The sequence below is a fragment of the Tripterygium wilfordii genome, chromosome 7 (assembly GCF_013401445.1).
Source record: "Tripterygium wilfordii isolate XIE 37 chromosome 7, ASM1340144v1, whole genome shotgun sequence".
Lineage (NCBI taxonomy): Eukaryota > Viridiplantae > Streptophyta > Magnoliopsida > Celastrales > Celastraceae > Tripterygium > Tripterygium wilfordii.
In genome coordinates, this window is record NC_052238.1 from 13,482,445 (window position 1) to 13,539,133 (window position 56,689).

General features: G+C 34.2%; 4 protein-coding genes across 5 annotated transcripts; 1 reads left to right on the forward strand and 3 right to left on the reverse strand.

Annotated features, from left to right (window-relative positions):
- Window positions 1-3,429: 3,429 nt before the first annotated feature.
- Window positions 3,430-14,318, reverse strand: LOC120002267 (polyadenylate-binding protein-interacting protein 3-like). Of its 2 annotated transcripts, none has more exons than XM_038850956.1 (15): window positions 14,004-14,318; window positions 12,211-12,363; window positions 11,966-12,142; window positions 11,710-11,840; window positions 11,258-11,448; window positions 10,042-10,219; window positions 9,678-9,917; window positions 6,680-6,807; window positions 6,459-6,528; window positions 6,310-6,334; window positions 5,659-5,987; window positions 5,358-5,504; window positions 4,485-4,583; window positions 4,321-4,383; window positions 3,430-3,846 (listed from the first exon to the last, which is right to left on the reverse strand). In XM_038850956.1, exons 2-15 carry the CDS (start codon window positions 12,341-12,343, stop codon window positions 3,817-3,819), a joined length of 1,941 nt encoding a protein of 646 aa, XP_038706884.1. In that variant the 5' UTR covers window positions 12,344-12,363; window positions 14,004-14,318; the 3' UTR covers window positions 3,430-3,816. The 2 variants fall into 2 exon arrangements, with proteins under 2 accessions (XP_038706884.1, XP_038706883.1); XM_038850955.1 differs by having other exon boundaries at window positions 6,310-6,343.
- Window positions 14,319-15,652: 1,334 nt separating this feature from the next.
- LOC120002617 lies at window positions 15,653-19,235 on the forward strand. The gene is made up of 3 exons (XM_038851377.1): window positions 15,653-15,862; window positions 15,928-16,068; window positions 19,161-19,235. Exons 1-3 carry the CDS (start codon window positions 15,653-15,655, stop codon window positions 19,233-19,235), a joined length of 426 nt encoding a protein of 141 aa, XP_038707305.1.
- Window positions 19,236-20,864: 1,629 nt separating this feature from the next.
- LOC120002618 lies at window positions 20,865-22,254 on the reverse strand. Its single transcript, XM_038851378.1, has 2 exons — window positions 21,593-22,254; window positions 20,865-21,379 (listed from the first exon to the last, which is right to left on the reverse strand). The coding sequence occupies exons 1-2, from the start codon at window positions 22,155-22,157 to the stop codon at window positions 20,865-20,867; spliced, it is 1,080 nt and encodes a 359-aa protein (XP_038707306.1). The 5' UTR covers window positions 22,158-22,254.
- A 13,655-nt stretch (window positions 22,255-35,909) lies between these two features.
- LOC120002391 (phospholipid:diacylglycerol acyltransferase 1-like) lies at window positions 35,910-42,370 on the reverse strand. The gene is made up of 6 exons (XM_038851142.1): window positions 41,747-42,370; window positions 39,417-39,639; window positions 38,993-39,276; window positions 37,917-38,244; window positions 37,430-37,689; window positions 35,910-36,592 (listed from the first exon to the last, which is right to left on the reverse strand). The coding sequence occupies exons 1-6, from the start codon at window positions 42,226-42,228 to the stop codon at window positions 36,109-36,111; spliced, it is 2,061 nt and encodes a 686-aa protein (XP_038707070.1). The 5' UTR covers window positions 42,229-42,370; the 3' UTR covers window positions 35,910-36,108.
- Window positions 42,371-56,689: the final 14,319 nt, after the last annotated feature.

Here is a 56,689-nt window from a genome sequence, read left to right on the forward strand (position 1 = left end):
GTATATTATTGGTATATTATATAGCTTAATGTATATTAATTTATTATGCATTATAAATTGATGGTTCAACATTTGACTTTCAATTTATACAGTTTGATATTAAAATACATTGTTTGATATTAAAAACTATGGTTAGAACTCCAATTGATATCATTCTTTCAATTTATAAATTGTTGTTTTGATATTATTTTGTCATTTCCTCATATTGGATTTAAACTCTTTTTCAAGGAGATAGGATTTTGTTGTATGCATCAAAAAGGCTACTTGTGCCTACTGGTTATTCTCGTTTGTTTGAGAGGGTATAAATAGAAGAGGGAAAAATTGGAAACATAATAACGATAAGATTATGACCATCAAATCTTTCTCACAAGATCTAATACACGAGGGAAAAACTAAACATAATAGGGATAAGATTAGGACCATCAAATCTTTCTCATAAGATCTGACGGTCTGAAAATTGAATAGGCAAATAATTGGTGCAATAGTGCACGAGTACTCCCCCATTCCTATCAAGAATTTAGTGTTTTATTTTAGAGAGTTAAGTGAGGGGGATTAAGGAATGTGGAGTAACTCCACCTTGCTTGGATTGTAGGAGAGATAATTAAGTGAGGTGAATGAGGGGGGAAGAGTCCCCCTCACTTAACTCTTCAACACCACATTTTGTGACCCCTCAATTTGGGAGGTTTGTGAGGTGAGAGAAAAGTTTGTTATTTCCAAGATCATCCATAAAAGTTTTACATGCATTCCCCTCACTTAACTCTCCAACTCCACATTTTGTAACCCCTCAATTTGAGAGATTTGTGAGGTGAGAGAAAAGTTTGTTATTTCCAAGATCATCCACAAAAGTTTTACACGCATTTCAATTTTAATAGGAGTATTTTTATAACTCACATCATTCACTCTCCATTCACTCTACCTTCTATCCAAGTCTCTCTACCACTCTCATAACTCTATTCTACTATTTATTTTTCAATCCAAATAAAACCTAGTTTGTTGAGTTGACCCATTGGAATTGGTTGGTTTCATTATTATAGGGAATCAAAAATATTCGAAAGAACGTAAATGCGTTGACACCCAATATACATCAATCATTTTTATTAAAATAAATAGTATCGGATTGTACTATGAAAAATGTGTAATAAACTTCAACTAAGCAGTTTGTCCCTTCGAGGACATCCCATAAAATTGGAACTTAAATTAGAATAGTGTTAGGTAATTCATATAGTGATAGCTCATGGGAGCCAAAGTCTCTTAAACGAAATTTTAAAACATTTTAACTCTCAAAATACATGTTAGATTTAAAGAAAAAATTACACATTCACAATCAACACATAAAACTATTTTTAACAAAATCCATTGTCGATGAGTTTTATCGGGTAAATCTTAATTCCATTGTTTTTTTCAATGAAATTTCAAAAATAAATGAATTCAGAACTAAAATAATGAATTCTAAACTGTGCTTTAAAAAACAATAGAATCTATATTAAAACAATAAATTCTGGGATAAAATGGTGGAAATAAAACTATTTCATTGATTAAATCAATGGAATAAACCTGTCGGGTTCCCATGAGCTACCAAACTGATGGACTAGTTGTCATTTTCGCTTAAATTAAGCAGTTAATTAGAGACAAATATAACATTTGGTCTCTCAACTATACCCCTAATTTTACTTTTATCCTTAAACTTTTTTTATTCTTAACTTCGTCCTTTAACTATTGAAAGACATCTATTTCGTCCTTCAAGTAAGAGAGTAGCCGAAAAAAATCTAACGTGACATCTATTTGGCATATCAAAGTAAAATCCTAGTTGGAAAACTTTGATAAACGGTAACGATATTATTTTTAAACTATTAATGTCGAGTACTTTTAGTCAAGTGGGATGACATGTGTGAAAATTAAGTCAAGTGAGATGTCACGTATGATTTTTTTTTATGTCAGAATCATTTAAGGGATAAATGAGGTATCTTTAAATAGTTTAGGGACGATTTTAAGAGAAAAAGTTCGAGGACAAAATAAAATCAAGGGTATAATTTAGGGATAAATGTATATTTTTGCCCGTTAATTTGGACATCTTAAGTATCTTTTTCTCCCTCCTAAGTTAATTGCTTGGGTTTTGTTGCAAGTCAAACAACTTTACTACTTTAATTGAAAGAGCGTTGAACTTTGCGAGTCTCGTCTTTATCACTTCGTAATCTACTAGAATTGAATGTTTCTATATTCTACATCATTTCATCATCAGGATTCAGGAGTACGATAATCATTATCTTTTTCTTTTTCCTTTTTTTTTCTTTATCGACATCAAATAAAAAAAATAATTGAAATTATTTTACTAAACGAGAAGAATATTGAATTTACCAAAATGACATGTAATCTAACAATTTAGTAGCCCAAAAGAGCCCAACTGGATTATTTCATTATTTTATCCAGAATTTATTATCCAAAATTTATTGTTTTAATATAGATTATATTGTTTTTTAAAACAGAGTCTAGAATTCATTGTTTTAATTTTGAATCCATTATTTTTGAAATTCCTTTGAAAAAAACAATAGAATTAAGATTCATCTTATAAAACTCATCGACAATAAATCTTGTTAAAAAGAGCTTTATGTACTGATTCTGAATATGTATTTTTTTTAAAAAATAATATAACATGTATTTTGAGAAGTTTTAAAATTTCTTTTAAGATATTTGAGCTCTCATGGGCTACGTAGCACTACTGTTGAATTTAATATTACCAATAGTGCGACTTAAACCATTCACAATATACTATGATTTGATTAGTTCAAGTTTATCCATCTGTGTGTCGTATTAGATGCTTTCATTTAATATTTGCTAGACATGGACATGTCTTGTTTGATATATAAAGTAACGAGGAACAAGTCTAAAATAGTTGATAGAATGGAGAGATTATTTGGCATAGAAAAAGAGCTGTCTCTATCCGACCACGACAGTTTCGAAAATGCTTATTAGGCGATTATATTTTATTTTACCAGTTGGCTAAGCTCCTCTCTCTTTTTCTAGTGGTCACAAATTCAAAGCACATGAGCTGCCAACTTTGCCTAAAATTATCGCAAACCGATACTCAGGCTGAACTTTGCGAACCAAATGCCCATGGAAGGGACCTTTTCGCGACTTGCGCTTTCACCGGTATATATGTCTCAAACCAGACATTTAACAACGGCTACTAATATGTGCATGCTCTATAAATTTTGGCTACTAGCCCTGCCAATACCATTTCTCCCACACCGTTGCCTTTGAACAATTACCATATATATATATGCCTTCTGCAAGTCAAATAAAAACTGGATCTCTTTCTATCAAAAGTAACGTAGCTTCTGTTATGCATCATCCAGAAAAATCAAACTGTTTAAAATGCCATGAACTGCAAACATCAATCTCCATTCGATTTCCCAAAGTTACATATCATGGTTTCTAAAGACTAGCACGCTATGGCTGATAGACTTGATTCATGAGTAATATAATTCTCCACAAACCAGGCACTTGGCAAGTTATCATGATTAACTAAACAAATGAATTGGTTAGCCATGCTACGCTAGATGCAACAGACATTTAATAGCACACTACTCATCACAAAAGGAAAAAAAAAAAACAAGAAGAAAATATGAAGTTAGCAAAGTCAATAAATCATTTCAGCATAAGAAAGGTGTACGGGGCAATAAAATACATCTGAAAAGAGTGAACACTCCATGGATTAGGGGGTCATGAACAAATTTTTTTTCCAAGCAGTCTCTCAGAAGTTTATTCTTTGTGAGCAGAGTTAAAACTGCCAAGAATTTGGGTCAGCCAATCATCTGGCTAAAAATCCCGTCCTTTATATGGCATTTCCTGTGTAATAACAAAATACAGCATTGCGTCAGTTAAGAATTAGACTTACCCCCACAACTATAAGGCACATGATTAACTCATGGAAAGTATATCTTCATTAAATGTTCAAAATAAAATTTTTTATAAGTTAAAGAAAAATGTCAAATGATCACTATGAATGTGCTTTGAAATAAACCGACGGCACTCTGTGTTTTAAATGTTCTTCTCCTCGAAGCATCCCACTCATACTCAAAAGGATCATTTGAGTCTGAATGTCCATTTAACTGCTATTCTATTAAAGAAGACATCCCCCTTTATGTTCCATGGGAGAAATAATAATGATTCATGTCCATCAACCTGATGTGTTGCTGGACCATGGTTGAGGATCAAATTGGTAGTGAATGAAATTGAAGTATGTACTAGTATAAAGATTACTGATTAGAATGAGAACAAAAAGTTCATAATATATGCAGAAAAGGGATCCACATTCCTTACCTGTTGATAACTGGGCATGTACAGAACTTGCCTTGGATGGCCAAGAAGCATCTGCTGGCCAAACTGCAAAAGCATGATACATGTATACGTATTTATACCATATTCAAAAAAAAAAAAAACCCAGCAAGCTCACGGGATACCAAGAATCAAAAGCACTGTAGCACCTGATGCCCAGTTGGAGGAAAATATGCTTGCGGTGTCTGCATTGGAGCAACCTGGGGATTAAAAAGCACAGGCTGGTGCACACTAAATGGTGGTCCAATCTGCAAAATTCAGGAAATTAAGCCAAACCTTGAGCAACTCCGGCATATAAATACATACACATACTCCTTTTGTCCACGTTTCTTTTTCTATGAGAAAAATCACATTTATAAAGAACTAAAAGGGAAAACTTGCATGTATTTTTCACTTATGCACAATCATCAGCGGTACTATTTCCATCTTCCCAACTGTGCAACAAGGTGCAATCAATTAACAAACACACTTAACACTCACCATAATTCACTGACATTATAAACTCTTATAGCATATATGAAATATGTCCTTGCAATTCACCAAATATGATGATGAAGCCACATTAAAGTGGCATAGACTAATTTGTAGTTGTCAGGAAAATACATTCAACAACATTATGAAGAATTGTCGTAGAACATTTCATGTGTAAATGAGTCTAAATTCCCAACTGCAACGACCACAAGATATCAGAACTGTCACAAAGAATGCAATATTCCTGATAAAAGATCTGCACAATGACTAGAAAAACAAAGTTTCACCTCCATTGACTTTCCTTTCCACAGAAGTTCACTCCAGAAAAAATTAACAATCACTATAAAACAAGTCTCATAATACATTTATTATGATAAAGATAAGCAATGTCACAAGCTGCCCCTTAAGATGTTGCTACTGCTAAACCCAACGAAACAAAGGCTACACTAACTATGTTTCAAACAAATAAAACAAGGCCACTTCAAAATAAGAAACCCATACACACACACACACATTCACCACAGTGAAAGAAGTGAGAGCACAGTACTTACCCCTACACCCATAGGCACACCAGGCATATGTGGTACAGCAGAAACCCCAGATGGATAATAGAAGGAACCGTCGGACACAGGGGAAGCGGGCCTGACAGATGTTTGACAGGGGGTGAAACTCTTGGCATTGGGATTGAGTTTAAATTCCTGATGACCCAAAAGAAAGAGGGAGGGACAGAGAACCAGATATATTAGCCACACAAGAGTTACAAAACGAAGCACCGAAAAAAAACAAAAAACAAACAGAGCCTCCAAAAATAGGTGACAGAAAGGAATATCAGGTTGACATACATCAGCATACCTTAGCATGAGGGTTCAATGTAGATCTCTCAGAAGATAATGAACCCATAGATGAGCTCGGTGACACACCGAGACCACTAGAAGCTTTAGCAGCACTTAAAAAGCCAGAACTTGATGATGCAGAACTACCAGGCCGCCCAGAAGCATTCCCCAATTGTGCTTCACTGTGTACCTTGGTAGATACTGCGACCTCTGACAATTCAACTGGAGAAACGGTCCTTTCGTGACCCGTCAATGAAACATGGGATGGAGGAGAATAAGCCGTGGCAGTAGAGGATAGAGCCCCTTTGTCCAAGCCATCTTTCTTGCGAATCAGTGACGACTGTGAATCTACATCACATATAATCGCACAATCAGCAGCAAAACAGTGAAAATTTAACTCCATAAAAAATTAAAACTTCCTCATTTTGAGAAATGAAATGGGTAATTTTGGTTAAATAGAATGGAAAATGCATGCTACGTTCCAGACACAAAATATTAAAAAAACCAAGGGAAGGAAATAAGAGGTTATAAAGCTTAAAGTGGATATAGACAAATGCAAAAGAACAATTAAAAAAACTACCAAGTAAATGAATGTTTTCACTCTTTCGTGTTACACTTTCATCACCAAATTTAGCAAGGTAAATAAGCTTTCAACAAGAATTTCACTCACCCTCAAGTTTTGACCATTGAGCATCCTGAAGTACCTTCGTTGATATGGACATAAGGGGGAAAAGAGCAGATGTTAGAATTAACTAAACAAAATCTTAATATGAGGCATCTCCATAAGGAGGAAAATTCAAACAGTTATGAAACTCTCACCATCTGTTCTTGAATATGTTCTTTAGAAATATTCTCTCCTTGATGCCCACTGCGTGGATTGTCCTCAATCCTGCAATTTCCAAACATTGAATTTCCACAAAAAGGAAAAAAAAGAAAATTACAGATCAATCCATCTGCATAGTGCCAATCTCATGAAATAAGATGCAAGTCAGACTAGTTTCATGAAAATAAGATTAAAAATAGAGGAAACTATTATAAACCTGTTTTCACATTCTGAGATGGAGAAACTGCTGGAAGTTAACTCAGAAGCCACATGACTAGATTGATCGAAAGAACCAGTGGGACAATAAATTGCACCGTCATTTGATTGTGAGAAATTTGCCTCATCCTGCATATACAAAGACGGAAAAATATCTGGGTAAATACTAAAGCACAATAGCAAATCCAAACATAGTCACAAAAGCAATATAATAGAAAATTTAAACAGCATGACGATTTGTAAGTTACAGTCATTAGGGTGCAATCATGAATGATTGCGTTTCAGATGGCACTATATGGCCATTGCCTGTATTTCTATATTGATTTTTTTAAGCAGTACTTATTGCTTTAACCAAGACATTTCATGAACCTTTTGAATACACTTCCAGGCACATTTAACCGATGCTGCAAGAACAATTAAAAATAACTTGCATATTAAATTGGTCACTAACCATAAAAATAAAAGATTGAATAGAGACATTCTGAATCTATTATAACTAGTTGTAGAAGGAACCATACAACTTAAATATCGAATTCAGTTTGAGTTCCAACTGCACTTTTTTCTTTTCATGGATAGGAAAATGCAAATTTTGAACCTGATGAGAAATTAAATATACAAAGTATTGATGTACACGTTAAGAGATAAATGCCCCACATCCTCTACTTTGGCTAAATTGTATGGCAATATGTTGTACCCTCTCCTTTCACTAATAGGTCCTTTTAGGGAGAGTGCATGGGCCACTATAAGCCAAACTTAACATGGTATCAAAGCAGCCCCCTAGAGATGTGTTTTTGGATGGCCTTACATCCACCCGTTTCTTGGGTCATGGTTTGCCAGCCCACAAGTGAGGGGGGAGTGTTAAGAGATAAATGTCCCACATCTTCTAGTTTGGGTGAATTGTATGTGCATACATGTGGTACCCTCTCCTCTCCCTAATAGGTCCTTTAAGGGAGTGTATGGGCCAATATAAGCCAAATTTAACAGTTCATACTAGACATCATTCTAAGATTTGGAATACCAAAAAGCAATCCATCCGTTCAAATGAAAAGTATTTGTGCATGCATATACCTATATGGAACCCCAAGGATTAACTGGATTGAATTCAATGGCACAAAGAACTTCACCACTCTTTTGACCATGCCTCACTACCATTGCTTTGATGCAACTTTCCCCAGTGATCTTCGGGTCAGTGAATCACCCGCCACCACCCCTTTCCTCTAATAAAGGTAAACAACACCAGTGCACATTGCACAAGGCTCCCACAGTGGGTGGGGTCAGGGACATGCATGCAAGTTGTACGCATACCTTACCCCACATAATATGTGGAGTGAGAAAGCAAATTCAATTTATGAGTTCTCTAGAGCCTTAATCTAATCCTTCGACTTCAGGTATGTGATGGATCTCTTCTCTTCTCTTCTCCAACCTCTTCTCTTCTATTTTCCCGTCAGCTTCTCCCAACCTCTTCTTTAAGTTTTTCCCAACGACCCATAATTTTTTTTTGATATTATTGTGCTTCTGCCTTTTAGATACAAAAACAACGAGTTCAAGTGGAAATTTCTATTATTTAATCCACAACTACTACTCTACTACTATATTTTGTAATTTGGAAGTGTGAACAATACTTTATAAATGGTATTGTAATTGACTTTTATTACATTTGAAGTAGTACAATATGCATGGAGTTATTTATATTACATTTTATAATTCTAGAATATGTATATAAAATATATATATAAATATTTTTTATTCGCCGAGTCCAACCGCCCTCAAATATAGGATTCTTTGAGGTTTTGCGAATCCCCGCGTCCCCGCACCCACATCCCCACATCCGAGTCGGTGCTTCCTAGTCTCTGACATAATGGGAAGAACTAAATTCTCTCTATGAAAGAAGATTTCTAGGAAGAGTTTTACATGGCAAGAACCAGAAGATCGCCAGTGATTTAGGTGAGAGCAGAAATTACTATTTTTGTTGGCTTCGGGTGATCCTACGCGGCAGTGCTCTAAAATTACCTCCAAGATGACATTGTTGACCAATGAGGTGACTCTAGCCATTGCACTCTCTCAACTCCAATTTAGATGGTGTGCATGCTTGACTCAAGAGTTCGGGGGAAATCAAAATGAAACATCTTGTTGACAATTTCTCAATTCCCTTCAACAAAATCTAACATTTTAGTAAGTCGAAACATCCCCCATACCAAAAATGTTCTCATTTAAGGTAGTCAGCCAAGTGTAAATAATAGGCAAGGGCGTGTAAATTAATTACCCACAACATTTATGGTAGACGGCAAACTAGCAAGAAAGCACAACCACCTAGACAAGTTGGCATAGAGGAACCATTCCACCCAACTCATGAATGTTTCTTTAGCGCACAATTTAGAGTAACAGCATGTCCATACATTGTTTTTGTTCTCTACTTCTCTTCTATAGTCACAACCAAGATACAAGATAAATTCACAATAGACTCCTGGCAATGGGGCTATCATGCAGAAAAGAGCAGCTAAAATAATTAATAGACAAGCTTCAAAGCAGAGGATGTTTAGGGAAACGAAATGCTCCTAAAACAAATCAGACATAAATATCACGAGATAATGTGAAAATTTTGCGGTTCCATCTGAATAATATAGCATGAGATGGCCAGTACAAAGGTGTCCAGAAGCAGCATAGATGTAAGAACCCATGCAAACATATTTCAAGACATTTGAGTCATATTGCATCTTGTACCCAAGGACTATCACATAATTATGTTATTCCAAAGTCCTACCCTAAACAAACATTGATCTCTAATTCTCCAGGTGTATCTTGGAAGTACATATATTCAAGTCCAGCAGCGGCAGAATGTCATAAGTTGCTTACATCACATGTAAAGCAGAAGAGTCCATTTATGATAACCACCTAACTTCAAAAATCTTAACAAAGCTTCATCCAAACACGATTTAATGAATCACAAAGTCATTTTATAAAAGCTAATTGAAATACCACAGAATGATATAGAGAACTACCAGTAAGGAAGAGCTCGGTAACAATTGAGTTTCATCACTGTTTTTCCGATGGATCAAATCAGCGTTCATCTTGACGACAGGAGCAGATGATGTTCCAAAGGTTTCAATATTGCAAGAGTCCAACAATCTATCCTCATTTTCTTCATATCCACTATCATCAACCCCACTACCTCTATAGACTGAAGAGAATCTGGTCTCCTCATCAATATCAAATTTATCATGGAAACTTGTACCTCTTTCCTGTTAAAAAGATCAAAATAATAAAATCATTTTCCATTCAAAAACATGATAAATGAATGAGGTTTGGATGGACAAATTAACCCGACCGACAGAAATGGCGAAACCAGCTACAAGATAAACTCACCTCTGCCAGATGAAGATCGTGGGTTTCCTCACCCTCAATTTCCCTGGCAATCCTTAAAGCTTCCTTTTCCAGCTCTCTCATCTGAGGACCCCTTTCAAGTTTTGTGGTGTAGAGTTCCTCATCAAAAGTGCTTTTTACTCCAAATAATGTTTCATTCGTTTCAAACTGATTCCAACCCCTAAAATGAGAAAATGAACAGGAATGTAGCACTAGCAGAATATCTAAAGAACTGAAAGCAAAAAAACTTTCCCAGGAGTTAAAAAGAAACAAAACAGTAGAAAGAAGTGAACAACCAATCATGAAAACTATTAATACATGGGAAGCCGCAACGTAAACCTATTCCGCAATGCAAATCTCTCCGAGGGACTATACACCAAAACATATGCAGGTGTCTTGTTTCCATCATTCCATTGACCTTTTCACTCAAACCATATGGTCCCTTATGCAAGAGATATATTGCCCACTTAGTTTTTACTTTGCCTATCTAACCAACAATTAAATACAAAATGAGAAGCGCAAACAGACAGAGATTGATAAAATGAATCTGCATCCTCTGAGTGGCCACCCATTATATTGGGATTCCACCTGAGAATTCCATGATTGTAAACCTTGACTCAATAAACACCAAACCTAGTAGATGAGAATATAGCTCAGTCTATCATGTATATGGCAGCACCCCCCTTGGTGACTGATATGATATAGCATCCATGTCATATTGCTCCCAGACCAAGGAACAAATAAGCCAGTAGGACCACATACCATTTCCCACCTAGCTAGTACACCATGTCCATGTAAAATACCAATATACATTATTACTTATTGTAAAAGAAAAACGATACAATTGGTTTGGGTTGCATCAAACATGAACTATACAAATCCGAGTCTCTCTTATAATCTAACCCGAGTTAAGCAACTCAGAGGACACTAATTTTCCATACAGATATTTGTTTTCTACGGTATATGCATAGTGGGTACCAAAATGCCAAGGAAAAAAAAAACAAAAAACCTTTTGACTTCAGAAGACTCGTCAAACAAGATGCAGGTAAGGCAATCAGTTGAAACTGGAAAGGGGCAGGCTAATGCAACTAGAATAAGGTTATTACTATAGACACAACAAACATCAATCAGCCTTAATCTTATTTAATTAGATAAGTTTTCTAAAATATATAATAATTACTAAAAGACTTGCAGAAGAAAAAGGAGTTATTTTAGCAACCTATTCCAAGGGCCACCAAATATATCATCCAGTTCTGGACACTGTGGATCATCATTATCAGGGACCCATCGTTCCAGTTCTCTCTCCACGTCCACAAAACGAGAATGTGATATGCTGGAGTCGAGTAAAATTTCCTGGTGCTTCTCATGTAGCAGATCATTTGAAAACGCATCTGCCGAGACAGGCACATCCTGGACTCATTAAGAAAGTAACAAGATCAGGCAACTAAGTAGCATGAAACATATTACGAACAAAGCCCATATGTGCAAATTTTAATTTAAATATTCAATTATGTTCAGTTCGTAAATATCAAAATTGCGTGCATGTTTTGCATTCAAGAATAATATTTGTAGCATGATAAAAAAAAGTCATGTCAACTACATCTAATGACACCATAGAAAAGAATCCTCATTGAAAATTCAGACAAGCATTCAAAAAACAAGGAGTAAAACCTTTGCTACAACTTGTACAAGCTCTTTGCCAGGTATGATAAAAGTTTTCGTGGGAGGCTTGTTAACAAGCTCTGCCCTCTGCCATCGAGAAGAACCATCCTTTGTCAGGCATGCCATTTTCAAAATAACTCCTAAAAGCAACAAGCAACCAAGTGTTTACTAAATAGTGTAAGTGACAACATAGGGAATGGATTGACATGTAAGTGACAAAAGCACAATCCTTTGAACAAAATCAAATTGATTGAGCAGAGCCTACCAAACTCCCGGTCAGCAGTGGATGGGTGAACCAACCCAGCATGAAATATTCCAGAATATATGGATCCATCTTTCAACTGCACTTGTACAGGTTGCCCAATAAGGCATGTTGTCATATAAACTAAACGATCATGAGAATGACCCTCAAAATTTCCAACTCTGCCACCAGCCGGTGCACCTATTACAACTAGTATTAGATAAATTGACATAGTATTAACAGAAAATAATAGTGTCAAAAGAGTTTACCAGTATTATTTAATCTGTTTGTATTTGATTTTCCAGACTTACTCTCCAGCCTAGGACCCACATCTCTCTCACCTCGCCGTCGAGCAAACCCATTGGAAGAAGGTTTGGACTGTACAGCTTGTTGCATATTCATCTCGCTTCCTGTCGTCTCTCCTACAACAACAAAGCCTGGCATAAGTTTCACTGATTCCACAAGCAAATAAAAAGGATGAGTGACAGGCGAACCAAAAAGAAAATAAAGGCAGTTGGAAAAAAAAAAGAAGAAGAAGAAAGAAAGGTACAACAATCCAACGACATCAAATGGGATGAAAAACAAATACAGTAAAGCTTATAGACTATAGAGTTTTAGTTGAATCAGAAGCAAATGCACCATTCTCTTTAATACCTACAAGGTTTCAAGATACTCTATAAGAAACTCTACTTCCAGAACACAAGACTTACAAATTCAAGATCATCTCGGAAACACCCATGAAAAAAACCCCTTTAAAACTCGGGTATCAATGCACTAACTTCCAGCAACCTGGAAAGTCATTGTATGTCACATTTATGGAAACGAAGATGTCACACTCAATTATTTTGCACCTTGCTGCTAACACTTCCGAAATTAAAAAATAAAAATAGGTGCTTCCCACTAGGCCAATGGGACAAAATTTTCGCATCTTTGAAGCTCGACTCTCCTTTGGGATAAAAGCGATAAAACTTGAATTCATAGCGTCCACAAAGTCCCCCATGAGTATGAAAATCTCTAAAAACAGTATTTTTCTCTTCCATTGTTGTCCAGGTTCTTTAAAAAAGCAGAGGAAAAACCATCAGGGCACGGCGCCCTGTCACCTACACAATCATCAAGGCCGACTTTTATTTTCTCCTCCTCACCAGCATTTTACAACTGAATGTCACCCACCAGTAGTGTCCTGGTGAAATCCTCTACGAACAAACCCTCATAACAACTGCAAATTCGTGTCCTTAACTCCTCACCCCCAATTATTCCATCATCTACTTCCAGCCTGGACATGCAATTGGATCTTTGGTAGATACTAGCCATAAGATGGAGGAGTTTCTTCCATGTATATTAAATTCAGCGGACTGATCTTAGTCATGATGATGTCTTATTCCCTAAAAGTTCCTTTCTTCCTTCTCTTGAGAAGGGATTTGACAGATTTCAGTTCAGACTTCAGACGTGACAACAAAACTTGTATAAACCCCGTGTTTGAAGATTTTCCCTACAATTTCTAATCGTATCAGTGAAACCAACCTGCTTCAACCACACTTTCATAAAAGGCATAGTGGGGTACAAAATGATTCAAGCATGGCTGGATGCTGAGCTGGGGTGGGCGTGAGGAGAAGCTTATGGATAACATCCGGGTACTGTACTTCCCCATCAACAGAAATCGGGAAGCAATCATGCATGGGAGGAATTGGAAATTCCCTAAAGACCCCACCCGTACTAGCATTTGATCTCCAAGCAAAATCCCAATTGTACTCAGTTGTACTTGTCTACCTCATAAAACCCCCTAAACCGCAAATAATCCAATTCCTTTACCCTTGGTTATCAGTTATTTATAAGCATATTGAACCAAAACATAAAGCAACCATTGAGTGAGAACAAGGTATACATGGAAGATATGCCCATTCAAGATGAGTTAACTAAAATTTTTCTTAAAAAAATTACCAATCAATGTAACCCTAACAGAATAACCCAACAGCTTGCGACGAAGAACTTAATTAAGCATATAAACAATCACTCAAGACGAACTAGAAGCAGATACAAGAAGAAGGAGAACACCTATTCTCACCTAGAGAAGCTTAACTGGCGTACAATTCAATTGATGCTGCCTTGAGCTCCAAGAGGAATATAGGGATTGATACAAGATGATTAGGGTTTCTCGAGTGGAGGAGTTTGTTTAGGGTTTGAAGAGGGAGTGAAAGATCAGAGAGCACGAATCAAGAGACAAATACATGTACATACATACAGATTATACGTACATATACGCAGTGTAAATGTCTGAAAGAAACATAGAGAGCTGGGTTTGATCTCGAGCGAGAGAGGGAGAGAGCGAATAGGGAAACTTCGGACACCGTTTTTTGTCTCTCTGATTTTGGAAGGAAGGAGAAATTTTGGAGATTAAACAAGACTTCAAGCAATAGGAAGGGGTGGGAGAATCGTCTGTGGCAGGATGTAGGGTGTCTGATGGACCTCTCCACCAGTCAACTTCATTGTTTTGAATTTTGATCGTCGGTTAGCTGTGTTTTTTTTTTTTTTCTTTTTAATCACCCTCCTCTCGTTTTTTTCCTTGTTATATTTTTCTTATCAAATTTTATTTTGGTGGGAAATACTAATAAGGTTACGTTTGGTTGGAGTAACTAATGGGAATGCCGAATGATAATGGGAGTGGGAATAGGAATGACCATTATTATCATACGTTGGTTGCATCAAAGAGTGTTATAATAATGACGGATTATAATGTGGTCATTTCGCGCACAATTTTGACAATAACATAAATTATAACATATATGGTAGATAATAAATAGTTGTAGATATGGTTTTTGAAATGTTAGTAGGTGTTTGGTTGTACTTTTGTTGGTAGCATAAATGTTGTTAAAATAGTTGTATAAATTACGTTCATGGGTATTATGTGTTAAAGTTGAAACATATTAAAATAAATGATTAAATAAATAACAAATAATTTATAAATTAACTTTTCAAAAAAAATAATTTATAAATTAATAAAAAAATTAAAATAAATATATTATCAATTACTTTTCAAATAATTTTTAATATTTTTATTTAAAGAATTAAATTATTAACTAATCCAAACTAAAAATGTGGGGTAAAAAAAAGTGGAGAGAGAATGAGGGTATTAATAGTCACTCCAATATAAAGTGAAGGTTAAAAAAAGAAAATTGTTGCAAATTGTCCATGTAAGAGCATTCACATTGGTATCTCTTAACAGATTCTCTATTTTATCTACAAAATACCACTTTTTGATAGTTTACAGATTCTCTATTTAACATACACTGCATCAGTATCTCTATTTTAAATCTCTATCGTATTAAAATATTAGTTTTATCTTATTTTAATATTTCTTATGTGTATTATATGATTTCAAGTAAGGATTAAAATGTTTACGAAATATAATCTAGTTTATATATTAATTTTAGACAAAACAATTAATTTTAATTTTAATAATATTTATTAATATATAATAAAGTAAAATCAAATATTCCCAACGGTTATATTTCAAAAGTACAGATTTTTAACGGTTATATTTGAAAAGTAAATATTTTCAACGGCTATATTTGAAAAGTAAAGATTCCTAACGGTTATATTTCTAAATTTATAAAAAGAGGCGACCTTAATTTGTTGCTTACAACAATTGCTTCCTTCATTCTTGCTCTCCAATTTCAACTCTATTGTATTTGCTATCATCATTTCCACAATCAAATGGGTTCATTTTTTAAAAAATGGTTTCAAGAATCTCTTTTCGACTCTTCCTCTGATGAAGAGTTAGAAGAGATGCTCATATTCGAAGCGAAGCAACAGAGGTTAGAGAGGATGCGAGCCTCATCATCACGTACTCCACGATTGTATATTGATCGTGGCTTTATTGAAGGTCACGAACGACTTTTCAATGATTATTTTGCAGAGAATCCGGTTTACCTCCTAATAGATTCAGAAGAAGATTTTGAATGCGACGTGATCTATTCCTTCGCATTCAGTCTGCCATAGAAGCTCATGAACCCTTTTTTCAACAAAAAATGGATGCAGCTGGAAAGTTGGGGTTATCTTCACTTCAAAAAATTACAGCTGCATTTCGAATGCTTGCATACGGTGTCTCCGCCGACCTTTTGGATGAGTATGTGAGAATCGGGGAGAGCACAGCAATATTGTCTATGAAGATATTTGTTAAAACGTTGATATCTATTTTTGGAAACGAATATCTAGTTTCGAGACTTTATTGACCAATACATCCGCATCCAAGACAGAGAAATACATACTCAACTTCAAGCTGACCTTGTGTAGCATTTGTGGAACATTCATAGCAATGCTTAGTAATATTGTTGTTCGATATGTTTATTTTCTCGTAATGTTGTTGTTCGATTAAACTTCCGTATGCGTAAGCTTTTAATTTATATGTTACTAATTTAATATTTAATATTTTTATTAATTTAACATTTGTGTTGTTATTTATATTTTAATATTAAGTTATTAATATTAACTCTGCTGCGGATGTGAATGAGCAGGGAGGGAGAGATGAGAGTGAGCAGAGAGATAAGATGAAGATGAGAGAGAGTATGGAGATATAAAGCTCAATAAAATATTAATTTTATCTTGTACAGATTATTGTAGCGTTGCAACAACTCTGGCACAAAAAATAAATTGTCGGTATTATACAGTTTTTTTACCGATACCAATGTAGACCCATCTTTTAAGCAATCTTTCATTTTTACTCTAGATAATAACGACTCACACTGGTTTACAGATACCAGTGTGAGTGCTCTAAGACCATTTGAAAATTGACAATATATTGTATAGAAATTCTCTCAGTTTTTGGGATGGAAAATTATAATGTTTGGTATGCAAACAAAATATTTGTTGGAATGGAATAGGAATAAATTATTTTTTGACCAAAATACCATTTATCTCTTCATAAATTTTAAAGGGAAAATTGATGATAAGTCCATCTCTTAAAACTATTATTCCGACAATTACACTCTTAAAAGTTGTATTCCATAAAATCCATAAAGTTTAAAAGATATGATTTAATTGTCTAAAATATCCTCATCTTCATTCTCAAACATGACACACGGCGTGATTCATCTCCGACCTCGGCTGGAATCTTCATCTCCAATGTCGAAAGCTTTGTCCTCACCCCCCATGGCTTATTCAACAATTCTATGGCATTTTCAGTGATTTTTCATCCCGATTTTTGTTGTATTCAAACTAGATCTACTCATACTCATCATGGGGCTTGTAGATCTTGTTGTTCTCCTTCTATCTGTCATCACATCATTATTTTTAGAATTTTCTGTGATGATTTTCGTGATTTTTTGGTTCTTATTTGAGATATGTAAACTGTATGTGATATGTTATCTGTTTCGATTAATTTGATATTTGTCATAATGTTATTTGTCTTGTTAAAATATTATTTGTCTTTAATTAAATGTCATCTGTTTGAAGTTTCAAAAGGACCAAAACTGATAACATATCAAAACAGATTCAAAACAGATATAATATCTACATATTCGATTTCAGAAGATTATTGATAAATACAAAACATATATAATATTTACATATACAAAACATATATAATATCAGATATTGAAGATAGAAAACACCTTTTCATATTCGTTCTCTATTTCTCTCTCTAGATCAAAACTCTACTTTGAAGATCTGTCTCTGCTGAAAGTGAAAGAAGAATAAGGAGCCTCGATCCCGATCTTAGTCGCAAGAAAGAGGAAGTAGAAGAAAAATGTTGATCTATGTTGCAAGCAATGGAAGAAGAGTCGATCTAGGAAGAAGAGAGAAGAAGCAGTGAAGAAAGAAGAAAAAGAGAGACGTCCAAGGAAGGAAGAAGAGAAGCGCCGAAGAAAGAAGAATGATGAAATAAAGAATAAAGTGTTTACAATAGGAATGATATTTTATTCACTCAACAATATTTGTATTTTTTTCTAAAGTTTTTCCCTCTTTGTCCTTGTTGGGATATAAATATTATTTTTTGCCATTCTATCTAATTTCCCCAATTTTAAAACATTATATGATTAAAATATTTATATTATATTATTTTTAAAATATTATTATATATGTTTAATAGACTTTAAAATATAATATAATAAAAACATTTATATTATATTATTTTTTAAAATATAATTATATATATTTTAGATTTTAAAATCTAATGTTATATTTTTGAAAAAAATAAATGTATTCCAATAAGTATAATGATAATATTATTTTTGGTATGTAAAATATATGTGGGAATGTAATGGTAATGAAATGTTTGTTGATCATAATATACTTATGTTTTAATGAGATGTTTTATTAATGGGGGTACAATAGTAAAAATGAAATAGTTGACCATTCCAGGAGAATAGGAATGACCATTCATAGGGGAAGTGGGAATGGTCATTATTACTAACAAGGGAATGATCATTCCTATGGTCATTCCATTACAATTGTTCTCAAGACCAACCAAACATAGAAGTCGTAATAATAAAGTGATGTAATGTCCATTACCATTCCTTGATCAACAAACATAACCTAAGAGAGTTGCATTATTGAATTTTGTAGGGAAATTTAAAAGTTGGTTTGGCAAAATTTGAAAACTCCCCTCGACATTTCCTTTTAAAATTACAATTAATGATTTTGAATTTATAAATTTATTTCACCAAAGCAACTTTTTTTTTTTTTTGGAAAGAGTTCACCATAGCAACCTAACTAAAAGCAATCAATTATTTTTATAGAAAAAATAATTAATTTCTTGATTTCCCAATTAAGTTTGATGCACTGCACTTTTTTTTTTTTTTACTAACTTAAAGGATAGAAGATTTAATGATTTTATTAGTTAATGTGATGAGATGGCCCATTTGATCCATGAGAAAATTTTTGTGCAATCCTTTTCAATACTTAAAAAATGTTTCTAATGTGATGATTTATAGAACAAAAAAAAATTAATACATTTTAAAACTCTTCTTAAAATTTTCACTTTGTTTCTTTTAAAGCCGTCAACTCCTAGCTATCTTTTTTGATAGGTAGTAAAGATTAATGATTTATATTGACTCATTTAAAGAAAATTATCAAAACAATGGTTTTCAACACATTTAAGTGTCTAATATATAACTTAGAATCAAAGAATTCAAAAAATTAAGTGGTTAAGGATCCATTTTTGAAAGTGGCTTTTAATGACAAATACTGAAAAGAATTGTGAAGCCAATTTTCTCATTGTTCACAGGTCCTTGTGAAGGAGTGTCGTAACTGGGATCACGACTTGGAGACGTATCCGGGAGTGTCGGTGATTGAAGTTTGAAGACGACTATGTGGTAATGTGCCAACGTAACTAAATGAAAAATCTAGACCCGCTGATTGAATTTCTGATGAGAGACAACAGAGACAAGTTGTGTTTCTATTGGGTATGTCCTTTTTGTTTATGTGAGTTGCTATGTTACCATGAATTCACTGACCTTGTTTCCCAGTAACCAACGTGCATACGCCACTACTTGGAGTGGTTTTTTTTTTTTTTTTGCATTTTATCATTTAAATGCATTTCCTTGCCAAGGTATTACACCAGGTGCATGAAAATTAGCCTGGTACAGGATCAGTCTCACTATACCGACATTGGATTCAAGACATTTGAGAACATAAATACACCCTTGATCTTGAAGGAATTGAATAAATTATGGGAAAAGGGAGAATTTAATGAATCAAACACATTGTTGTCGGATGATACGTTTAATAAGGCGTGACGCAAGCCGGTGAACTTAATAGTACTTTAAAGTAGCATTTTATGCTCCATTTCATGCTTCGAATACAGTTTGTTTAAAATTATCCTCTCTGATGCACACACATTGATATTCCCATATTCTTACAAGTTTACAAATACTGAAGATTGTTCAGTACATAAGATATTTATGTTACTTTTTGAGTTCAACTTGTTTCTCGTGGTTAATCTTTGGCCATGTGATCTTTCTAAACTATGATGGTTGATTATTTCCCCTTCGTGCCCATGGCTCTCAACAGATGTGGGAGGTGACTTGAGGTTGTAGTTGAAAGATGTAGCTAGTGCCGTAAATGTTCAAAGACATGTTGAGGCAAATCCATTTGGGCAACCACCTATTACGTCATTTCACTCAATATGGAATATTTATAGTAAGTAGTTGTACATAAAATAGTTGTTTGACTGTCTTATGGATTTTTTTATTTCTTTATCTAGAGAATTCTAATCTTTTACTTTGTTTCAATATATGTATATATATGTATGTGTGTATATATATATGTTGTAAGCTGTACGAATTTTAGTATGAATGTACTCGAGACTTTTTCAGAGAATGAAGTATTGAAAAAATAGAAAACATATGATATATTATAAAACAGAACACATCATTTTGATACAAGAAGGAGAATGAAGTCTCTCTCGGTCAGGATATCTCCTCTCTAGAGTCTTCTCTCTTTTTACTCTATCAAGTGGGTGAATTGTTTTTGATTTGTTTTTTTCCATATAAGACCTTTCTAGAGTTATGGCTGAGCTTTTCTTTGAATGAGTTGACAACAAGTCTGACTTACATAGGCTTGCAAATAGTGAACCTAAGAGCATTCCCATTGGTTACTGTAAAACACAATCTGTAGACAAAATGCAGTTTCATCCGTACAGATATTCATCAAATATGACTTGCATCGGTATCTGTTAGAAATCGTTATAATACCGACATGGGTTGTGAATGCAATAACTCCAGCGCACTTGAACCGATTCTGTAACATAAAAAAAACTATATAATATTGTCTCGGTGTTGATGAAATCATTTTTCATAAATCATTTGTTATGTAATAATTTATGCCGAAATCATTAATTCATAAAGACATACTAATGATATATAAATTAGAAACTTACACACATATGAAAAATTTACTAAGCAAATAAACAAATTGAACAAAAACATTACTAAGCATTGCTATTAATGTTCCACAAATGCTCCACAAGGTCAGCTTGAAGTTGGGTATGTATTTCTCTATCCTGAATGCGGATGTATTGGTTAACAAAGTCTTGAAACTCACGAGTTCGTAAGTGCTCCAGTACTGGCGTAGGAGGACCATCTTCAGCTTGATCATACATGTCTGTAATGTCAGGTTGAACGTGTAAATGTCGTTCATCTTTAACAATCATATTGTGTAATATTATGCACGCCAACATTATATCATGAAGTGTTGAACGTTTGAAGTAGCGAGCTGGCCCGCGTACTATTGCAAACCTTGCTTGAAGAACACCGAAAGCACGCTCAACATCCTTTCGGCAAGATTCTTGCATCCTTTTGAAATGTCTAGCCTTATTGGTTTGTGGCATAGGAATTGTTTTGACAAAAGTCGCCCACGATGGGTAGATACCGTCAGCGAGATAGTAACCCATTGAGTAATGGTGATCATTGACATAATAGTGCACTGGTGGGAAACGTCCTTGAGTTAGATCTGAAAACACAAACGAACGATCCAATACATTGATGTCATTATGAGAACCCGGCAATCCGAAGAATGCATGCCAAATCCATAGGTCATACGATGCGATAGCTTCTAATATAAGTGTTGGTTCGTGAATATGACCAGTGAACTGCCCCTTCCAAGCGGTTGGACAATTCTTCCACTTCCAGTGCATGCAATCAATACTTCCTAACATTCCGGGGAAGCCTCGACTTTCACCGATAGCCAACAATCTCGCAACATCATCGCTATTTGGGGATCGCAAGTATTCGTTTCCAAAAACAGATATCACTGTTTTCACAAATTTCTTCATAGACAACACCGCAGTGCTCTCTCCGATTAGCACATACTCATCCAAAAGGTCGGCAGAGACACCATATGCAAGCATTCGTAACGCAGCTGTAATCTTCTGAAGTGAAGATAATCCCAACTTTCCAGCTGCATCCATTTTTTGCTGAAAATAAGGTTCATGAGCCTCTAATGCAGACTGGATGCGAAGAAATAGATCACGTCTCATTCGCAATCTTCTTCTGAATCGGTCATGAGGATAAACCGGATTCTCAGCAAAATAATCATTGAAAAGTCGGTTGTGACCCTCAATAAAGCCACGATCGATGTACAATCGAGGAGTACGTGATGCTGAGGCCCTCATCCTCTCCAACCTCTGCTGCTCTGCTTGGAATATGAGCATCTCCTCTAACTCTTCATCAGAGGAAGAGTCGAAAACAGATTCTTGAAACCATTTTTTAAAAAATGAACTCATTTGATTGTGGGAAAGATGATAGCAAACGCAACAGAGTTGAAATTTGAGAGCAAAAATTAAGGAAACAATTGTTGTAAGAAACAAAATGAGGTTGCCTTTATTTATAAATTTAGAAATATAGCCGTTGAGAATATTTGCTTTTCAAATATGATCGTTAAGAATCTTTGTTTTTAAAATATAGCCGTTGAGATTATTTGTTTTTCAAATATAATCGTTAAGAATCTCTCTTTTTAAAATATAGCCGTTGGAAATATTTTTTTTTAATTTATTATAAATTAATAAATATTTTAATTTATTAATTATTATCTTTTACTATTATACTTTTATTTTTATTAATATTAATTATTTTGTCTAAAATTTAAAAAACTGTAATATGTTGTGTTAATATTTTAATCGTTACTTGAAATTATATAATATATATAAGGAACAATAAAATAAGAAGAAATTAATATTTTAATGTTGTAGAGATTTGGAATAGAGATACTGATGCAGTTGTTGTTGAATAGAGAATCTGTAAACTGTTAAAAAGTGGTATTTTGTAGATAAAATAGAGAATCTGTTAAGAGATACCAATGAGAATGCTCTAAGTTGGGCTTGACATAGTGAGTACAAATGTTATGTTTGAAGGAAAAATATATTCATACATAGATTTTTTGTACATAATTGTACGTAACTTATGTGGCATGACAACTCACCACGCCACATGATTTTTTTAAAAAAAATTCAGAAATCAGAAATTATATTTTCCCTCTTCCCCTTCTCTCCTCTTTCCTTTTCCTCTTCTCCTTCCTTTCTCTTTTCTATTTCTTTTCCAAAAATCGTATGGATCCCAGTGAATTTCATCCCAGCAATCCCAATAGCTTAGGTGGCCAATGGCATGACATATGTGGGTCCCACTTTTAAGTGACTGGTAAATATCATCACGTTTCATCATAATCTCGCTCCACTTTCTCTCTCGCATAAAACATGCTTCATTTTGTCTCTCTTGTAAGACACTATCGACAGAAAAAATCTTCTCTCCCCATCTTCTTCTCCATCAGCAATGGCGGAGCCAGCGGCAAAGATTGGAAATCTGAGGGATCAATTTGGATCTTGTAATGAAGAAGATGAAGACACTATTTCTTTCTAAGTTTGTGTTTTTTATTTCCCTTTTGATTTGTGTTTTTGGAAAGAACCTAATCCCCAAATTGTTTTCCCTTGTCTTCGTCTCTTTCAAAGTTAGGTTTAATGATATTCTCTACCCCATATTCTGTTAATTTTTATTTTTTTGTTTTTGATTGGGGTTCCACCATAATATTTAGATTTTTTATAAAATACAATAACAATGAATTGTTGAAATTGTTGCTTGTTAGTGTTGATTGAGTCTTTAGGATGTGCTTCTGTAAGTTGCTTAGTGGTTTGAATACTTCCTATTCTTTAGGGACAAGTTGTTTATTTCCTAGTCACTTACCACGTTAATAGGCATGTAAGAGAGTTCTTATCATGATTTTCATTGCTTTCTTGTTAAAATTAATGCTACTGCAATTTCATTCTAAACCCTTTTCTTGTGTTTGGATGTATTGGATGTCTACCCATTGTGTACTCGATTAATAGTTTTGGGTAGGCTTGATGAAATATATATTTTTGTTAATGTTTCAGATAAAAAAAAAAAAAAGAGGCAGAAGAAGAGATTGAGGTGAAAACTAAAATTGGTTGTGTCATGATTGATAGTTCTGAAAGTTAGCATAAAAGCATAAACCACGAAATGCAAAGACTAGCAACTGTTCTGGAGGCATTTTAATATTCTATGTTGCTGAATTTTAGACTTTTATGTAGATGTTATTTGTGAAGGCATTGTTAGCGATTATGAGATGGATGTGCTATGATAATTTTTGGTGTGATTGTACGCATATATATATGTGTGTGTGTCTAGAATTTATAGTAAATGTATATATGAGCCCAGTATTACATTTTACTCAAGACAATTGAAGAATATGGGAATTTCCAGGTGTCAGATGCCCTGCTTTTGAGAGAGTAGTGGAACAATCTTCTTGTGGAATATCCATAGGATTTTTAGTTTATATAAAAGGCATAATTGTTAGTGGATTAGCTCGTTACAAAGAAACTGTATTTCATTTAAGTGATATGATATTTACAGATTACTTAAAAAGTGAGACCCGTATATGCCATGTCATTCGCCACCTAAGCTATTGGGACTGTTGGGACGGGATTCACTGGGATCCATACAATTTTTGTTTCTTTTTAAAATCAACCTTGCTACTCGTCCCACCAATTGAGATCCCAATGATCTCAGTTGCTGAGGTGTATGGAGGAGATTAAAAGTGCAGGTGGGGGGCCTCACTTCGCCTCCCACTTGTACTTTTAATCTCCTCCATACACTTCAGCAACTGGGATCCCAGTTATTGGGATAAATAGTTTTTTCGTTTTAAAATATGTTATCTCCTATAAACCCGTCCCCTCATTCTCTCTCTACCACATCCACCTCGGAAACTGATTTGTTGGAATTATTCCAACAATTCCACCAGATCTACACCATTGAATGGTGTGAGTGTAGTGTTGTCAAATCAATGCATTGTTGCATTGGATGGTTTAGATCTGGTGAAATTCCTGGAATAATTCCAACCCCCTTCCCATCCACCTCTCTCTCCTCCATTCCACCTATTTTTCTCCATTCCTCCTCGATGTTGATATGAACCGTAGTCCCGGTGTAGATTCGGCTCTTCATAAATTTCGTTTGTATGTCAGAGAGTTTTTGTGGTGAGTGCAGAGCTCTTGAACCACCCGGTTTTTGTCCAGTTGTTGAACAATTGATTTAGAATTAGAGCTAGTTGCTTAATTTTCACTGTCACGTGCTCATGTTTTAAATTTTTTTTTTGTGACTATTAGCCACAGATGTCAAAACATATTAGATGAAGAAATAGGAATTGTTTTAATTTTTTTTTGAATAGTTTTGTTGTTTGTGTTTGTTGGTGTAAAAGACTTGAGTACTTGACACAACAACACATAAGTAATGGTAAATTATTTTTTTCTTACATTTTTTATTTTTGGGTTATTATTTTTTATATTTGTTTCTTGAGAAAATATGGCAAAATTTTGTGAACCCACAATTATCATATAATAAAAGTGTGAACGATAAGAGATTGAAATTATGTAATAAAAGTCTATATTGATAAAAAATAATAAACAGACAAAAAGCTGAAACAATGTAATAAAAAGTTGAAATAATTAATAAAGGTTTGTGTTGATCAAAAACAATTTAATAAAACAATGGAATTTCTCATGTTATACAAATAATTTCAATATTCTTAAAATAAACAATCAGATTTCTCATGCTATACAGTTAAAAAAGGGATAAGTATCAGAAAAGCCCCTCTACTTTACCAAACAGCTCAACTGAGCCCTTATACTTTTTTTCGACTCAACTGGGCCCCTCTACTTTTGAGAATGGGCCACGTTAGCCCCTGATACTAACTGACGTTAATTTATACTGATGTGATTGCTAACTAATGAGTTGAAATATTTGTAATTTGCTTACTCATCAGCCACATATATAGGCCTATAGAAATGTTGACACGTGTCCAAATGTAAAAAGCCAAAAAAGAATACATGTCTTATGTTTGAATGTTTTGAAAGTTATTATTTTGGGGCCAATAAAGCCCTTGTACTTTAAATAATGGGTCATTTAAACCCTTGTACTCTTAAGAAATCGTTCTAATTATCCCCTGTAATGACAATTCAAAATGGACTAATATATAACCAAATTTACAAACATCAGCATCATCATCCATAAAAACATTCAAACATCATCCATAAACATCGTCCTTAAACATCATCCATAAACAACAGCTATACAAAACACATTCTGGTCCATCAATGCAAATTCAAAAAACACACTTCTTCAGCTTTGCCCTGCATCCGAGGTTTCTGTTTCAAATTTGTACTCCCACTTCCATGGTCAACCACCCTTGCCATGGAAGTCCCAGGCTGCAAAAATAAAGTTACTTTTAGGCATTTTAAACATGAATATACGATGTACCATAGACATGAATAAATGCAAAATAACATACTTACATTCAGAATTGAATGACCTATTTCAGGGTTTATATAGAGACCAAGACCAGCCAATAATGTCATCTTTTTTGGCTTGGTCTTGGGCCTGCATTCCTTGTGAAATGGGTTGACATACCTAGGCCTAGTAGGTAGTCCCTGCACTGGTCTATTACCTCCTACTTGCATTACTTGTGATGCCATAGTACTACTTTTAGTGTTTGCCTTATCATCCTTTGTGTACTTCTTGTAGTTATGTCACTAGCTTGGCTACTGGAGCCAATCCTACCAGGACATGCATTTTTCCTAGCATTATGCCCCCTGCCATGACACACATTGCAAGTCATAATCCTCCCTTCCCTTGACAATTTAGTTTTGGTGACAATCCCATGTTGTTCCCTTCTTCTTTTTTTCTTGGGTCTCCTTGGCATCCTCCTCAACTTAGGAAGTAATACATGATCCAACAAACTCTTTGGATACATATCTATACGAAAGTCCAAGATAATCCTCAGCCGAAGCTAATGGGAACATTTGATTGTTTCCATCACGACCTATTGTTGTTAGTAATTCTCCCTTAACCAATCCCTTCAGAAAACATCCATCAATTCCTAATGTTGGTATACACCCCTTAATCATACCCTCCTTACACCCCCTAAAACAAATGTAGAAGGCTTTGAATGGAACATGTCCACCCTCATTTTGCTTATCAGTCAGCAAAGAAACTGTACTACCAGAATTAGAGAAAACCAACTCCTCAGCATAATCCCTTAATTGTGTATACTCTTTTTCACAGCAACCAGCTAATTGAGCCAACACACTTTTCCTCACCCTTTTACATTGATTTAAACTTACATCTAATTCCAAAGATTGTTCCATAAAGGGCTTAAGATATCTAATTTTATGTTAGGATGTGCTGAAATGAAACCATAAAACATCTTAGTAAGGTATTTTGAAGTTTACCTTTTTAACCCTCTCTTTGGTTGACATGTATGTTCACTAACATATGTCTTAATTTGAAAACTACCAACCAATTTGCTATGTGATGCAAATATCAACCATGGACAATCTACAGCTCCTTTACATTTAGCTCTACATCTACTTGGTTCATTTTTTGTAAATTGAATATTAGTCATACTCATAATAGCATAATTGCTAACAACTTCCTTGAAATCATCATTACTAGTAAACAACATACTAAGCTCAAATTTAGGAATACCTTTCTCCTTTTTGAATCGTGGAAATCTACTTCTCTTTCTAATGGCCTCAACCCTCAGCTCTAGATTCTCATCTGTGCTATCTCTGTAGCTTCCTGGATCAGAAAAGTCTAAATAATCACTGTCTAGGCCTTTATCACTCTCACCATCATAAAAAGCATGATCCTCAGCTAAACCTCCAACATCATCATCATCACCAGCTTGTTCACCAACCTGACCACCTGCTTGCACATGGACCTGACCTTCAGCTTGTACTTCTTCATGCTCCCCTTCTTCCTCATTTTCCTACAATAGAGCTACACCCTTCCATCCCCTCTTGTAATTTTTCACTTTCTCCCTAGTAACTACTAGTTCCTCATCATCCTTAGAAGAGTCGTCTCCAGGAAAAAACTCTTCTTCTCCTTCAGAGCTATTGTCGCTATCTTGGGTGCTGGACGAATATATCTCATTTTCCTCCTCGATTATTTTCCTTGATCGAATAGCTCTCATCTTCTTTGATGTCATTTTGACAAACTGCAGAATTTTGAACAATGGATGAGATTGAACCAAAAAAAAAATCCTAAACCCAAATAGAAACCCTAATTTTCTCCCAAATTAATAACCTAATACCTAAGTATACAGTCCATACCTTGCTTCAATCAGAGGCAGACGATTGAAATTAAATCCAAATCCGAGCAAAATGGATGCAATGATGATCGTCTTCACCAATCGAACTTGGCAACTCTTTGTGCGACAATCTTCCTCGCAGATGTGGGTTTTTTATTTTCTTCAAAATGGTTTTTATCTTTCGTTGAACTAGGGTTTTTAAGACTATGTCATGTCATTTGTAAAGTATTTTTTTAAAGAAATTAATCACAAATACACATAGGAAAAGAAAATGCCACATCAACAAAAATTAATGTCAGTTAGCATCAGGGGCTAACGTGGCTCATTCTCAAAAGTAGAGGGGCTCAGTTGAGCCAAAAAAAAGTAGAAGGGTTCAGTTGAGCGATTTTGTAAAGTAAATGGGCTTTTATGATACTTACCCCAACTAAAAAACAATAAACTTAAGTGAGAATATATTAAATAAGGATTTATGCTTCCTTGAAATGTTAATTTACAGCCCATTTAGTTTTTTTTTTTTTTGAAGAGACACACACACCTAGACCCATAAGCACCAGTCAACACACACTCCTCCCCGAAGGGGTACAACCCATTTAGTTGACAATTTATGTCAACCATATATTGTATTTAAACAATAAATTGCTTTTGTCAACCAAACAACAATTATTTGACACAAAAACAAAGCTTTTTTTTTATAACAATTGATTGTCACTTTTGAAATTGTCTCAAATTCGACCATTTCAAGACAATTTGGGTTGCACATTACGTAAATGCCCTCCTTTATTCTGACCTGGATGAAATTGCCACTCCCATTTGAACATAACTTTTTCGAAATCAACGCATGTCACCTTCGCAATCGCAAATACCAACACATGTGACCTTGAAATTCTCATTAAAAAAATAATAAGCTTGAAATTAATCCAAAAAACTTGATGTATGTAGAAGGTGACGTGTAAGGCTTATAACTCCCGTATTAATGCATAGATTATTAAATTTTAAATTTGAATAAATTTTATTTTAAATTTTTATTTATTTAATAATGCTATAATTAGTTTTATAAATTATTTACAATTTATTTTGCTATTTATTTAAATCTGTTTCAACTTAAATGCATAATACCTCTACACTTAATTTGCACAATAATTATAACACCATATATACTACTAACAAAAGTTGCACCAAACACCTACCAACATTTCAGGAACAATTTCTACTACCATTTATTATCACCATCTATTATTTGTAATATATGCTACAATATATGTTACTGACCAAATTGTCTGCCAAACAGAGCTTTAGTATAAATTTCACCTTATAAAACCTAATTTGATGAACAAACTATTTTCATTAATTTTTTTACTAATATCGTTTGTTATTACATTGTTTTTTGTGTTCCAATTGTTATTACATTGTTTTAAATGTTTCAAATTTTATTACACAATTTATGGAAACATAATAGTTAAGAATGACCATGTAAAACATATCGACAATGTGTCTTGTTGATAAGAGTTTTTTTTACATGTTGATTCCGAATATATACTTTTTTTAAAATCTAACATGTATTTTGGGAGATAAAACGTTTTGAATTTTCGTTTAAGGAACGGAATAGTTTTAAAGAAAAATGTGATGTCATTTGAGAGAAAAGTGGGTGATTTGTTTGAATAATTAAGGGTATTTCAGTAAAAAAAGAAAAGCACATGGCACGCTTTACATGTTACCTTGCCTAGTAAGCATGCCACACCGTTTATGTATGTTTATATTTATCAAATGTATGACTAGCACTACTAATGTTTTGTGTCCCCAACACATTCGTATCTTACTTTTTCTAAAAATCACGTATCCGCGTGTCCGTGTCGTGTAGTGTCGCGTCGTTTTTGTCTCCCGTGTCTGTGTTCATGCTACATAACATGTACCGATTGGTGCTTTCGGCCCAAACTCCAATTGGATGTTTTTTCATTTTTTAAATCTAGCATTCTAGTTAGCTTTGCCAAACCCAATATCTATGATTTCAAACCCTGCTATGGGTTCGCCTACACGTAATAAGTGAAAGGGGTCGCACTTCTAGCAAATAGCATTCTCGGGTGTGTGTTATTGGATCGGGTCGCACTTAGTTTATCAATTGCAAGTGAGATTTCAATTGTAAGGAATAAGGATTGTGTTTGAGCTCTTTTCTGATAGTAATGAATATTTTTTGCCTTCTAAAAAAAAAAGAAACCTGAGTTCGAGTATTTCACTTATCGCTCAAATTATGTCCTTCACTAAAAAAAAAAAATCTATCACTCGCCAAATATTTGCCAATAAATTAAGTCCTCCTTAACAGGGGTGAAGACACATGGGGATGGGGGTAGACCCCCTGAATTTTGGAAAAAAAAGTACTTATATATATTTTATACATTATCTTTCAAATTTTATTTGTTTGTCTAGTAGCAAACCATGCATTCTTTTTTATCACACGGTATACAGTTCGAATATGAACTCCAGCATTTCTTTAAAAAAAAAAGCCTATCTTTCTCCTTTTACCAACATTTCTTTCTTTTTTTTTAAAAAAATGCTATTGTTTTATTGTAAGTGTCATGGCTCGTATCTACATATGTGCGACTTCGAGGGTTTTTATAAGTACGTGGTCTCTATGCATTCCGTGATGTTTTTATTTTTCACCTTAATTTTACTATATAATCATTGAGAAATTAATTAATTTCTCAATAAATAACTTAATTTCTCAATAAATAACCCTTAAAAACTTTTCAGGGTCAGCCACCAACTTCCCCAAAAATTCCTGACTCCGCCCAATGTCCTTAACTATAAAAAAAATAACTAATAAATTACAACCATATCTATATATATATATATAAAAGTAGAAGACACCTTCATCTTTTTTTTTCCCTCCCAAACTTCCAAGATTTTTAGTCTTAATTAATTTATTAATTTATTCTTCCTAAAACAATAATAAAATATTAGTAAATCAAAGATATAGTGGGCAATAGGATATCTGCTAAAATTTCAAGATTTTTTTCAAATATTTTAAAGATATTCAAAAAATATTTTGATAACCAATATTTCAAAGATTTTTCAAATATTTCTAACTATATTTAAAAATTACATCCCAGTTTCTCCATCTCTCCCTGTCCCACTCCCACTAATATTTATATATTTAGCTCTCACATGAGGAGCTTTGTTTAACTCAGTTGTTTTTTTTATTTGATTATGGTTTTACACATCATGCATATGGTTTGCCCTCTCACAATTCAATGTGCGTCAATCTCTTTTAATATTCATAGATATTCTAATTACAATGAGTCTAAACATAATTTTATTGATTTTATTGATTTTTTTTTTCAAAAATATCCTTCAAGGGCTGCTATGGATTCACTCAATTTCACTTACGAAATTGAAGGTTAGGATTGTACACTATTTCTTTTTCTTTTTTGTAACTGTGTTTTCAATAGGTTCAAAATCAACATGTTTTTTTTTTTTCTTTTATCAAAGTTTGACAAAAGACAACATTCTTGGAACTGAAAATCAAATGAAAATTTTATGTTGAAAATAGAAAATAAATCAAAAAATTGATAGAGAAGAAGAATCGAAACCCAATTCCTTTTGTTCCACCGGTGACTAGAGCAGTCATTCCGCAATAAGGTGTTATAATTTCCATTACTTTGCATTGCTGCTAGAGAGAGTGATAATTTGTGGCCATATAATTTTGATATTCACGCAGTGAACTAGATCATGTTAACTTAATTTGAAACAATGAATTCATTAACAAAGTTATATGTATTAGGATAATTCTAATCATGAATGACTATGTAAATTATAAAAAATACACATAGATATTAAATATTACGAAATAGCTCACTTGGATTTGATTAATTCTCAGAATTAGAGAATTAAGCTATTAATTTATTAGAGAATTAATCTATTAATTTATTCTCTCAACCAAAAATAATAAATTATTATCCTTATTACTTTACCCATATTTGAATAATGATACTAATTGTATTTCAAATTTTAATTCTTAATTATATTTTTAGTTGTTATCCTTATCACTTTAGCCATGATTTTAATCCTTAATAATTTTCTCAGGATTTGAAACATATTTGAATTTGCTATCATTTTATTCTTCTAACAACCATTTATAAATATGACTATCTTTTATCAATCACTATGTAAATTATTAATTGATAATTTTTATTATTTAAATATTTGTTCACAAGGATGTTAAATATCGTAACTACGTCACGTGTCAGCTCTATGATTACACCGTGACATTGATGAATAAAAATATTTATAAGTTGTATTATTTATTCAATTTATTTATACATTATAGTTGGCCCATGGACCACGAGCCATCATTGTGAATAAATATTTTATTCACTTAAATGAATAACGATACTAATTGTATTTGAAATTTTAATCCTCAATCATTTTTTACTTATTATCTTTATCACTATTTGAATGTAATTTTGATTAATATGAAATTGTTGAAAATTTCACAATATAATAATTATAGTAGTAATAATTATTTTTTGAAATTCTGCACATAACAAGTTTTATGATTATGATTATCTTTATCAGCATAAAAATTTTTGCCATCGTTTTACAATTTTAAATGAAAATTCTACAATAATAAATCATAATTTGATAATTTTGCCACCTTCTATTTTATTTTTATAAATTAAATTAAATTTATAAAAAATATAAATGTTAGATGGTTAGAATAATAAATTCAAATTAAATAAGCAAATTAGTTAATGAGTTTTAAATATTTGTTAACAAAGTAATTTAAATATTTATATTAAATAGTTTAAATCATATCCAAACAACTTACAACCACTTTTTAATTGGAATTAAATATAATACATAAAATTAAATTTTGTGATATCTATGAAAAGTAATTAAATTTTGAAATTTCATTTTATTACAAATTAGCATTTAATCATTTAAATTAAATTTAACTTAAGACTTTAACTGGCACTAAAGGTGTTGACTTTTGACTATATAAATCCATAACAACACGAGAACTCGATTTCATTGTTTGGGGTAAGTATTGAAAATATATTTTTATTTTTTCATTTATTTGTAAGTTATTGGAAATTGTTATATTTAGTTTAATAATTTTAAATTATAATATATATTTTAAAATTCTACATGATAATAATAGTCACACTCAAATAGTCAAATTTGAATTTTTCATCGTCTTAGATATAAGATACACATATTTGAATATTTTTATTCTTTTAGTCTTTTAAAAATTTATTTAAATGCACATATTTTTTTCACTGTATTGTTCAGACTGTACTCACTTACCAAAAAAATTCAGACTCTTCTCACGATACACCTTTGCTTGATCAAGATGAGTAAATACCTCTCAGACAAACGTATGAGAATATCTTATAATAGTGAAAGTACATGTTCGTTATGCTATACAAATAAATAACATATCAATGATAGACACAAAACCTTATTATTATTGAAAAAAAAGATTACAAGTAAAGAATATAATCCACCATCGTCATATAAAGTTGGTTTTTATTCCAAATTAGCTCAAGATGGTCGTATGACTGCGATAGTTTAGTCTATAAATCAAAATATCCAGTGAATGTCATCTTAAATAGTAAATTCATTAGAAAAATAAGTTCAGATTATACTAAGTTATTTGATACAAAATCTCTTTTCTAGAACTTGTGGATTCTTTTTTCAAAATTAAATATAAAGAAATGAATTATTTTTGTAGCTTATTGTGTAGAGCCAAAGAAGAATAATTACAAATTGCTAAAAAAATAAAAGAAATTTTTGATTGACAAAATAATTTTTTTGTATCTTTGTCATTTACAAGTTTACATGTTCAAGACCGTAATGATAAACTCTTTATATTTATTAAATTTTACAAGGTCTTAAGATTGACAAAAGAAATGAGGCTTCATTAGATAAGTGGCCATGATTTTGCATTAAACAATATAAGAGAATTCTCATAATGGATATTAAAAATCGATGATGGTGAAATTGGAGATCATAATGATTGTGAGAGAATTGTAAAAAATTCTAGATGATCTCCTTATCAAGAACTCAGACAATCCCTTTGCAACAATTGTTAATAGCCATATATTTCTTTACTTCAAAAAATGAGTGATTCTAAGTATATGCAGGAGAGGACAATTCTGGTGTATACATTTGAAATAGTGCAAACAGTGAATGATTTTATGTTTTCATTAGTTTCAGGTGAAGAAATAACTTATTTAGTTCTGACAATGTTTGTAAAGTAGATATGAATGTCGATAGTCATGAATATTTATACACAATTGAATTCTTAAATTCCATTACATCTTATGCTCTTCTAAACCATGAATCAATATTGATGATTGGTGTTGCCTGTAATGCTGCTTAGAAATATCGATAGTAACACGAATGAAAAAACACATTATAGAAGTTAAGATTATTTCAGAAATCAAGGTCGGTCACAAGATATTTATTTCTCGAATGGTACTATCTCCATTAGATTCTTGGTTACCATTTAAACTCCAAAGAAGATAGTATCCATTAGCTATTAATTTTGCTATGACAATAAATAAAAGTCAAGGATAATCACTTTCTCATGTTGGTTTGCATTTGTCAAGGTCGGTTTTTAATTAGTCATGACCAATTATATGTTGCAGTCTCAATTGTAAAAAGTATGAATAGGCTGAAAATATTGATTGTTAATGATGAAGGACAATTATGTACTACTACAAGCAATGTACATAGTATTGTGTTTCATAATTTAATATAGATATGTCATACTATTGTCAACTTTCTATTATTATCGACTTTAATAAATTCTAGCTAGAAATTTAAAGTTAATGTCGGGACTCTGGAGTGTCTCTTCACTTTTCTTAAATCCACCCCCACTTTGTGTTGGTTCTTTTACGGGTTAAGTGCAAATAGGTCACTCAAAGATAGGTCAGTTTGCAATTAGGTCACGCAAAGATAAAAATTTTAAATTGAGTCACTCAATGTTCTAAATTTAAGCAATTAGCTCATTCCGGTCAATTTCTAATCTATTTCTTGTCGGAAATTGCTGGCATGTCAAAAAAATTTTGAAATCTAAAATAAAATTAAAATAGAAATGTCATGTGGAATGTAAAAATAATATAAATTTTAAAATGAAAGTAAAAATGATAAGTGGCATTATAAAAAGTAAAAAAAAATGAAACAAGATCCCGAGTGAAAAAAAAGAAAAAAAAGGAGTCACTTAGGCGCAGACGCTGCCTGGCCTCAACCAGAGCCACTGGCGACGGTGCTGTGGATCTGAAGAGGAGAGGAGCATAGACTGCCACCTGAGGTAGCAAAGATTTCTTGATGAAGAGTGCGGCGTCGACTACTTTGGTACAGGGCACCGCGGCCATCGTAAAAAAAAAAAGGAAAATTTGATCCTCTCTCTTTCTCTCTCATCCTCCCCTCCTTCCCCTCTCTGACCAAATTCACCAATTTAAAAAATATTGAGTGACCCAATTTGAAATTTTTTTCTTTAGATGACCTAATTGCAAATGAGGGTATCTTTCAGTGACCTAGATGCATTAAATCCGTTCTTTTATGATCAAATATTTCAGTGAATTAGAAAGTTTTTTATTATTCGCGCATCGCACAGGTCCAATAACTAGTTTGATTATAATATGTTTTGATCAACTTCACAACCTTAACTGTTGAATATACGCAAGAAAATGCAAAAAGTTGATGCTTGTACTCCAATGATATTCGAATTCCTAAAGCTCAATGAAACTTTTTATACCAAATGAATAAGCCAATAAATCTGTAAAAACATAAAGTAGAGCAGGTTCAGTATGGAAGCACAATTTAGAAGCTCACAGATTGGCTGCCCCCAAAAAAGAAAGGAAGGAAGAAAAAGAAAAAGAAAAAGAAGAAACACTACTCAAAAGAGCTTGATAGCTTCATCATCTATTGTCAAATATATGATGTAATTACATGAATATATCCCACAACATACAATTTCTGATCCTTTATGATCCCGAGGGATTCTCGTAGAAGAGGAGATTGAAAAATAAAAGTTAAAGATGAACAATCTAACCATGTAGTAATAGACATACCATTTGAGATTACAGTTTTAAGTTGATCTTCTCAGACCACTTGAATATATCAGAAAAAACTTGATCACCTCCCAACTCCTCTCCTGTTGCCCCAGCAGCCACCCTAATGATATCCTCAATTAAAGCAAAGTTTCCCATTATATCAACATGCGAGCCACTCTGGGTGCCCCGACCCTCGAGTAGATTTGCTGGAGGAGAGTGATCATACTCCCTAATAAACATCCCAATCCCCGAAGGATTAAATCTCGTCTTCCCACGCCAACCTTTCGCACACATAAAGCCTGCACTTAAAACGGGCACTGTCTCATCACCATCGACAGTATAGACTCCATCCTTCAGACACCTACCTTCATCTTCTTCATCTGCTGATGTGTCAATCCGAAATGGGATATTGCATTCAGCATACGTAGACAACTTGTAAACATAAGCTCTTTCAGTTGGTACACCAACTCCATACATAGAAAAGATTTCCATATCGGGAGCATTTGGTAACCTGCAAAACCAGAATGGACGAGTTGTCATTTGAATACTTCAAATTATTAGGATGATCATCCTATAAAATACCCTAAAATTCACGACACCCCCTCCCCCCTAAAGCTGTAGTCATTTGTTAGAATCAAGTAATTTGAGCTGTACCTACCAAGACAAAAAGGTAAATTGACATCTAAAAAAGAAAAGTAAATGAACAAAAAACATTTTATTCTAAGAGACACGCCACATATCTACCAGAAGCAGCAAACATGACATCAATCTAAAGCAAGAAAGGAAGAACGAGATCAAGTACATCAAGAGATCAATGCTCTTGGAGGAGGCATCTTAATAACAATGCTGAAAGGTTTATTTATTGCACCATTACGAGTCAATGACATACACAAGAATATCGAGAAAATGCTTGCGTTACTTTTAGCATTTTCCATTTTACCACTTTCGAGTATATATGCATCTCGCATTTCAATAAGAACTACAAGAATTGCAAATCTTCTATGGACCATTCCTTTGGAGTTAGGATGTCATTTCTGTGCATCATAAATAGTTTTGATCATCAAACAATAATAATGGAAACACCATACGGATAAGCAAAACTGAACCTTTTCATATAAAAAGCACAAAAACAAATTAAGTACATCTCATTGAACTTTATTTTTTTTAAAAAAAGAATATCTTATTGAATAAGGGCCTGTAGGCCACAAAATTTCTCTCTCTCTCTCTCTCTTTTTTTTTTTGGTTATTGTCATCAAAGTGTCTCATCCATTATATTTTGATACTTTTACAAGCAAGAAAGTTCTAATCACATCAAACAATATAATTTGAAATGACTGTCAGGACTCACTTCGTCTCCAATGGGTTTGACCAATATTTGTAGTGTTCGTACATTGGATCATCCAAATCATCAGCAATCCCATAGGAGAAATGAGCACTTCCACGTGTCATCATTTTTGGGGCGACAAAATATAGCAGATCTATAATTGATCCAGCAGTGTAAACTTTATATTCTGCAACAGCCTTAATACCATTAAATCCCATGTCGTGATACTCGGTCCAAACATCACGACATGTGGTGTTTGCAACACTTTGGCCCTTAATAGCACCCTGCACAAGCAAAACAAAATAAAATACCATAATTCACCAGGATGCTAAACCTTCTTCAGTTTTCTGTAACTTAAATTCACTATTTGTAATCTTGGGATACGACCAGATGGCCTAGGGACTTTCCGAAAAAAATCCCATCTCAAGATTTCAAATAGGTGGGGGGAGATTATGTCATAAACCAAAACCATTTTTGAATTATTGGAAGTCAGTGAAACTCATAAGCATACCCTAAAGTCAATTCTTTCGATCTCTGACGAAGGTGCCTCAGCTACATCTCTGCCAAATGATATAAGCCTACCATAGTTAACACTCTTTGTTTGAGACACCTCACATTCAGTTTCATTTTGGCTGATAATCTTGGTGCCATTGTCTTTTTGCCTGTGTTTGCTAGGAATATATCCTTGCTCAGGCGACCAGTCAAGACCACCCCAGATAGTTTCTCCACCTTTTGGTATCATTGACATGGTTGAATCCCATGTGCGGGAAAGCTTCATCACATATTGTAACGTCTGGAAGTGAAATAAATCATTTTCCAAAAACCCTGGTGCAACTGCCCTGCATTTTGAGGGATTTCACTTTAAAGATTCACCAATATAGACGCAAGACAATTGATGGGAATACGAATAAATAAAATGATGAATATTAAACATGCACATTGACAAACAAACTACTTTAAGACCATGTTGTTATGAGAATACACTTTCTCCAAAAGCAGTGACGAATATTGAGCTTAAAATAAGAATGTCACTATTTCAATGATAACAAGATTTTGGAAAGGAAACATGAAACATACCAGTGGAAAAACAAAGATGTCGAAGCAAGGGAATAAAACGAAATATGTACTGGTAGTAAGCGCCACCAATGGGTAGCATAAGGGAAAAAAGACTTTCCAGAACTAAACTTTCAGGTGTCAATGCAAAAAACAATGATTGTGAAAAATGCCTGTTACGCGATATCTTGTTACCAAACCTCCAGCAATAGAGGGGGAAATTTTCACTCAACGAAAGGTGGTACATAATTATCTATTCACTTTATGCTATTTGCATGCAAAATCTGCAGTTGTTCAGACAAGAACGATAATTAGCATGTGCATCACACATTGGATGTCAAAAAAATTTCTTTTTTACATGGACTAAAAGGATTGAAAAAGGTAACAAAGATAATCCAGCCACACTAATGGTTTTCAATTTTCCAATACATGCAAAGGTACTGACGCAAGTTTTTAGCATGCTCAAAACAAAGCAGTAGAAGATGACTACCTGACCACTATTTCACTATATTAGAGTTGAAAACGGATAAAAACCTGGCAACTGCAATATCCTTTGCTTCAGCAGAGAAAAGGCCAGCAATAGCTTTGGGAACGCCTAGAAATGGTCCGCCAATGTTCATCACAGCCTTTATATGCCTAGCGCACCAATTTGGTCCACCCCCACCACCCATGGGGGCAGGTGCCTCAACCCACTTCATAAAATGCAGAAAGTACAAGACACCCATGGAATGGGGAATCACAACTGCCTTTTTTCCACCATTCGTAGCGACCATCAGTTCTATATTACTTTTAATGCGGCTTAGCGTTTGGTCTCGCACCTGATCAATCGAATTCGACATGCATTGACAAAAAGCAATCCTTAAGAGTTATAATGAAAAGAACAGGTGAATAAGAAAATTCATCTAATAGACATTTTATTGATTCCAATGGAAAGTTCCAGTTTGCAGTGAGAAAATACCTCAGTGTTCTGAAATGACAGTCTCCAATCATATGCAGCCATATACATGGTTTTCTCCTCATATCCAATGCGTGCCAAGTTAGCAATCAAAACAGCCCAAACAAAGTATCCCGCAGCAAAGTAATCTGCCGCCACAAGTCCAGAGACAGGCCTGACCCTTACACCCGGAGGATCCAATCCAGTTTCATTGTCCAGAGACATGTGCTCGACCCAACATAAAGGTCTACAACACAAGAAATCAAACCATAGAAATTTTTCCAAGAAGTATGTAAAGAACTCAAATAAATACCATATTATCTGCACAACTAAGACTGCGTAAGCCAGAAGTGATATCTGATGATTCCCCGTATCCCTATACCTGTCTCATGCAGGTACCCATTGGTGATTTAACAAATATGTATCCTGCTTCTTGATCATGAACATTTCTACACCATCTTGTTTACATGACAATGTCAAAAAGATTGCTCAAGAATGGTCAACTAGAGATTTCTTATAAAACATTCATTGAGAAGAGTAGTACGAAAACAAAGACTCCAATAATATAATAATTTCTTTCCAAATTAATTGATGTTCTTCATGTCACAAAGAAGAAAAATAGAAACAGAAAGAAAATATAATGCCACTAAGGCTTTCATAGTGACAACTGACAACTTCTCACAGGTCAATTAATATGCTCGGGTCTTTTATTCATTACAACATAATAACGAGAATAGGATGAAACTAAAAGCATTTAGCTTCTGCACTAGAAGTGTCCAATCAGATTCTTTATGTCATCCAGGGTAAGATAGAAATAATAACAATATGTTGTTTAGAAACTTAAAGTTTTGATTCATTAGCCTTTGTATGGTTCAGAGTGTCTGCTGCCTTTGCATTGTAACTAAATATAGAAGAAGTCAAGCAATCAAAATTAATGGATCTTATTAACCACTTACGGTGGACCAAGGACCCAATAATTGAATAAAAGGGTTGCAATATTGTCAGGCATAAACAGTTGGCTGTAGCACCAAGAGAGAGACACTAAACCTGACAGTTACAATAAGATCACATAAAGGTGTTCTGAAGGAAAAGAGCTACATAGTTTCAAATTTTCCTAACAGTGAAAGAACTCCTATCTATGTAGTTCATGGGTTGTCTCAGAAACATTCTTTAAAAGAATCAATTTCCAAATCAAATTTTACCTTGCAGCTATAAATTGAGAATTAATTTATATCTACGTACTTCAGTTTAAGGCAGTGCTTGTATAGATTGATATCAGCAATGATGAAAACAAGATCAAAGACAGAGTTCACTCAGTAAACATGTTCTACTTATCAGAAAGGGTAATCACTTTTCTATGGAAAAAAAACCACATTTTTGCAAATGAATCCCTAGCCCTTGTTAAAAGACACCAAGAAGCAACATCGACAAATTCACAAAACTGAATGTTTTGCATGTCTTTCTTGGAATCTGCAGTATCTAATCGAAATAATCACCAAACTCAGAATCAATTATCAAAGAGGCAAGTGGTAGCCTGACTAATACAGCATTCAAAACTTCCCAAATGGAAAACTAGTTGACAAATCATCCTGAACAACTAAACCTAATAGCAGATGTGTCTACTTGTCAAAGTAACAAATTAATCCAGCTTTTGAGTCTTCAACTACTTAAATTTCTTCCACAAATAACAAGCAAGCGTGCCGTCAATAATTCATCTGGCTTCTGAAGAAACATTCGCATGCTTCCACATATGAACAGCATTTATACAGCATAACTCTTAAGTTTCATAAAACAGACACTTGACAAAAAAGACTTAGAATTTTGGCAAATGTGAACAAGAAAATGATGAATTAATTACAGCTATGATTTTATCAACTTGGAAGTTCATCCCTCCAATTATTTGGAAAAAAGAGGCTGCTTTAATTTCAAATTATGTTAATAATTATTTAACTGTTGCTTAATGAAACAACACCACAGTAACACAAAAAGACATATCCTTATAGAACATATCTATAGGCAATAAGGTTCATACGTCATATATATATACCATGAATGTCACTGATAGCTACAATATCGATAGATGCAACCTAAAGGTCACAAGCTCAAATCCTGAGAACAGCATCTCCTACTACAAGATCCTAGTGCACGGGAGTTGTTTACCTTTACCATTCAAGAATAATCAGCTTCAATAACGAACTATCCTAGTTCTCCATTCTCATTAACCACACATAATGTCCTACATAAAATCAATCAAAACCATACCCAACAGTTTCTACAGCAGACCACTCAAATTAGCTTCCATCTCGATCAAAAGACGACAAAAACGAAAACAGAACAAGAAGAATTGGCAGTACCTCTTATAAACCTCGCCAAAGGTGCCGCCCCATAAGCGCTTCCTGAAGAGACCTTCAGCGCACTGATGGCCTTCCCAGAGCTCGAGGCTGCCGGTAACTATCCCGGGGACAAACACCACCGGATGCCTCGCCTTCAGCCCCTCATTCCTGAGTTTGACCCCAGGCGGATCCGGCGCCGGCCCCGTGATGACCTCGGTCACATACTGCGGGAAGGAAGACGGAACCGCGCTGTAAAGGAAGAGCAGGAACCACCAAGTGACGCATACGCAACCAATTAACCAGCAGCACGAGTCGACGCAGGACCATTTGGGCTTATCCTTCTTACGCTCCGCTCGAGCTACTTTCTTTGCCTTCTTCGATGCTCCGCTTTTGGTCTTCTTTTTGTGATCATCGGATTCTATTTCACTTTCTTCTTCTTCTATAGGATCTGAATTCGAGTGTTTATCACTTTCAGTGACTTTCTTCCGACGAATTAAAGGCATACTTTACCTTTGGAGTGTAGAATCTGGCATGAATTCTATTTGTTTTCTCGAGAAATGAATGTTCAGTTTTCGTTATCTGGAAAGAAAACTGAGACTCCAATCAAAATGGAAGTAAATTCATTGGTTGATCTGGAATTGGCAGGTACATTTCGAATTCATGTGGTGGTGATAAAATCTGCATTCTTTTGTTGTGGGGCTTTTTTTGAAAAAGTAGCAATTTTCAAAACCTAATTTTAAAAATTAATTTTTTTAAAAAAATGGAAAATTAACATTTTTATTATTTTTTTGACTCAAAGACCCTTATCACAATACACAGATATATCCCTCACATATCATAAAATTCAGAGATATCGAAAAAACCCAAAACCCAACACCATGAACTCCATTCCTCACATTTGCCATCGCCGTCTTTGCCGCACCAAGTTTGCAGGTATTTCTTCACGAGGTCTGGTCGAGTTGCCTTTCATTATAGCTTGGGCATTCATCGACATTGTCGACATTCTTCCTCTCTATTGTCATTATAACCCGAAGTGAGTGCTTATTAAATTCGCATTATTTGATGCCATCTGTCGAGTATTTGATTATATCTGTACTAGTCTTTTATGCTATATGTTCGAATAATTGATATTATCTGTTCGAGTAATTGATTCTATCTGTTCGAGTATTTTAAATTTAGGTTCGAGTATTTGCAATTTGTAAAGCATTTCTCAATGAATTTTACACTTTTCTTTTAAAGAAATGAGTGTTGTTGACATTGTTGTTATATACGGTGGAGACTAAGAATTTTCAGGAGGAATTTACAAATTCATTGGTGTTGTGAAAGGTTTAATAGTCAATGAGTCAATTTCCTGTGAGGATTTTTTGGAGAAGATATACAAGATTACGGGAATTGATCGAACTTCGAATGAGGTGGTCATGATATTTGTCTATCACACATTTCCATATGGAATCGTTGGTTGTTAACAATGACGATGACTTGCCATTCTTCATAAGGCAGAACGATGATGCACAACGACCTGATGCTTCACGGAAATCGGGTACTCCATTTTGTATAACAGTCATACCAAAAGAGCATCAACACGAACAGTTTCATTCCCAAGATCCGAGTTATGTTCCTGAAACTCAACCTTTTGTTGGACATGCTAGATTTCAGATTGATGATTTTCCTGGTTTAAGCCAATTTGAAGAAAATTTTGACGACGTAATAGATGGACAGGGTGGAGAAGATAATATTAATGATGATAACGCACCATTATATGGTGTCGATGCAGGTGATGAAGTGCTCTCGTACACTTCTAATACTCATAATGATGTTGTTGATGATGTTGCTGCGGTTAATCCTCCCAATGCATATACGGGTGAGAACATTCAGGTTGGGCAATATAGTGGAAGCAATACTATTGAGCTCAACAGCGAATCATCCGATACGTTTGACATGGGGGTGATTTTTAGAGACAAGAAAGAGTTACAAAAGCATATATCCCTCTATGCTATTAAGAAGAAATTTCAATTTCAGGTGGCTAGGTCGATGAAGTCATTGCTTGTGGTCGAGTGTGTTGCAAGTGGATGCCAATGGCGTATGAGAGGGGTAAAGCAAAAAGAAACTGAACTTTTTATTGTGAAAAAATTCAATGATACTCACATACGTTCATTGGAATTTGTGAATAATGGGCACAAGCAAATATCATAAAGGGTGATTGGTGACTGCATCAGGGCCAAATATGAAGGTGTTGGGCGTGTTTACCGCCCGAAGGACATAATGCAAGATATGAGAAGAGAATATGGAGTTAATATTACATATGATAAGGCATGAAGGGTTAGAGAATGTGCTATTGATTCTTTTCGTGGTAGAATCATATGCTTACTTACCTCATTATTGTGTTGTGTTGGAGTTGAATAACCTTGGCATAATTACTCATTTTGAGTTTGATGATGAAAATCGATTCAAGTATTTTTTCATGACTATTGGTGTAAACTTACGTGGATATCAGAGTTCAATGCGCCCTGTTATCGTCATTAATGGTACCCATATGAAATGTAAGTATTTGGGTACACTTTTTGTTGCCATTGCTTTGGACGGAAATGAGCAACTTTATCTGGTTGCTTTTGGCATTGGCGATTATGAGAATAATGCATCTTGACAATGGTTTTTTGAAAAATTACGGGATGTCATTGCAATTGAAGACTTTTCACGGTTATGTATCATTTCAGACATAAATCCTAGCATTGATGGGGCAATTTCACTTGTACTACCTGGTTCATTTCATGGGGCATGTATCGTCCATATCTAACGGAACATGAAGGCGAAAGGGTTCAACGAATCTATCTTCCCTATATATCTTAAGGTTGCGAAGGTATATCGATTATCTGAGTTTGAGTATTTAATGAATCAGTTGCGTAACATTGACAGAGGTAGACCTTATGCTTATTTAGTTGAAGTTGGTTTTCATAGGTGGTCTAGAGCAATGTCTTACGATAAGAGATATAGTATCATGACGACGAACATTGCGGAGTGCTTGAATGCTATACTACGAGATGCTCGTAGTTTGCCAATTACAATGCCAGTTGAACAATTGCGTGCCAAACTTCAGGAATGGTTAGTGATCGTCGTAATCACGCAGCATCTATCACGTCTCCACTATGTTATGAGTGTGACAAGGAAGTTTGAAAGAGAAGCAATAGGTCACACCGTCTAAATGTTCAACCTATAAGCCATAATGAATACTATGTACGAGATGGTGATCAAGATGGATAGGTCAATTTGCAAAACAAGACTTGTACCTGTCGGGTGTTTGATCTTGACCAATTTCCATGTGTACACGCATTAGCTGCATGTCGAGTTCTGAACATATCTTTTTATTCTTTGTGTTCTCCGTACTATACAAACGAGACCCTATTGTTAGTTTATGTTGAACCTATATACCCAGTAACTATTAAGGATCAGCGCAAAGTTAGTGAGGACAACGTATTGCTCCCACCAACTACTAGACGTCAAGGGGGAGGCCAAGGCAATGAAGGATCCCAGCTTCAGGTGAAACTGTAGCAGTCAAGATATGTTCCCGGTGTCGACAGCGAGGTCATAATCGTCAAACATGCAAAGAGCCAATCGCATTGCACCCAACATCATAGATGGAGAACATGATTTATCTATGTACTGTTATGAGTTTTTTTTTGGGAGAAGTTTTGAGATAGCCCCTGAACTTTGATGAAAGGATCAATTTACCCCTTGAACTTCATTTCGGATCAATTGAGCCCCTCAACTTTCACATCTGTATTTCGTTAGCCCCTACGCACAATTTCCTTCCATTTTCACTGACGTGGCACTTTTTTCTGTTAGTTAATTTTCAAGCTTGCTGACATGGATTGCCGGTCATGGGGACTAATAAAAATTTGGCACGTCGTCACCTCCATCTTCTTCTCTGCTTCATCTCTTTGCCAATCCGACATCCAAGCCCTCCTCAAACTCAAAAACCCCTACTAGTTGATGATTCATCAAGCCTAAAACTAACAAATAAAACCATAAATTAGATAGAGAGACATGTGTGTGTGTGTCTCAATTACAGCTAGCTAGATTTGTGTGTATATATACACATAAAGCAAGCATCCTCCCTTCACCAATCCGGAAAAACCACACACAAACACACTCTCACAGAGAGAAGAAGAATGGCGAAATCACCAGAACTAGAGCACCCACAATAGGCTTTTGGCTATGCTGCCAAAGATGGCTCTGGAATCCTCACACAAATCAAAGGCTCTGGAATCCAAGCCCCTCCATTTTTCTCTAAGGTTTTCCCTCGATCTCTGAGTTAAGCTAAAGATGGATGGATTTTAGGGTTTCTTCAAAATAAAATCTAGTTTAATCAATTTTCCCGTGCAATGCCCTTCGAAATCAGATAGATGGATGCAATTTTCTGAGAAGAGAATCGGAAGAGGAGTTGGGGGTGAGGAGAGAAGATTGATTTTAGGGTTTGGTGAAAATCAAACACAGGTCAAATATTTGATTTTCCATGTAATTTTTGTTTCATTTATTTACGGTGCCACGTTTGAAAAAAATACCACATAAGCGAAAATTAACGGAAATTATGAGTATGGGCTAACGGTATATGAAAGTGGAAGGTGAGGGGGCACATTGATCCTAAATAAAGTTCAGGGGGCAAATTGATCCTTTCATGAAAGTACAGGGGCCATTTGAAAACTTCTCCCCTTTTTTTTAATGGTGTTGGATTAATTGAAAATCGATTTGTTATATTACTCGAACAATAACAATTATATACTCGAACAACAATGTTCTAATAGTCGAACATTAACAATGATTTACTTGAACAACAATTTTCTATTACTCGAACAGTAACAATTATATACTCGAACAACAATGTTCTATTAGTCAAACATTAACAACGATTTACTCGAACAACAATGTTCTATTACTTGAACATTAACAATGATTTACTCGAACAACAATGTTATATTACTCGAACATATTTTTAAATTACTCGAACACCATAAAAACTGGGTTAACACCAGTATTCCAGATGTGTTTTACCAAATTAAAAATATTTTTTCTTATTTTATTGGAGTTATACTGTTTTTGCTTATTTGTCTTCTATCTTTGCATTTAGATAGCAAAAATATATAAAAGTAAAAATAAATGTAAATGCGAAATCATAAAATTCTAATTTTATTACAGATGAATTATTACATAATAAAAAGAAAAATTTATGACCAAATATTTCAATTTTCGTTAAGTTTTTCTTAAACCTCCTTGATCAAGGTAGAGAGATCAAGGAGGGAGTCCTGAAGCTTTTGAGTGTCCTACTCCATGGCTTGCTTTTCTGCTAGCTCATGGAGTTGGGACAACGAGCTTCCAATTGATTGCAGGGCTTTTGTGAGCTCTGCAATTATGTCTTCATTTTCCTTGAGGTCTTTGTAAACCTCATCCAATTCTTGCCTCAACTCGACAATAAATTGGTTCATATTCCTATACTCCAATGGCAAGTGAAGATTCCATGCCCCGTCATCATCCGAGTCAGATGGAGAATTGACTGAACTTTGAGAGCTCACCATGTTATAAGAAGTGAAAGAAGTTTTTGGTGTGATCTTTGTTTACAAATAGCTTGAGGTATATATAGGAAAATTTTGGCCTTCATTCCTTCTCAAGAATCCAAAAGATTAAACCTGGTGAATAAAAAGCCAAGAGTCAATCGAGATAGAGAACATCCCTAAAACGCAATTAATGTTATTTAGGGAAATCTAATACTTGTTGGGAACGTAAGCCAACCATTAACTTAACATAGAGAATTAGAAAAGTTTTCTTCGAAAGAGGAAATACAGGTTCAGTTAATCCCTTCGCAGCATTCCAGAAGCATGAAATGAACTCATAGATTTTTTAAATATATCGAACTGATTTTTTAAATTACTCGAACAGATTTATGTATTACTTGAACAGATTTTTTAAATTACTCGAACCGATTTTTTAAATTTTGCGAACCGATTTTTAAAATTACTCAAACAGATTTTTTAAATTACTAGAACAAATTTTTTAAATTAATCGAAAAGAACAGTCAGACTATTTACAGTTTACAGATTTTCATATTACTCGAACATATATCTCAATATTTTTAATCGACAATGAAAAAGTTATTGTGTATATTGTTGTCCATATGACTCGATTGCGAACTTCCTCCTGTAGAACATGATGTCCTTCTGCTCAATAAGTTCTTTAAATTTAAATTTAAGGTTTTGGAAATTAATTGTACATCAATTTGTTGTACTACTCGAACAATATATTTTTTATTACTGGAACAGTCACAGGTTTTTACTCGAACTGATTTTATATGTTACTCGAACAGACACACCAATTACTTGAACTAAAATTCATTACTCAAACAGTCAATGATTTACTTGAACGGATTTTATTTATTTACTCGAACAGTTAATGTTGTATTAATCGAATAGTCACAAATATTTATTCCAATTGATTTTCTTTATTACTCGAACCAAATATTGTTTTACATTAAACAGTCAAAGTTATTTACTCGAACCATAAATTGTATTAATTGAACAATCATAGTTATTTACTCGAACCAGAAAATGTATTACTCGAACATTCAAGATCATTTACTCGAACCAGAAAAAGTATTATTCGAACATATACACCATTTACTCGAACAATAAAAAATAAAATGTATTACTCGAACATATACATCACTTACTCAAATAGTAAAATGTACTACTCTAACATATACACCATTTTCTCGAACAAAAAAATGTATTACTCGACAAAGACAAAGTTATTGTGATAATTTACATAATGTACTGTTCAATAATAATCAACGTTAATATTGTTGTCCGTATGACTCGATTGCTAACTTCCTCCTGTAAAACATGATATCCTTCTGCTCAATAAGTTTGACTGGCATTCCCGCTCTTAAGACCTCTATAATTTTTATTGTAAACATCCCACAATCTCCCCTGTAAAAAAGAAGATAACATACATGTAAAAAATATAGAAATTTTTTCGCTTAATTAACAACAATAAACACTTGAAATAACACTAGAAACATTTACCCGGTCTCTTGTTGTGGAACATCTTGCAATCTCCGAACAGGCCATGGGGCCACTCCTATATCAAATCCAACCAAGCGAAGGATGTAGGGCAACATAGTGCTCAAGGGTTTCATATGACTCGACATAACCTCCTTGCTGGTGATTGAAATTTTGGGATCATAGACATTGATCCATTTATTCTCAACTTTTATCTCAATTGCAACCCAATGAGTATTTTTCCAATTCATTGGAAAGTAAATATACTATACACCATTCCACGGTATGGAACCTTCAGGATTTTTTCCATTAACATAGTTTTCAAAAACTTCATGTTTGTCCCAACACTATAAGGATCCTTCTTGAAATCGTTAAAGTGGGATTCAATTGATACATGTAAAATGAAGATATATGCTCGAACAAGTTAATAAAATACTAGAATAAAAAGCTAAAGTACTCGAACCAATAATTAAGAAAAATACTCGAATAGGGTAATAAAATAATCGAACAAAGAAATAAAATACTCGACCCAATAATAAAAAAAAAAATACTTGAACAAGGAACTAAAATACTCGGAAAAAAAGAAGATAAATGCTTACAGTTAATAGAGTGTCTAGCAGCACAACCTTTTTCTTGAAGACGATAGGGTATTGCTTGATCCTTTTCATAAGAAGGTACATTGCTACGTCTATATGCTACAACAAAAAAGATATATATAAATAACTAGTAGCAAACCAATATTTATATAATAGGGTTATATATATATGTTACCTTGTCTTTCAACCAGTAATCCTCTATCATGTCTTGGATAAACAAACTTTTGTCAAGCTTCGTTCCACCTACCACCAAGTAAGTTGTATCCTCAGCCCTGTTTTTGACCCATGCTTCCAATCCAACTCTCCAAATAACTAAATACAACCTCTTAAAATTTATTGGCCAAGGACTAGAAAGATCTTTGTTGGTGCTTGTCTCCTGTAGAGGATGAGGATGTGATGGAACCTCTTTTTAATTTCCATTTAAATGTAAATTTTCCTTTTGGAATCTCTTCAACTCCAATTGTACTTTTGTCTGGCTTTGACTGTTCAATAACTAGTTGTGTGAGATCCATCAATCGAGCAACTACCTCTTGATCCTCAACATCATCATCATGTATAGTTTTCTTCACAGGGGAAACTATCTTTCCCTCATTATCCTTCTTATCCTCATTTCCCTCCTTATCCTCCTTATTCATATGTTAAACTGTCATGTCCTCTACTCCAACCCTTTCACCACCCAATGTTGACAAATTAACTTCCATCTTTGCCTCTACAACTCTTACCTCCACCAATTTTTTCTCCCAAGTGGCATTCAACTCTGTCACACCTTCATAAATTGCATTTGTAGTCTCCAAAAAACTAACAATGCCTTCAGCAATTTTTTTTTTCAGATCCAAAAGTTTAGCAGTATGCTCTGCCAACTTCTAATCTATAGTATCAAACTTGGCCTTCAATAGTAATTTTCCTACAATTTCATCATCATCATCATATACTCTATCTGCCTTATCTGAATGTTCGATGTTATCATTCATTCTCTTTGTTCTTTTCTCTTTTCTCATTTTTTTCTTCAACAGTAACATTGTCATCACTCCTTCTTTTTGTTCTTCTCTCTTCTATCTTTTTCTCTTCTTCAGACTCATCTCTACTCCTTTTCATTTCTCTGCTCTTAATCTTCTTCATAACAGCCCTAACATAATCTTGCTCCATCTCAGTCTCTGTTGGCATTAGTGCTTCATGAACCTCCAACTGTTGGTATTAAAAACAAAGTGATTAGTTAAATTCGAACAACAAACCATAAAACTCGAACAACAAACTACAAATACTCGAATAGAAAACTGCAAATACTCGAACAGAAAACTACAAATAGTCGAACAGAAAACCACGAAAAACTCAATTTACTCAAACAACAATAACTATTACTTGAACTTCACTAACCTTTTTCAGTTCAAATACGTCTACACAATGTCATTTGAATTAGAAGTTTTATTCCCTGAGTAATTGAGTATTCTGGGTTGTCTTTCACCGCATTTGGTGGCATACCTCTGGCCTATAATGGGTACACTTTCATAAGCCCAAATCTGCAAATAATCAAATAAAATGCTCACATATTATTACAATAACTAAGAAATGGAACATTCCATTTCATACTACACAAATACAATGATATATTTTTTTACCTGGAATACTATTGGCATTCCATAGAGGTTGTATGTAACATTCCAAAAATTTGACCCTAGCATCAACCAAGTGAGTTAAATTCTTACCCCAGTAAAAATAGTATAGTCGTTAAGCCTAAACAAGTCTAATATCTTTTTCATTTAAATAAAAGATCATTATTGGGTAGGACTTGCATAAAATCGTTAATAACAAATAATATATATAGACACGTATACATATGGGTAGACATGCACTTGTGCATGACCGTACTTAGTATGCATAGTACTTAGGAGATAATGTGTTAAGTTATTAACTATGTGTGATAGAGTTTAAATAATAATAATAATGATATGTATATGGCATATAAGAATTTCATAGGTTGAGTATGATAGATTATGTGTCATTATTAGAATAAAAGGGATAATATAGGTCTTTATGGTGTTGGATAAAGATAAAATAAAAGAATTTAAGAAAAAATTCAAGGAATGATGAAGGTTGTGACCAATAAGTGAGAGAGTGTGTTGAGAATGGAGTTATATAGCTAGTAAGTAAGGAAAGATAATTGGTCAATAAAAAGGTCGAAAAGGATTGGATAAAAAGGGAGGTTGTGAAAGGGGATTGGTTGTCCATGCAAATATATCTACAAAATGATTAATTATGGGACACAAGATATTAGAAAATCATAATAATGATTAGGAATGGACCAATGGAAGATTTAAGAAGAGATATAGCAAATAAGAGATTTATGGAGATTGGAGTAAACTTTGTAGATGGTGACAAGTGTCAAAAGCCTACTATAGAAGGAGATTATGTTATCTTATAAAGATATGGATAGGGCTCGACATCGGGCCGGGCCAAGGCCCGATTTAGATCTTCGGGCCTCGGGCCGGACTTGGGCTCGGGCTTCGGGCCTTGACTTTTTTAAAAAAATACATATTACTGTCTGCATATGTATATATATATATATATACATATACACAGACAGTGTGCACTGTCTGTGTATGTGTGTATATATATATATGTAAATATATACATATTATATATATATATAAATAAATAATGTCGGGCTCGGGTCGGGCTCGGGCAGGGCCAAAATTGGCCAGAGGTGTCAGGCTTCGGGCCTGGCCCGACCCCAAAAATGGAGCCCAGGCCCGCCCAAGGGGTCGGGCCGGGCTTTGGCCAGCGGGCCCGGGCAGGGCTCGGGTTGGGCCATGGGCCAAGTGGTGAGCCCTAGATATGGATATAGAGTATTTAGATGCATAAAATATATGAAAGCTTGTGAGGAAATGACACATGTCAAGCAAGGAGAGGAGATGTGTATGTTTAAATAGATGAGCAAGGCATGCTCATTTTGCACTTCTCCATAACCATGGTTACCAAGTAAGAGAAAGAGAGAGAGAGAGAGTAAGTGAAGTGTCTCACCATTGAAGAAAAGGGAGATATTTGGAGGCAAGGCTTAGCAAGAGATCAAAAGGAGTTCCAAGTTCTAGTTACAAAAAGAAGGTAAAGAAATAAATTGATTTGGTTTAGAGAAATGATGATATAATGACATGCATGATAAGAAAATGGAAGTCGTGCACATATTATGATGTTCTTTTGATATTTGATTTGCCCATAAACACTACCGATTCTAATAGAAGAAAATTAATAGGGACCAAACCCGATTTGATTTACAACAAGTGCAAAGGAAAAGCTCCCGTTTGTGACTGGGAATATCGACTAAGATGAGGGTTGCCACCGCTAGAACATTCTAAATGATTTCTATGAAAATGTTGTCTTTATATACTAAGAATTTTATACGATATATACATATATACACATGTCTGGCCAATGTGGCAATAATGTTATTGAAATCCTCATACATATGTAAGTGTATGTATATATATATATATATATATCTGTTTATATGATATGTATAAGTACGCATGATAATGGCTCGGCCAAAAAGGAATAGAGTATATATTATTCATATATATTTACATGATTAATCTCTATGTGTACTTTTACGTCATACATGTGCTGTCCGAATATACACACACATATTTATACATATTGTTTGACCAAATGGGCAAGTAAAGTCCTTGAGTATCTTGGATTGATAAATGAAAAGTTTGGTATTTACTTGAGACTTGAAATATTGATTATGGGTTTATTGGAATGTGGTTTACATGTTTTGGAACTTCATATTTAATTTTGAAGTAATACTACGTTTAAGTATATGTGTGGAAATTCCCTATTCCACATTCTTGGTGATTGGTACTTGATGGATTATTATTTAGTCATGGGTTAAGTTGTGAAAGTCGGTGCACGCGACAACCCCAAACCTTGGCCTGGTTGTGGGGACTATTTGAAATTGCAATATGATGTGTTCAGGTGTGGTAGGAGGTGTTGACCCTACTCACCGCCCATCATAAAAGTACCACGAACTTTCTTGACGAAGAGCCTCACACGTGGTGTTCCCTCCCTACAAACCGGAGTGATGACTTCGGGGTAAACTGTACGAGGGACGCGGTTCAATTGTGGATCATATGTGGAGAAATGATTGAGAATTATTTTATGATAACATATATACATGCATTTTTTTATATACCTATATATTTATAGATATGTATATTTGTGTATGAAATGACATGCATAGAATTTCTTTTGTCCTACATATACCTGAAAATACTTGATTTAAGTCTCAGTTGTTGGGTATGACTTATGCGAGGAAAATTTACTTTATATTTGATTTTTTTGAAAATTTAAGTGTTCTTTGGATTAGCTTGGTTAACCCTCGTACATGTTTACCATACATGTAGATAATAATACAAGCTAAGAAGGCGCGCTTGAGCTCACACAAGGCTTGGATGCTATGGTTATATTTATGCTAGTTTTTTACTTTCAATAAATTGTAAGGCATAATCTAAGTAGTGATGTTCAATTTATCTTGATGATGTAACTAAAAGACTTAGAAGTTATTTAAATATTATGGTAGCTATTATTAACGTTTTAGTATGGTTCCAAAAGGCTTACGAGGGCTATACACGTGGACCCAAACGGATTGGAATGCGTGGATAGTTATCGTGCTATGTAACCACCCCGGGTGAAGGAGGGGTGTTACACTGTAGGTCTCCTTTGCCTTACCCTTATTCAAGTATTTTTCAGCCCATCCACCATGGCAGCTGCAAGAGAGTTAGCAGTACGTTGGTAGCAAACGCTGTGTCATGGATATTTGTTGAAGGCATCCAAATCATCCACCAGTTGGAGCCACTGGAGATTAATGGCATTCCTTCTCTCCCTACGTATCAATACTGACTCAACAAAATACACCAATGCTAACTTCAAAGCGTCCTCAGCATTATCACATTTATCAAATGTTTCCTCTAGCTCAGCTCTACTTACATTGGTTGCCTTCCCCTTTTCCTTGCCCTTTCCATCTTTTTCTTTAAAATACAGGGACTTCAGCCTATTAATTGAGGTATCAACCAGACTTGACACAAGGGGCACAAATTCTGTACATAATAGTTCGGTTATAATGGCAAAATCTTCAATGCCAAATGTGCACTTCTTGTTGTTAATCTTGAAGTGCAATATTTTTCCAAAGTCACCAACTGGAGAAACAATTTGACGTAGTAGCAGCTGGTGTATTAGTTGTGAATAAAAACTGATATCTTGTACATCCAACATCACCCCAAAGCATGATTGCCTAAAAACCTTCAGCTGCTCCTCATTCAACTTCAACTTAATTGAAGTGGTAATAATTGACATGTTTGAAAATGTGGTGACCCTGGCAATCATGCAATATTGTTGGACATTAATCGAGTCCCCCCTATTGGATTGCAAAAATTATAATTAAACCGTGTACATGCAATATTGTTGGACCAAAATTGGTCTCTCTTTATTGTACTTACTTTCATGGTGGCTTCACGAAACTGAGACTAGGAGGTTATTTTATTGACCAGCAGCCTAACATCTATATGTAATTCAAAAGTTCAATGATTATATCATATTAAGCGACTCGATGCATAATTCAACAATTTGCTTTCACGTCTCGCCACCTTATATCCACCAAATCAACTTCTCCTTCACACACACACATAAACTACCTTCTTATTGGGGTTTATATAAGTTTATTTACTTCTAAATACTTACATATGATCAAATCACTGAGACTAAAATTGATTTAGGATTTAGGAGTTGAGAATTTAGAGTTTAAGGTTTTAGTGTTTGGGAACCACTTAGGTGATAGTCTAGTGGTGGATCTCTCTGGGACAAAACCTATGGAGTCGAGAGTTCCTGAGTTTGAATCCCACTACGAGCAATACCATCGTGGCTACGTATTGAATTTTGGTCTAATTTATCATGTCGTCAAGTGATAAACTTCTGTGCACGCAGACCTGACGGTTCGAGTTTAGACACACATTAAATGTCCAAAGGATAAATTTGTATGATCTCATTCTCAGTCACCAATTTTTTATTGGTTCTCACTTATCATATAGTTTGCATGAGACAATTAAAGAAAACACAAAATTACTTGAACAGTAGACAAAATATAATCGAACAATGAAATTAATAATACTCGAAGATCAACCACTCGAACCCTAAATCTAAAATACTCGAACAACTAAATGTAAATACTTGAACATATATAGTTAAATACTCGAACAGACAAAATAAAATACTCAAACACCAAACTGAGATACTCGAACACTAACAAAAAATACTCGAATATATAAACAACATACTCGAACCTTTGAATCAACAAATAACATACTCAAACCCTAAATAACCTACTCGAACCATAAATTACCTACTCGAATCAACAATTAACCGTCTCAAATGAAACCATAAACTGCTCGAATGAAAAATCGAAATCCTAAACACTGCTCGAATGAAAAACTCAAACCCTAAGCATACTAAGCACTGCTAAAATGAAAAACCCAAACCCTAAGCACTGCTCACTCGAACCACAAATACAACATTAAATAATACATACCCATGATGTACCAGGTGAACAGGGGGGTCAAATGAGGCAAAAATCGTAGATAACAGCGTCTTAGAGAATGAAAACTATCATAACAACAATGTATCATCGAATGCAAAGAATAATGGTATTGATGAAACAGAAAGAAGGTCAAAGAACAAGAAGGTGAAAGGAGATGTTGCGGGAAGGGAAAGACAACTTTTGAACTAAAACGATGTCGTTTTAATGTAATAAGGGTATTTTATGATAATTCCTTTGTTAATAGTGTTAGTTTTCATGTTTTTAAAAAAGAGTTAGTTTTTTGAAATTGGTTTTGAAAAAATGCTAGTTTTCCAAAAAACCCTTTGTTGTGTTGGTTCGTTAATATATCAATCTTACACATTAGTACTCATTTCACAAATATTGGACACATTAGTACTCATTGCTTATATAATCAACTGTGGTTTGTGAAAAGGTCACACATGAGCTTAGTAAGGCCATTGGAATTGAGAAAAGATATGAGGAGAAAGGGGATAGGTTTTTTGAAGAACTTCATTCTTTAAAGGGGTTATCACCCCATAAACGCTTCACTACAAGAATTAAGATGTGAGGTGATAAAACGTTGGTGTCAATGTTCTTTAGTCTACCAATAATAGAGAGAGGAGCATATGTTAGGAGTTGCATTAATATATTGTGACTGTATGTGCCTCAAACTATTCCAAGACACTAAGAGGCCACTACCACATTCATTTTGTATTCCAAAGAAGTATACAATTTTTCA

Coding starts and splice junctions, on each gene's coding strand:
- LOC120002267 (XM_038850955.1), bottom strand. CDS start 12,343: ATGAATATGCAACAAGCTGTACAGTCCAAACCTTCTTCCAATGGGTTT. Junction 6,344..6,458: donor AACATATTCAAGAACAGATG/GTGAGAGTTTCA, acceptor ATATCAACGAAG/GTACTTCAGGATGCTCAATG. Junction 5,505..5,658: donor CATTGAACCCTCATGCTAAG/GTATGCTGATGT, acceptor TTGGGTCATCAG/GAATTTAAACTCAATCCCAA.
- LOC120002391 (XM_038851142.1), bottom strand. CDS start 42,228: ATGCCTTTAATTCGTCGGAAGAAAGTCACTGAAAGTGATAAACACTCG. Junction 39,277..39,416: donor TGTCATTTCAGAACACTGAG/GTATTTTCTCAC, acceptor TCGATTGATCAG/GTGCGAGACCAAACGCTAAG. Junction 38,245..38,992: donor AAGGATATTGCAGTTGCCAG/GTTTTTATCCGT, acceptor CTCAAAATGCAG/GGCAGTTGCACCAGGGTTTT.
- LOC120002618 (XM_038851378.1), bottom strand. CDS start 22,157: ATGAGTTCATTTTTTAAAAAATGGTTTCAAGAATCTGTTTTCGACTCT. Junction 21,380..21,592: donor TGAAAGTCGAGGCTTCCCCG/GAATGTTAGGAA, acceptor TTTCAGATCTAA/CTCAAGGACGTTTCCCACCA.
- LOC120002617 (XM_038851377.1), top strand. CDS start 15,653: ATGGGTTCATTTTTTAAAAAATGGTTTCAAGAATCTCTTTTCGACTCT. Junction 15,863..15,927: donor ATTATTTTGCAGAGAATCCG/GTTTACCTCCTA, acceptor CTTCGCATTCAG/TCTGCCATAGAAGCTCATGA. Junction 16,069..19,160: donor CCGACCTTTTGGATGAGTAT/GTGAGAATCGGG, acceptor CATTGTTCACAG/GTCCTTGTGAAGGAGTGTCG.